Source organism: Sphaeramia orbicularis, chromosome 3 (assembly GCF_902148855.1).
Source record: "Sphaeramia orbicularis chromosome 3, fSphaOr1.1, whole genome shotgun sequence".
In the NCBI taxonomy this organism is placed as follows: Eukaryota; Metazoa; Chordata; class Actinopteri; order Kurtiformes; family Apogonidae; genus Sphaeramia; species Sphaeramia orbicularis.
Genome location: NC_043959.1, coordinates 11,726,695 through 11,787,642, shown reverse-complemented (window position 1 = coordinate 11,787,642; position 60,948 = coordinate 11,726,695). Strand labels below are relative to the sequence as shown.

Genomic DNA, 60,948 nt, shown 5'->3' with positions numbered 1-60,948 from the left:
ACAAAAGGCCAGAAAACACAAAAAATATACATAATTTATTGCATAAATAACACACAGATGCTTAATGAACCTTCTCAAAGACTTTAAAAGTGAATACTGGTTCCAAATATTAGGTATATAAAATTAAAATTGTAATAAATTAAAACTATACTCAAATATTTGACATAAAAGTAGATCTTTACATAGGTGTTTTCTCCAGAAAAGTGCAATAATCACACGGTTATCATGATAATTAGAATTTAAACAGTAATACTAACCGTTTGCAATTTTACCACGGTTTATGGTTATACCGGTAATCGTTACATCTCTAACCTCTACGTATCATGTGTACAGATAATGTGCCAATTAAAAGTGGTATATATAGTGTATATTTAGACGAGTCATGACATGCCATTGCTGATTAATGACACCGTCAGCAGTTTGAAACATTTAATAATTTAGATGCAGGTTTACATTTGTACAGCGATCTGTTTAATGAGTGACATTTACACAAACACAACAATAAATCCATTTGTACACAATCATATGTTCATCTTTAAATATATGTTTCTATAGTTGAAACATTAGTTCTGTCATTTACAAATACTCACTGGAATGGTTTGTCCGAAGTGAAGCGGACGGACCACTTCTCTACTGTTCACATCTAAATTCTGACAGAATCACACACGGTTTTACACGGGCTTAAGGCGAACACATGCTCAAAAAATAATAAATACAGGCTGCACTTCAGAGGGTGTGATGGAGCAGAGCAGAGCATCATGGGTAAATGAACAGAGCTGGTGATAAAGACTCCATTTACACCCATGAGTGGAATGTGAGTGTAAGGAAGCTGAGACTGAAGGCAAAACCACACCGAGAAAGAGGAGGAGGAGGATGAAGAGGAGGAAGAGGACGAAGAGGAGGATGAAGAAGATGAAGAGGACAGGACTGGACGATCACCTGTTTATCAGGATATTTCACGTTACATTAAATGGTTCATTGTCTTTATGGTTTCAACTGTTTTCATTCTCAGCTAAAACAAAACATTGTAATAACTAGGGCTGTTAGAAAATATCTGTTCTGCAATATATCGCGATATTTCATTTCACAATACTGTATCGATATTAAAAAGTACTATATCAATATTTTTAGGTATTTATTCAAATGCAGATATGGCAGACTTTCATTTTTGTTTTTCTTCATTGTTTCTATCTTATTTATTATTATTTAACACTCTTCTATTAAATAATGGTTATTTGTTGCATCCTAAAAGCACTATTTACTGTTTTTACTGAGAATGGCAGACATTAGTTCCTTTGGAAACGAGGAGAATTAGAAACATTTTGCGATATAACATTAGATCCTGTTCTGATCAAATAAAAATGTGTTTAGTATTTGTACAGATTTCCGGCGTAATTCAGTTCTTCCAGAAAATAATCTTTAAAAAAAGAAAAAAAAAAAAGAAAAAATTGCCTTTTTAACAGTATCATGATATATCGTGACATATTGTATTGTGATCCTAGTATTGTCATTTGTATCGTATCTCCAGATTCTTGTCAATACACAGCCCTAGTAATAACAGGCTGGACTTGATTCTCCTTCATATTCTAAAATTCAAACTGTTTTCATTCTCAGTGTTCTAGACTCTGGTAATATTCTGCTGTGGCGTTTGTCATGTTCGACTTTTAAAAACCACAGAAAACCGTCTTTGATGTTTTTTTTTCCACCTCGTTTCGACAGCCGGCAAATGGACACATGACGTCACCGTGAACAAAACCAACACTACATGTCAAAATGACAGACTCCAACTGTTCTGTCGTCTCATACAAATAATTTAAAACCCACAAATAGCCATCTGATTAGGTCTGATTCTGAAGCTGGAAACAAAAAAAACAGTGATCTGGCATTTATCGTGATAACCGACAAATGGAATGGGATTTGTATTCTGTGTTTTTTGGTTGTTATTGCCCGGTCTGAGAAGAGGAGGAGGAGACAATGCAGACTTTTAAAAGATGGGGATGTAGTTGTCGATCTTGGCGCGGTGCCTCTGAGCGATGCACTCTGCGATCCACACGATGTTCCTGCACTCCTGCTCCTTCAGTTTGACGTAGGCGTAGAAGACGCTGAAGTGGAACTGGTTCAGAAAGGCCAGTTTGTTCAACTTCACCTGAGGGGGGGGGGGGTCAGGAGACAGAGCATACAGTTGCACATCAGTTCATTGTGTCTTCATCTGTACATGTTCACATCAGTGTTTCGTACTGGTCTTCTTCTGCTTATCCGGGTCTGGGTCTGGGGGAATGGGGGCAGCAGCCTCAGCAGAGGAGCCCACACTGCCCCCCTCCCCAGACACTTCCATCAGCTCTTTCGAGGGAATCCCCAGGTGTTCCCAAGCTAGCCCACGACCCTGAGATCTTTAAGACATCTGAAAGATCTTTAACCACCACCTCCAGTAGAGCTACAACTACGTTCCAAGGCAGGGTGGGGTAATGGAGTCTGAATGGACCTTGTTAAGCACCTAGATTACCACAGCAGAAGCAGAGTTGTGGCCATAAGGTTGCTGGTGCCTGTCATGGTAGCCATCACTAAATCCAGTGGAGGACACTAATGGAAAAGGGGGCTGTCCAGTTGAAGATGTCCTATAGATCAGTGGTCCCCAACCTTTTTTGTACTACGGATCGGTTTCATGCGTGAAAATTTTCTGCGGACCAGGTAGACGTGCGGGGGTTCCAATAGCAAAAACCTTCGTCAGTTCAGAGCATGTGATCTGAAACACTTACACTGTATATCAGGCAATTCCACTGATTCTACAGTAGAATATCAACTCACCCTAACGCAGAATCAGTAGAACCCTGGACTTGTTTCCCTGCAACTAGACAGTCCCATCTGGGGCTGATGGGAGACACACAGTCCAGGTGTGTTGTGTAGATCCAGTCTACTACTGCTGAACTGTCATCCAGAAAACCCAGCCTCACAAAGATATAAGGTTGGAGACAGAAGGACTTTCAGGGCTTTTGTGGCAATATCCTCATATTCTGCTTTGACTTGCATCCAGAATGCACAGAGGTTTGAAGGTGTCTCAAACATGGATTGATGTGTCGAAGCAGTTTGGAGGCGCTTGTGTGTCACCTGTTGGGATGAACCTGGAACTGAGGCAGGAATCCTGATATTTCCTTCTAAATGCAGCTTTCTGTTTGCAGGCAGTCTGTGACCCTTCTGCAGCCTCAGCGTTTCCTCGTTTCTTCCCGAAAAAGTTCTCCAGTGAATTTAGTCTTGGGCTCATTTCTTTAGCTCTTGTGTACTACTGATTCAAGAGCGGTTGTGAGGCGAGGGCGGAAACGATCGCTTTTCAAAATAAAATCTCTGCAAGACTAATGGAAAAAATTGCTTTAATATTAACCACAATTTTTTTTTTTGCGGCCCTGTACCAAATAATCCGGGGTTGGGGACCACTGCTATAGAGTTTGGGTGGTTTATGGGTCTTCAGAGGGTCCTGATACATACCAACCGGCCAAGCGGGCTGCAGCTTTAGCAGTTGTAGAGGCAAAAATTCAGGCATGGGAGGAGTTTGGTGGCACTGTGAAGCATGAATTTTGGTCAACTCAGGAGAGGAAAGCGCTGCTTCACAAACACCGTTTACAGTGGGAATGAAGATCTGGTAACCTTGACTGATGGTACTGTTGGGGTGGTGGAAGGAATACTTTAAGGATCTAAATCCTATCGTCACGTCTTCTGAAGCAGAAGCAGAGCCTTGGGTCCTATAGGTGGGCTTACCCATCACTTAGACTGAGGTCTCCAAAGTAGTTGGGAAACTCCTCGGTGGCCAGGCTTAGGGGGTAGATGAGACCCAACATGAATTGCTTAATGCTCTAGATGTTGTAGGCCTGTCTTCACTGACTCATCTATTCAACATCATGTGGAGGTCGGGGATAGTTCAGCTGGATTGGTAGACCAGGGTGGTGGTTTCCCTTTTTAAGAAAGGGAATCCGAGACTAGGTTCCAACCATGTAACCCTGTAATGATGTATGCCTGTGTCCCAGAGAGGAGTCTCCCCGATAGCCCAACCTGGGATTCAGGAGGATCAATGCAGTTTACGGCCCAGCTGTGGAACCCTGGACGAGCTCTTTACCTTCTGCATTATCCTAGAGGGCTCATGGGAGTTTGCCCATCAAGTCCACATCTGTTTTGTGGATTTCGAAGAGACATTAAACTGTGTCCCTCTCTTTATCCTGTTTGAGCATGTCCTACCCAGGAAGGAGACACGGGGACAGACCCAGGACACATTAGATGGGTTACATCTCTTGACTTGCCTGGGAAAACTGGGGGCGGGGGGGTCTGGGCTTCTCTGCTTATAGTCGACCTCCAACAATCCAGATCCCAATAAGCAGAAGAATTTGAATAAAAACACATTTTAAATATCTGACTTTTGTGCATCATGTGTTGAATGCGTTTGTGTCACCTCATGTTCGAAGAAGCGGTCCTCCAGAGTTTTATCTCCCGGGTTACTACCAGCTCCTTCAAACAACAGTTTGTACTCCTGCAGACGACATCGTTAATGTCATTAACTCAAACAGATAAGACAATGAAGTGCAACGGCAACAAACTACACCAGCTACACTTTAAACCTCATCAAACGTCGTGGTTGAGACTCACAGGATAGTAGTCGGCCACAGCTTTGACCTGCTCGTAGTCGTCAGCTCGGGCCAGCTGTGCAAGGCCTTCTGGGTAAAGTTTCCCACAGTGAGGGAAGAGTTTGGCGCGATCCTCTTTGGACAACTCTGTGCCGAATGAATTGATGGTGATGATGAAGGCTCGTCTGTCGGCCTCAAACTGGAACAAAGAACAAACCACAGATTGAGTTCATCTGTGTTCTCCCGTGTTCTAAACAGATTATGGACTGACCCTGCAGACGTCATTATGACTCTCTATTAGGGATGGAACCATATGAAAATTTCATATCGCAGTTATTGTGACCAAAATTATCACGGTTATCATTATTAGCACAGTACTATTGAAATTGTGCTCAAAATATTCAAAAAGTACTTATACACACACTGAAATAATTTAACCAAGTTGTATTTTGAAAAAAAAAAACAAAAAACAAACAAGTAAAATAATTGGCACAATGTACCTTCTGTTGCAGAAACATTCAAATATTAACCCTTAGTGGTCTGAGCCTATTTTGTCCGTTTTTCAGTCCTTTTGATTTTGCCTTTATATACTATATAAACAAATGCTTACTATACCCATGTTTGGTATCTGTTTTTTCAGCACAGCTTCATCGATATCATCTGTCTATTACTTTTTTCACTTTAACCTACTATAAAAACATAAAAGGACAAAAAACACACAAAAGATATATAAAATCCGATTTGAAAATGTATATAATTTATTGCATAAATAACACAAAGATGCTTAACGAACCTTTTCAGAGACTTTAAAAGTGAACATTAGTTCCAAATATTAGGTATATACAATTAAAATTGTAATAAATTAAAACTATACTTAAATATTTGATATAAAAGCAGATCTTTACATAGGCATTTTCTCCAGAAAAGTGCAGTAATCGAACACAGTTATCATGATAATTAGAATTTAAACGGTAATGCTAACCGCCTGCAATTTTACCGCGGTTTATCGTTGTACCAGTAATCGTTCCATCCCTACTCTCTATTCTACATTTCTGAAAACTGTAACAAAATTTTCAGAAGCAGGATTGAGATGACCCGAGTCTGAATGTCCAGGTGTGGACAGGAGACAGACTTATGCCGCGTTTCCACTACGTGGAACCAACTCGGCTCGACTCAACTCGGGTACCAGGTCCTATTCCTGGAGACCATTTCCATTACAGGATACTACCCACTTTACAATATCTGGTCGTCACAGCGATGCAGCGCGTAACTTCCGTGTTGTCTGCTCAGAGTTGCTGATAAACTCGCTCATTGTGTGTTGTCTCGTCAAGCTCATGCTGAATTTTTACATCTGAACCTCCTCGACAAACCATGGTGTAGTTTTACAGACTGTCATCATGTGGATTAACCTACCGACATAGTTACCGTAAACTTTCGCATCCGTTTTTTGTAAAAGGGCAGGTCACAGAGACAACTCTCACCAGTCAGTGGTTGGCAGTGTTTACACGTCTCGTTTTAGTATCTGATTCCCAGTCCTGGAACCTCGGCGGAGGTGATACCAGAAAACAAGTACTGGGTACCAGATTCCATGTCCTTTTTCGTAATGAAAAAAAAAGGCAGAGTCGAGTCAAGCCGATACCATGTAGTGGAAATGTGGCATTAGTCCAAGGACACCTGTACGACTGCACAGAACCATGAGACTGAAAGGGTTGGTTCGAGTATTTGTATTGGATTCATCATCTGAGAGACCACCCTAACATAAAGATCCATTTACATGCTACATTTAAAACATTTTCACCACGTTTTCTCACTCTGAACTGAAGCTCTTTAGCGCTCCTAACATTCCCTGACGAAGTGCACTTCTGCAGTCTGTGATGTGTCACTTTGGTATTTTAATACATTATTCAGATCGACAAACTAATTAGCTGATCATGTTGTGACTAAAATAACAAAGAAACCATGACTTTGGGATGGTCTCAGGGAATCTGTCTTCTACAGAGGTGATCTGACATCATTATCATAAAAGGAACCGACCACCTGATGTGTACGTGATAGACTCTTTTGCCAAATATGATGACATGTTATTAATGACTTTATTTTGAACACAGCTTTGGTGGGAACATCCTCTGCTTTCTGCTCCCACACCAAATTTCTCTCATCGGTGCCAAGTCACTGGAAACTGGACACAAACTTACAATTTACCAGAAGTTACTCAACTTCATGAAATAAGATACACACACTTAAGACTTCATCAAAATACCACATATCCCCCTTTGTGGGATTCTTATCCCACAACAAAAGCAATCCAAATTAGTAATCTTATTTAAATCTATTTCAATGCAAGTAAGGGTGAAAAACCTGACAGGTGTTCTTATCAGGAAAATTCCCTTATGACACCCAGAATTCCATTTTTTGAATTTTGCACATATATATAGAGAGAAAGATTATAGATTTTGGGTGATCACTCATGGTTTGCACTGAATATACCTTGTTCAATATAGACAAGTACAATTAGCCATACAGTTATTGATTAAGTGAAATTGACCCACTAAGCAGTGATTTTACGAGGCTAATTCACTTTGATCATTTGAGCTTGGAGGTTTAGAATAGGGTGGTAGAACAGCTTCAATCCCACCTATCAAGAAACAATTGAAGGTTTGCGAGATTTTGAGTTGAGGCCAGTTGGGCTGAACCCCTCTGATCAGAAGTGGTAACAATGATTTTATTTAATATAAATTGATTGTCAGAGTCATACTACAACAATGTTCAAAGTACCAAGTCATGACATGGGTGTGAGGGCTCCAAAAGATTTTCAAGGAGGAAGTTATGATTTGAGTTGTTTTCAACTATAAAATGCAGATTTTTTTTTAAATTTTTATGTGCATTATCAACAGCATCAATGCGTTTCATTTCAATACAGTCACATGACTGATGACAAACAGACAAAAAAACTGTTACAGCATTGCTTTCAGGGCTCTCACTAGGATTTTTTCACAGCGTAGGGGCACCATGTATACATACATGGTGCAAGTTTTGTAGGGGGGTCCGGGGGTATCCTCCCCCGGAAAATTTTGAAATTTATAACTCTCTGAAACACTATTTCCTGCATTTTGAGGGGCAAATTTTGAGGAATGATGCCAAAAAACTAGGCAATATTACCCTTGTGTTTGGCCTTGACCCAGACATGATCGTAGAAAAATATTCACTTGCATGAAATTAGGGATGATCGGAGCAGCACTCACACTACACGCACGCACAGGCTAAATTTTAGAAATAATTTTCCACGGGTGATCGGTCCATTTAAATAAGATAAATTGACTGGAGTCTCATTGTCAGCCAATGAGCGTAAGGTAAGTGATGTTGCCGGGCGGGCGTCAGACAATACCAAGGCACATAAAGGGGTGTTGATTCTATTGTTCTCATTTCCTGTCTGCAGCGCTTTGCGCCAAGACAAAGGAATATACTTTTTCAAATTCAAATCTCATTACTCTGGATGATCACACACCCACACACTGTGATGTTCTGATGTTAAAAGCACACAAAGGGGGCCCTCTGGTGGTCAGAATAAGTTCCACTGGCGTGTGTTTTGTCCTTTCGGTGTTACCGTAGCCAGTTCAGACATGGGAAGGAAGTAGCAGACACGTTTCTCTCATTCTGTTTGTATGGCCAAAAAGAACGTTTGCCTGTGAGTATTTTATGTTCAGTTTTGTGGTAATGAACAGTAAAACCTGTCTGTGATGTAAGCTTTTGTTGTTAGATTAAAAGACATTATAAATCTTAAGTCGATCTGAAGATACTAATCGTTAGCATATCTATGGATTTTCCCATTTATGTTAGCATCAAGCTCGTAATCTTTTCTCATTCGTTTGAATGTGTAATGCTATGTTAATGTGCTGTAACAAAGAACATAACTGAGACATGTTTTGTATGTATGTTGCAGTTTTACAGTGAAGTCTCGAGTAAAAGCTTTGGAGAGAAGTTTTCGGCGTCCGGCTTTTCTTTACAAACCTGTTATCTATCTGCCGAGCTAGCCGCTATACACACAAGCAGGGGCAGAATATACACAAAAAACACCACTACCCAGCGTAGCGGGTCAAATCTCAGCGTCAGGGCCCCCCAGGGACAGCGTCGGGGGCCCCGACGTTCAGTGACACTAGCGAGAACCCTGGCTTTAATGAGAGCACAACAGAATAATATGGAATATAAATTCTTTAGGTTAAATAAATTGGTTCTTTATGTGAAAAATAGGATCAATGGCCCTGTAGCGTACCGGCACTTCCTATCTCTTATAATGGGTAAATTTTTCAAAGTCGCACCAAATGCAGAATCAGATCCGGATGCAAATAATTTCACTAAATTTTGTTGACATCATCATAAAGAAGCTGTATACCAAGTTTGAAGTCAATCGGAATTGTAGTTTGGGAGAAGAAGACGATTGAAAGTTTTATAACGGACGACAGACGACGACGACGACAGATGACGACAGACGCCGCCGCCGGACGCCACATGACGACAATAGTTTATAGCCTATCAGCCGGTAAGCTAAAAAACTAAATGTTTGGCTCCACATATCAGGGTGTTTGCTCTTTATCCAAATAAGAACTCCAGACTTTTTCAAAACTGCTATTTTTCCCCCAAGATCTTGACTTTATTTACTTAAATACATCTGTGCCTACTTTGCAAACTGCTGTAATTATACATCATCGTTATGCGCATGCAGGCATGGCCTTCGCATTTTCATGACACAACTAAAATGAATCTGATCCAGGTTCTTTTTTCTGATACTGTTAATTTACTACATGACCAGGACCACACCATGGTAGACGATAGCTTGTATTGTCCACTGTAGTTCTTACAATTCCAATAACGTTTCGACTGCTGTCTTCATGTCACCTACATTACACAGGTTAGTTGTTGTTTCCAGATTCAAACAAAACAGAGAAAAATCATTTATAAAACAATTTGACCTGGACGTCTTCTCTCGGAGTGTGTGGCGATTTGTTAACAGGCTTAATGTTTACTTCCTGGATTCTGACACATGATGAATGAACACCTCCAAGTTGAACACTGAGGTACATGAGCTCTGATTGGATCAGTCCAGTACCGACCGCTTAGTCAAACTAGATCCAGTTGTTTTAGATGCTTTCCTCATGTATTTCTTATCTTACAAGATTATGTGTTGTTGAACATACTCTAAAATTCAACTACAAGAGAAACTTTTTTCCATACTTTTTAAGACTTTCAAGACCATACACACACACACACTAGGGCATGAACTGAAAAGTTGGTTTGTCGACACGTTGACGTCTGTGGCACAAGTTGACGTTACTTTGGAGGAGTCGACTAGTCGTGTGTTATTCTCTCCCCCTTCCATCACCCGACAGCACGCGAGCCGTCATTCAGTGCATGTCGATACTCTCACCTTTCTACATGAAAACGTGGAGCGCAGTGAGCGGTACTGATGCACTGATCAGTGGACCCAGCTCAGGTTGGTGCGGGTCCAAAAAATGTCCCTTTATTTGCGGGGCGGGTCAAAAAATTCCACAAGGCGGGTAAAAAAAAACAACAACCCGTGCGTCACTAGCACAAGGCCAAGACTGAAGGAAGAAGACGACTCAAAGTAGGAACTAAACTGACTGTAATCTAGAAAAACTCTGGTCTGTGGACAGACAGTGTTTTTGGATTATTCTGTTCATTTAGTCATTGAAGACAATGCACTCTTTTCTCTAACATGCTGTGCGTCTTTTCTGCCGCTGTCTGAACTTTTTCCCACTTTATGTTGTTCAGTTAAATTTAACAGAAAATTCCAGGTGTTAACCTATGTTTTGTTTGGTTAAATGTCTGAGAGGGATTGTTGATGCTTGTGTCTTAGTTTTCCATTCTGCTCTTTACTGCACATTGTTAATGTTACAGTGAACATCAGTACTAGTTGCTCATTGTTGAACAGCTGTGTGTCTGTGTTGTTCCTCCGCTGTCAATGTGATGACATCATCATACGACAAGTCAACTCGACTTTGACAAATTAGTCGATCTGAAAAAATCTGGAGTCACTAATGCCCTAATACACACACACAAACACACACACACACACACTCTCTCTCTCTCTGAGCCCTTCCAGTATTATGGTACGGATGTTACTGGTCCGACCCACTTCAGATTAAATTTGAACTTGAACTAAAATGACTGACAGCACTGCTTTAATGTGTGTTTGTCACAGACTGACCTCCAGGATTGGACACATAGTGTCAGATGTGGTTCCACCCAAGTTTGAACAGAACTTATAGAAAGCCTCCAGATATGCCTGAAAAACAAAACAAACAAACACACACACACATACATTAGGGCGTGTCCTTTAATAACAGACACAGAAGGGTGTTTGGACCTGTGGCTCTAGCTTTGGTATTTACCACACAAGTGCTTTATTCCTCTTTATTATCCTGTCATGGGTTTGTTCCCTTGTGAAATGATCATGTGTTACCTTTTTAAATGCTTCTTACCTTGTATAGTGTGTTACGGATGATTTCAATGTTCATCTCATCCAGGTCCTGTTCAGATATACAGTCCTGAAAAAATGCAGCTGAGACACAGAAACAGAAGAGCTTTTCATTAACCACTTCATTCAGTAACTCCTGTGGACAGACTGACAGAGGAGGTGAATGCATAAATACCCATAGTATGTCTACACATGTGTGAGCTGATATATCACTTAGTCTAAAAGGAACGGTCTTTATCAGACCAAGTAGAACCATGTGACACAATCTGACCATTTGTTCAGACTGATGTGTTTAAATCATTCCCAGACAACAGTGGAGCTGTTCAACAAGACTAATGATGACACTGATTAAAGGATGAATTCAGTTCAGTTCAAACTATGTCTATGCTGATATGACGGTTCTATTCTTACAGAAATAATATGGACCAGAATACAGGACCAGTGTTGAGCCTTATAACCTTTATTTAACCAGGCAATCCCTTGAAATGAAATCTCTTTTTAGAGGGAGACCTGACCAAGAGGCATATCAGCAGAATGCAAATGAACAGCATAAAATGACTAAAAACATAAAAGCTAAAAACCAGTTTAAGAATAGCAGTTACACACTTCTGTTTGATAGTTTGACAGAAGAGATCTGAATTCACCCAAGGTAATGAAATGCTGAAGTGAGTTTTGCAAATTTTTCCATGACCAAGGTCCATCATAGGAAAAAGCTGTTTTACCAAGTTCAGAGTGGACTCTGGGGACTCTAAGAAGGAGCTGATGTGATGAGCGGGAGTTGGATCCACTGGTGGATAGAAACAGGAGGCGACAGAGATATTGGGGTAGTTTGTCCAATACAGCCTTGTACATAAAACCAAGCCAATGTCGCTGCCTCCTGAGCCTTAGTGAAGGCCATGAGACCAGAGCATACAGTTCACAGTGATGGGTCCTGAATGCAGCATTTGTAATGAAACGTAAAGCACTGTGATAGACTATGTCCAGAAAGTGGAGAGCTGTTGCAGCTGCATTCCTGTAAATGACGTCCCCATAATCCAAGACACTTAGAAATGTGGTTTGTACAAGCTTTTTTCTCATACTGGTCCTTCAGCCCCCCATTTTAACAGTGAGGGCTGCCCTGCACCTAAATCCCTGCTGCCCAAAGTTCTCATCCAAGAGCCTCTAAAGATGCATCTAAGTACTAAACACCAAGGAGACTGGGGGATTTGGTCAAAGGTAACTGCACTGACACCGTTAACAAAGGCCAAATTTGATGCATCAACTCTGATTTGCCTTGAAAATGAAGGTCAAAGACAACGCCTAAAGCAGTGGTTCCTAACCTTTTCTCCTTGGACCCCACACACACACACACACACACTTGTGTCCAAGACAAGCCAGTCTCCCCTCCCCTACTGTCAGAACTGTCTGGCAGTAATAGATTAGATACTTTTAAGTGTGTTTTACCCAGCGGTGTGTCGACCAGGATGGCGTTGTAAAGCTCAGCTGGAGTCTGAGCGATGTTGACGGCCTCCATCTGTTCGAAGCTGCCCAGCGGATGACACTTTGGGACCAGCTCAGAGATCGCCCTCTGGTGGAGGGTTCCGGTGATCAGCAGGATGACGTTATCGATCATGTAGCTGTACCTGAACAAAACCACCAACAAGACCAGCTCGAAAATCAACAGTCGTTTACAAGAACAATCGCCAGATTTCAAATCAGTGCATGTTGGAGTTGGCACCGCAACCAGACAACGACAACAGCATGGACAATATTGTTTGTATTAGTTTGACAGACAACAGAAACTGAACTCATCATTTATTTTTGTCCACTATTGTTTTCTTTAAGTCTTCCGACTGATCTCATGAAATGGCGTTGTATGTCACACCAGTTCTTATGGCATTTGGCGGGTTATACATACACATTTTTGACCTTTCGGGTGTTATTCAAAGCCATTTCCTCATGGGGCAATTTACACACACATCTCCAGTTCACATAACCCTGACCCTCAGTGTGTGGTATTTGACGCAATGATTCAGTTTGGACAAGGGGCTAATAACGGTGTGAACATACATATGGAAATCTTATAATGCGTACAGATAACATGCTAATTAAAAGTGGTGTGTATATTTACATGAATCATAATATCATTATGTCTTCATAAACCCAAGCCTCTTGTCTGTTTTTTTTTTATGGCACTCTGACATTTTGGATCTATTTTGTATGTAAAGTGTTACACAAATAAATAACACACTTACCGTACAACACATTTGGACACATTAAACTCTAATGTGGACTCATTTGAATGTCTCTAGTATCAAACTGAGTTCAGATCAACAGCAAACAGTTCACAAAAACCAGCTTTAATATGTAAATAGTGAATATATGACGTGTGCACTCTGAGACAGCAGCTGCAGGGATAAATCTGTTTCAGTGAAATGGGATGATACGCTCTAAAACACAGCCTGTGGTTAGTGCTTCTAATGTCAGCAGGAGTAGATCTGTGTTCTGATTCTAACTTTAAACTTTTTTTTAAAAAATCCTTGTCACATTTTGTTTGTTCTTACGTGATAAAGTCCATAAAACTGGCCAAAGGTTCATAGGATTGGTTCCTCATGTGGCGGAACTCCACTACCATCTTCTCCTTCAGCTTGTCGTCGATGACGGACACGGTGAGAGGAGACGCCTCATTGGCCAGGAAGCTGCCGTAGTCAGTGCTCTGGAGGTGGAGCTTCAGGTCTGCAAGAACAACACAGTTCATCAGAAAACCTCAGCAAGATGGATATGAATCTGAGTTCCATACTATAGCACTGTCTCTTGGAGTCTATGGAAATAAATCTGTGTCATCAGATTTTGAATTATAAAAGACATTGAATTTGTAGCACTTAATATTTTTTTTGCATTGAATATTATGTATCAGATTTTTTTTTTTTTTTTTTTGCACTGAAATTAAGTATCTGAACTTTTTTTGCATGGAAATCAAGTATCTGAATTATTTGTCTCTGAATTCAACTTTGTTCATGAATTTAGAATTTAAAAAATTCAGGTGCAAAAATTCAGATGCAAAAAATTCCGATACTTAATTTCAGTGCACAAAAAAAAAAAAAAAAAATCAGTACTAGAAATTCAATGGCTTTTATAATTCAAAATCTGATGACACAGATTGACTTCCATAGTTAAAAAGGAAATAACCCTCTTGTTCCTTCTAAATCCCTTGGTTCACCCTTTTTCTGGTTTGCAGATTCTCTCAGTTTTGCATCTCAGTACATCCTACACTGTACTTATGGGTGTTTTTACAGTGAGAATCTCTTCAAATTTCACTACCTACAATTATAGTTATTTTAGGTCATTGGGTCACAGTAAACGTGAATGTATATTTACATGATCAGGATGATAACACCATCTGTTTTATTTTCTCTTAATACAAGTTCATCCTTGTATGTTAAGAGTTGGAAAAATGCACATTTAATAAAGATTTCTCAGGCTGATCAATTAGCACAATACCTACTTTAAGTGATTGATTCCTCAAATGTCAAAAAAAAAAACTGTTGTGTTCTGTTAAATGTACTTTGCTATTTAATCCATTAAAGGGACAAATGTGATGTAATCGTTGAAATATTGACCCTAGGATCACAAACAGACCTTCAGGTTAGAATTTTACACTAGTAATAAACAAGAGTCCGTTTAACGACCACAATCAAATGAATTTAGTTTACGGACAATAAAAGTCCAGAGACACTGAAACTTACAAAATGTCCGCCTGACATAATTTATCAACCTAACATTTGTCCTCACTTCCTCTTTAAAACCATTACTGAAACAGAACTGCTATCGTAGTATTATAGATGTTAGCCTTAGTCTGTTAGCCGAGGGTTAGCTAGCTGACGGAATTTATCAACCCAGTATTAGTTTTGTTTTGTGTTTTTTTTATCTCTAGTATTATTAAATATTTAGAGGACAACCTAATATTTGTCCTCACTTCCTCTTTAAAACCATTACTGACACAGAACGGCTATCGTAATATTATAGATGTCAGCCTTAACCTGTTAGCCGAGGGTTAGCTAGCTGACAGAATTTATCAACCCAATATTAGTTTTGTTTTTTTCTTTTATCTTGTGTATTATTAAATATTTAGAGGACAGCCTAATATTTGTCCTCACTTCCTCATAAACCCATTACTGACACAGACCGTCTATAATAGTATTATAGATGTTAGCCATAGCCTGTTAGCCGAGGGTTGGTTAGCTAGCTAGCTAGCTAGCTGACAGAATGTATCGTTCTTCCGTCTTTTGATAAATATAACTCTCATACAAACAGGTGACAAGTCGAGATTAAACACTGCGACCTGTTCTCTGCTGAATGGGTGATGTGTAATACAGATGGATGTCACGGTGTTTACGGTGCTTCAATGACACCAACAGTTAGCTTCACTTAGCTGCCGTTAGCTTCCGTTAGCTTGGCCGTACTCACCCTCCAGAGTTTCGCACTGGACCAGGTTCAGGTAGTCCGCCTGGGACAGGATCCCGGCCTTGAAGCCCCGGACCAGACCCTCCAGGTAGCCGTTATCCACGTTGAAGTAGAGCTCGGAGAAAGGCATCGCGTCCGATCCGTCAGATCCGTGTGTGAGCAACCGGAGAACCGAGGCGAAGATCCGACCTGAGCCGCCGTTAGTTAGCCTGCTGTCAGTCAGCTGACCGAAGCACGTGACCCGGAGTCATCTGACGGGTCAGCTGCTGCTGCTGCTGCGTGCGTGCGTGCGTGCGTGGTGGGACGAGTGCGGCTCGGTTCGGTGACGTCCCGCCGCCTTTATGGCCTCTCCTTTGACATGTGGGTCAGATTCCTGCCCAGTGTTAAACACAGCTGACTGTCTGAACCAGGGCTCTAAAACCCATGTTCTTTCAGGTTCCACATTCAGGCTGATTTGATCTGCAGTGGGCCGAACCAGTAAAATAATAACAGAATAACCTATGAATAATGACAACTGTACATTTTTGTCTTTGTTTTAGTGCAAAAAAAAACCCCAAAACATTAAATTAAGGAAATACTGACTTTTATAAACTATCCAAAGTAAAGGGATGTGAATAACCTGAAAAAATTGAAATTTGTTAAAAAAAAAAAAAAAAAAAAAAGTGCAATTTTATCAATATTCTGCCTCAACTTATCATTTCTACATGTGGATTATGGATCAGATCTAAAAAGACACTAAACAGTGAGTAAAGAAAAATACTGGGAAAAAAATGATCAAAAATAAAGTAAAATACAGGGAAAAAATGAACAAAAATGAAGTAAAATAATGAAAAAAGTTAAATAGTGAAAAAATGAACAAAAATTGAGCAAAATAATGAAAAAACTGAACAAAAATTGAGTAAAATAGTGAAAAAATAAACAAAAATAAAGTAAAATGAAAAAAATGAACAAAAATAAAGTCAAAAAATGAACAAAAATTGAGTAAAATAAAAAAAAATGAACAAAGATAAAGTAAAATAATGAAAAAAAAAGAAAACAAGAAGAAAAATGAAGTCAAATATAATGACAAAATTGAACAAAAATTTTGTAAAATAATGCAAAAAATGGGAAAAAAAAAAAATAAATAAAGTAAAAAAAAAAAAAGGTAAAATAAGGTCTCAAACTCATTTTCTTTCAGGTTCCACATTCAGGCTGATTTGATCTGCAGTGGGCCGAACCAGTAAAATAATAACAGAATAAACTGTAAATAATGGCAACTGCACATTTTTGTCTTTGTTTTAGTGTAAAAAAAAAAAAAAAAAAAAAAAAAAAAAAAAAAACCCAAAACATTAAATTAAGGAAATACTTACTTTTATAAACTATCCAAAATAAAAAGATGTGAATAACCTGAAAAAGATGAAATTTATTAAGAAAAATAAGTACAATTTTAACAATATTCTGCCTCAATTTATCATTTCTACATGTGGATTATGGATCAGATCTACAAAGACACTAAAGACTGAGTAAAGTAAAATACAGAAAAAAAGAACAAAAATAAAGTCAAATACTGAAAAAATGAACAAAAATAGTGTAAAATACTAAAAAAAAAAAAAAAAAAAAAAACAAGAAAGTAAAATAATGAAAAAAAATGAACAAAAAAAATTAAATTATGAAAAAATGAACAAAAATTGAGTAAAATAGTGAAAAAAATGAACAAAAATAAAGTAAAATGAAAAAAATGAAGAAAAATAAAGTCAAATAATGAAAAAATTGAACAAAAATTGAGTAAAATAATTTAAAAAAGATCAAAGATAAAGTAAAATAATGAAAAAAAAAGGGAAAAAAAACAAGAAAAATAAAGTCAAATAATGAAAAAAATGAACAAAAATTGAGTAAAATAATGAAAAATGAAGTAAAAAAAAAAAAAAAAGTAAAACAAGGTCTCAAACTCATGTTCTTTCGAGTTCCACATTCAGTCTGATTTGATCTGCAGTGGGCCGAACCAGTAAAATAATAACAGAATAAACTGTAAATAATGACAACTGCAAATTTTTGTCTTTGTTTTAGTGCAAAAAAACCCCAAAACACTAAATTAAGGAAATACTTACTTTTATAAACTATCCAAAATAAAAAGATGTGAATAACCTGAAAAAACTGAAATGTATTAAGAAAAATAAGTGCAATTTTAACAATATTCTGCCTCAACTTATCATTTCTACATGTGGATTATGGATCAGATCTAAAAAGACACTAAACAGTGAGTAAAGAAAAATGCTGGGAAAAAAATGATCAAAAATAAAGTATAATAATGAAAAAAGTTAAATAGTGAAAAAATGAACAAAAATTGAGCAAAATAATGAAAAAACTGAACAGAAGTAAAATAGTGAAAAAAATAAACAAAAATACAGTAAAATGAAAAAAATGAACAAAAATAAAGTCAAAAAATGAACAAAAATTGAGTAAAATAAAAAAAATGAACAAAGATAAAGTAAAATAATGAAAAAAAAAGAAAACAAGAAGAAAAATGAAGTCAAATATAATGACAAAATTGAACAAAAATTTAGTAAAACAATGGAAAAAATGGGAAAAAATAAATAAATAAAGTAAAAAAAAAAAAAAAGGTAAAATAAGGTCTCAAACTCATTTTCTTTCAGGTTCCACATTCAGGCTGATTTGATCTGCAGTGGGCCGAACCAGTAAAATAATAACAGAATAAACTGTAAATAATGGCAACTGCACATTTTTGTCTTTGTTTTAGTGTAAAAAAAAAAAAAAAAAAAAAAAAAAAACCCAAAACATTAAATTAAGGAAATACTTACTTTTATAAACTATCCAAAATAAAAAGATGTGAATAACCTGAAAAAGATGAAATTTATTAAGAAAAATAAGTACAATTTTAACAATATTCTGCCTCAATTTATCATTTCTACATGTGCATTATGGATCAGATCTACAAAGACACTAAAGACTGAGTAAAGTAAAATACAGAAAAAAAGAACAAAAATAAAGTCAAATACTGAAAAAATGAACAAAAATAGTGTAAAATACTAAAAAAAAAAAAAAAAAAAAAAACAAGAAAGTAAAATAATGAAAAAAAAATGAACAAAAAAAATTAAATTATGAAAAAATGAACAAAAATTGAGTAAAATAGTGAAAAAAATGAACAAAAATAAAGTAAAATGAAAAAAATGAAGAAAAATAAAGTCAAATAATGAAAAAAATTGAACAAAAATTGAGTAAAATAATTTAAAAAAGATCAAAGATAAAGTAAAATAATGAAAAAAAAAAATGGGAAAAAAAAAACAAAAAAAAAAACAAGAAAAATAAAGTCAAATAATGAAAAAAATGAACAAAAATTGAGTAAAATAATGAAAAATGAAAAAAATGAGGTTAAAAAAAAAAAGTAAAACAAGGTCTCAAACTCATGTTCTTTCAGGTTCCACATTCAGTCTGATTTGATCTGCAGTGGGCCGAACCAGTAAAATAATAACAGAATAAACTGTAAATAATGACAACTGCAAATTTTTGTCTTTGTTTTAGTGCAAAAAAAAAACCCCAAAACACTAAATTAAGGAAATACTTACTTTTATAAACTATCCAAAATAAAAAGATGTGAATAACCTGAAAAAACTGAAATGTATTAAGAAAAATAAGTGCAATTTTAACAATATTCTGCCTCAACTTATCATTTCTACATGTGGATTATGGATCAGATCTACAAAGACACTAAACTCTGAGGAACAGGCAGAAAATAGTTCAAATTATGCTGAATTTTCTTTAGACATTTCAGGTTTTTCATATTTGTTCAGGTTATTCACATTTTATTGTTAAAGGATAGTTTGAAAATGTAAATATTTTCATAATTTAATGTTATTTTTTGCACTAAAACAAAGACAAAAATTTTAAGTTGTTAATTCAAGATTTTTTTACTTCATTGAAGATTTGTTTTTGTTTGTTTGCTTAATTCAATTCAAGACTGTGGAATTTTTGCACTTTGCTAATTCATCCCATGGGCCAGATTGGAACCTTTGGCAGGACACATTTGGCCCCCTGGCCGCATGTTTGAGACCCCTGGTCTAAACGGTTCACTGCAGGAGAGTTGGAAGAGTTTAGCCCACTCACACTTAGAGGATCAATAGATCATCGATCAATGACACTGGGTTACAAAAAAATGTTTTTTGCAAGTTATCTAGGTTTTTTCAACTGAATTAGGACCATTTTGCACCGCTAAATCCAAAAATGACATCTGTTTTTCTCAATCAGGTCAGGTTTTTTTGCTATTTTGATTTTGCAAAATTTGATCTTCTCACAAAATTGATTACAGGTTTGGGTCTTTAAGGGTTAAAGGTGGAGGTTTGGGTCTGTAAGTGTTAAATTACTCACTTTTGCTTAACTCTAAGGCATCTTTCAGTTAACTTTAAGTATAATTTAAGGATCTGGAGGCGGAGCCAAGTGTCCTCTGTCTTTGGAACTCAGATTTGTGGACCTGTCCAGAATGATCATGTTTGTAAAACATAGAAGAACCTAGTTCTGTCCATTAGTACCTAATTTAGTATTTTCCTCTTATATTTCATTTAAAAAGTGGTCCTACTGTCCTTGTGAAGACCTGTCCAACATGGTCTTCCTCTTTGACCACCGGAGGGCGCTGATGATCACTGGAGTAAAGATGTGAAACATCCTGGAACACTTCAGGCTTTCAGGTTGGACCAAACCCTTGGGAATGAAAGGATTGTGGACCAGAACCGTTGGGTCAGTTCTGAATGAAACCCTTGTAACATAAACAGGTTCTGATTAGAACACTCTTTATTTTAGAATGAAACTCATCAGAGGTCAAAGGGCTCTTCCTTGAACAGGGGCTCAGTTCCAATGGACCAACATCAACACCATGGAATGGTTGTGACTCAAACAGACCATAGATCCTGGAACATCCACACTGTGTAAAGTTCCTCTGGTCAACTGTGTTCTGAGCTCAACCTCATAGAAACAAATGACATTTAATGGAACATTCTACCTGAACAGATCCCTGAACAGATTAATGAGGAGAACACATTCATTTACAGGACACTTTATTCATGTATGGACAGTGATTTTATTGACAGTGACTGTTCATAGACACAGAAATAATCACACAATCTAGAATTTAAACTGCCACCTCACAGTAACTGAAATATTAAAGCTGCATATTTATCAACTGTTCATCTCACTACTTTACACAGTTCATCTACGTTCATCTTGATTAAAAGAAAGGAGCAAAAGAAAAATACAATGTTGAAATTTTACATTTCTGAAAACATGGGTACAATTTATCTCAATATTTATGATGCCAAAATAATAATTGTTACTATTCTCCAGCCAAAACCAGCCCAAACTCCCATGTGTTCTGTCCAAAACCCCCTTAAACCTGTGCCAGTTCTGTTCCCAGCGTCAGGTCGAGGTGTTTTCGTGGTGGTTTTGGGCTCAGTCTCAACAGGATGAGCTCTGTTTCCAGGTCCTTTTCTACTTCAGTGAGTTCAGGGGTTGTTTTGCTGTCGTCTAAAGGCTCTGTATTTGAACTGTGACTAGGGATGGGTATCGATAAGAATTTAACAATTCTGATTCTCTTATCCATTCTCATTGGGTGAGGGAATAAAAGAGTACAAATGGGTTTGTTTGCATTAATTGTCTTTTATATTTCCATCTGTACAGAAAATATAACATATACAGTATACACACATATTAATAACAGATGATGCCGGGCTGGGGGGGGTGGGTGGGGGCACCTTACAGTGAAAGCGAAACTAAAGATGCTTTACCAATTCCTCTGTCTCCCGTTGTTGTGCACCTCATTTCCTTTCCCCTACCATCAGGAACTTTTATTTGAGGGGGCAGGACGTTTGTTGCCCGCACCAGAACCAGGCCCAGTGGAAAGCCTGGTGTTCGCTCTGCCGCCAAATTCACAAGCGCTGATAAGTAGTGTATCAAATACGTGATATTCCTATTCTGACTGTCCTTCAAAGAGAGCAGACGTGTTTTCTGAGCTGTCCTGCCTTTTTGCCCCCCAACTCTGCTTTTGCCCTTGCGGTTGTCTCGTCTGACTTACTTTAACTTTTGGATCCCCTGCTTGCTGAGCTCTCGAACAGCAAATATGGAATTTATCAACTGGTCACTCAACGCAATTGACAAGATTTTTTCACCCAGAAAGATGGGTCCTGGGGAGCCCGCCTGCCCTGACGGAACTTTCACAGCCGGATACACCATTGATGCTTGGGACAAGTGGAGAGTGGTGTGTCTGTCGGTTCTGTCGGTGGAGGCCATCGAAGATATCTACTTATTTGGATTTATGATAGTGGGACACCTTCTAATTGGTCTTGGAGTTGCCCTGGTCTATTGGAAAATTGGAAAGACAGCAGCATGCAAAGAAACCCTGCTGCTGTTGGTCGAAATTAAGGAGCACTTTAAAGCGGTGACTGACAATGTGAAGGAATTACAACGGGTAGTGACGCAGTCAGGGGATAGTGTGTGAGACCTGGCCGGACGAGCTGCGGACTCGCCTAAGAAGTTGGATTACATCGCTGGTCAGACCGTGGAAGGGCTTCGCCAAACTGCGGGACTGAGAGGGTAAGTGGACGAACTGTTTAGAGACCTTACTGCTCTGAAGTGAAGAGTAATGCTGAGGCCCACTTATAACGAAAATGTGAGTTATAACTAAATAAAGCAGAAATCAAGTCTTCCCCTGGTCAAATTGTTTTTTCCCCTGAGAGTTGAGGAAAAGCAGCCGGATTCTTTCTAATCTCCTCCCTTTGCAGTCGAAACATTTTTCATGGTCAGGACACAGTAGGGAGTGAATTGATGGGGACTGGCAACAACTGAAGGACAGAAGGCCTCTGTGTGTCTCTTATTTCACACATGAACTTTTTCCCAAGGACTCACACAACACACACACATACTGCCCCCTCCCCACTTGCTCCTTGTCTGCCCTCGAACTCTGTGTTTTCACCCTGTCCCCCAAAACCTACCAAATCCCCTGAAAAAGTTCCATCATGTGACCACGTGTAATGTGTGTATACTGTATGATGTCTTATGTATGTGCTTACATTATCCTCTCTGTTCTTCACTGCAAGTTTCAAAGAAAGGGTTCTGTGGCAGCATGACTAGGTTGCAGCGGCCTGATGTCCCTAACATCAAACTCAATTTCATTTTATGTACTGTACATTGTACAGTGCTGTCAAATGACAATATAGGCAATTCTGATTCTGATTCTGTAAATGAATCACATGCTGTGGACGAATGTTTGAGCAGATTGGAGGGATTTCACCCTTTTGAAGAAATGGGAGCTTTGATAGTGTTCCAGATGGACCTGGTGTTGTCTGTTTAGACCTGGTGTCGTCAGTTTAGACCTGGTGTCGTCTGTTTGGACCTGGTGTTGTCTAGACCTGGTGTCGTCTGTTTGGAGCGTTTCATTCTTAACACCATGTTGGACGTTCTGACCAAAACAATGCAGTGTGCAAGTGACGCCATCGCACATGCGCAACAAAGGCAGAATCGATATGCAGAACTGTTAAGCAGGCAGGCAAACAATTCCAAGGAATCGAGCTACTGGGAACCGGTTCTCAAAAAGAACCTGTTCTTGATTCCTATCCCTAACGGTGACAGTGTCTTCTGTTAAAGTCATGACTTTTCTACAGTGAAGTTCTACACCCCAGAAATGCAAACAAACAGTGCACAGACTCTGTGAAACAGCTGCAGATCTAAATGTAACACAGGAAGTTGTTTGTCTCCAGACAGTCCATGGGCTCCAGAGTGCTGCTGTTGGAGTTTGTGGACAAAGCTCCACACCTCTGCTGCTCAACGGGACACTCAGGAAGGTCTGAGAACAACATGTGCACTCCGTTCACCCACCGCCACTGATCCACCAGGAAACGCAGACCCACCCACACCTGCACACAGAGACACACCCATGACACCAGAGACACACAGAGTGGACAGAAGGATGTCCACACAGAGACACACTGACACCACAGACCCACAGAGTGGACAGAAGGATGTCCACACAGAGACACACTGACACAACAGACCCACAGAGTGGACAGAAGGATGTCCACACAGAGACACACTGACACACACTCTGTACACACACCTACAAAACACAAAGTGATACAGTAGAACCTCGCAGTAATTTCATTAAGTCCATGACCGAGCTTGTTTTGCATTTTTCAAATCATTTTTCCCTATTGAAATGAGGTGAAATATAATTAATCCATTCCAGACCCCAAAAACCGACCCACAAACCAACCCAAAAAACATCCCCAAAAGCTCCCTAAACCCACCCCAAATCTAACCCCACAAACCACTCAAAAACTACCTTAAAAATATGGAGAATCTCCTTCCATTAAAACTTCAGTTAAAACTATTTCTGGCATTTTTTCTTGGCTGAAATCATAACCACGTTTTTCTCTTGCAATGTTGCCTCAACTAAACGACCCCGTGAACTGAGCGAGCGGAGGCTCCTCCACTGAGCATGTACCAACTCAGTGCTGACTAGTGGCGGTTAGTATGACTCTCACTCGTTCTGTGGATTTCCACTCGTATTTCAAAACAAAAATACTACAGAAGTAAAGGAATGGTCCAACGGTGGACTGGTTCTACCAGGTTCTACTGCACATAGAACAGAAACACAGATGGTTCCGTTCCTCACCTTCTCTGTTGTTGCCTCTCTGACCCTGAACCTCATGTAGGCGTGGTCTTCTCCAGGCTGGACACTGACCAACCTGTAGTGGATGTCAGAGTTGTGTGGGTGCGTCCAGATGGAGCGACAGTGCTCCAGCGCCTCCTCCCAGGTCTTGTTCTCCTTCACCAGGATCAGGTTGTCCCTGAAGCAGGTGAAAGGATACAGGGATGAGCAGTCTTGGGTGCTCATTTTCTTTGTGTTAGAGCTGATGGTGACGCAGTCGCCGGTGCCGGGCTGGTTACGATCCCAGTGTTTATAGTCTGTTTCTCCGGTGCTCCAGCTCCATGTTTCCCCTGCACACAGAGGGTTAACATCCTGCATCAGTAGAACACTAACATACAGCAACAACAGAATAGAACAGTCTGTTTACAGTACACCAGCTAGGAGACACAATTAACAGACAACCTGCTGTCACAGTTACCATAGATACACAATACAAGAAATAAATGTAGTAGTGAAATCCAAATGACCTGCATTCATTTACAACAGAATTACATCTGAACCTTTGATTCTTTCAACAGTAAAACCAAAGGAGGAGGTCTCACTCACTGAATGGATGTGGACATTGTTCTTCTGCTGTTAGATACTATACATTATATATTGTAGTGACCCTGGAGTTATATTGTTGTTGTAATTTTTTCCTGTTATTCTGCTGTTCAGGAGTTATGTGGTTACTGTTAGTTTAAGGGTGCATGTGTGCATGTGTATAAGGCAGAAATGTATTGGATGAGTGTGTGTGTGTGTGTGTGTGTGTGTGTGTGGGGGGGGGGGGGGTGCATGTGCGGGAAGGAAGGAAGGAAGCCGTGGTGTGTGTGTGGTTGTGAGCAGGAGATAGGCACCGTTACACTGTGCTGTGTTGTATTTCGGTGTGGTTACGGCCGACAGTAACTGTGTAGCTGGTAAATAAAGTGGCTGCTTGTTTGGAGATCCCTCATTTCTTCTCTTTACATCTGGCTGGACATTACAGTGGTGTCAGAAGTAAAACACTGGAGTTCCCCCTGTTCATCTACGGTAGCAGCAGTTAGCTTGGATGTGGCTAACTCTGCTCATGAGCCTGCCGACAGAACGGCGGTGCTGTATGACAAGACTTGTGCTCGCCCAAAGCTCAAAGAAGAGGTGAGGGATGTGATTATGTCGGTACGCCAGAGCATAAGTATTTCACCCGTGGGTGGAGTCGGGACAAAGGCCACATTGGTATGACTTTGCAGGATACTTGCCGGCCATTAAGGGTCTGTTTGATAAGTTTAAGGCCCTCTGGTTGAAGGATGGAGTGCTCCAGAGAGCCTGGAAGGAGCCAGCTACTGGAGAAGAGAGGTGGCAGGTGGTGGTCCTCAGGGCACTGAAGGAGTCAGTGTTAAGGGCTTGTCATGGAACTACTGGAGCAGGACACTTTGGAGTCTCAAAAACCCTTCATCGACTCAGGCAGAGGTTCTACTAGGGTCAGATCAGGAGGGATGTTGAAGACTTTTGTCACCGCTGTGACCTCTGTGCAGCACACAAAGGTCCCCCAGGCCAGTCCCATGCCCAGCTCCAGCAGCTGGCAGTAGGGGCCCCAATGGAGAGTGTGGCAGTGGACATCATGGGCCTTTTCCAAGGGAAACCGTTATGTTTTGGTTGCCATGGACTACTTTACTAAGTGGCCAGAGGCATATGCCATTCTCGATAAGGAGGCAGAGACTGTGGCAGATGCCCTGGTGGAAGGAATGTTTGCCAGGTTTTCCGGCAGCCGAAGTCATCCACAGTGACCAGGGAAGGAATTTTGAGTCCATTGTGTTCTCTGCAATGTGTGATCGTTTGGCATGAAAAAGACTCAGACTACTCTTTTGCATCCCCAAAGCAATGGAGTAGTCGAGCGCTTTAACAGGACGCTGGCAAAGCAACTCGCCATGCTCACTGCAGAACATCAGTGGAATTGGAACATGCACATCCCCCTTTATCTTATTGGCCTACAGATCTACAGTGCAGGACCCCACTTCATGCACGCCTGCCTTGCTCATGTTGGGGCGAGCACTGTGGACACCCACAGAAATGGCCTTCAGGAGACCCCCAGACTCACTGGCAGGTCCACCAGGACCAGAACACACCCGGAGGCTCCAGGATCTAATGGAGTCAGCTCATGCTTTTGCCTGAGATCAGCTGCAGAAAGCAGGAGTGAGGCAGAAAAGGAACTATGACATGAGGGCCAGGAGCGGGGACTTTGAAGCGGGAGACCTAGTGTGGGTGTATAACCCGAGGAGGAAGAAGGGCAGATGCCCTAAGTTGGACTGTCACTGGGTGGGGCCTTGTGAGGTGCTAGAAAGGTTGGGGGAGGTGGTGTATAGAGTCCAGAGAGATGAGTGGCCCTGCGCAGGGACAGGTAGGCCCCATATGGGGGGGGGGGGGGTGCATGAAGGAGGGAGCCGTGGTGTTGTGTGGAGATAGGCAACGTTACACTGTTCTGTGTTGTATTTATTTGTACAATATACTATATAAATACTATATCATAATACTGGAACGTCTCAGAGTGTGTGTGTGTGTGTGTGTGTGTGTGTGTGTGTGTGTGGAGGGGGGTTATGTAGCAGTAGAACTTCTCACCTTCTCGGTACAGTCCAATCCACACTGGAAAGTTTTCCTTCCGGGTAGAGGTGGAGTGCATCGTGGCCACAGTGGTCCGATAACGAGATGTGCAGTATTTCGTAGCTTCAGACCACGTCATGGTCCATGATAAAAATGCCAGTCTGTTGTGGTACTCGTCATCATCATCATCGCGAACATAGTGGTCACAATAGGCAAAGTGAGGACTGTCACAGCTGGTTCCATAAGCTCTGTCAAAAAAAACATACACCAGGGTCACAAAGAGCAGGAGGTCCCACAGATCCATGTGTTAGAAATGTCCCAAGGAAAACAAACACCTGCATTAATGATCAGGTTTAAAGCTGTGGGAGACTTTCGTGACCAGTTTTTCATCAAATCTGTAAAACCTCAGTCATATCCTCAGTATCACAAATCCGTTAGTCTGTCTGTCATTACTCACCTGAATCTCTTTCTCATGGTGAACAGTTTCCTAGTTCCATCCACCAGAAACAAACCGTGTGTTTACAGACAGAGCCGGGAGGGATCTCGGGCATCTGAGGAATTTTGTCAAGACGTGCACGATGGGAAAGGGAGGTTCACACAGCTGCCTGACAGCAGCAGCGCAACCATATGATATTATATGGATGAAACAAACACGATGCGGAAACGTGTCTGTTCCAGCTGCCGCTGTCAGGTGGCTGCACAAACCTTCGCTTCCCACAATGCATGTCACAACAAAATTCTGAAGATGCCTGAGTTACCTACCGACTGTTTGTAAACACCCAGTTTGTTTCTGGTGGATGCACTAAGAAACTGTTCATCATAATGCAAGAGTTTCAGGTGAGTAATGACAGACAAACAGATTCATGATACTGAGGATATGACTGAGGTTTGACAGATTTGATGAAAAATTGGTCATGAAAGTCTCCCGCACCTTTGAAGGACACATTTGTGCAATAATTAGCACATTTTACTGTTGAGAATCAAACATACTGCCCCCACACCAACATCTGGGATGGAACATAAGGAGGCTTTTTTTAATGAATCTTTTTTTTTTTTTTTTTTTTTTTGGAAGCAGAACATGTTACTGTCATTAGTCTTGCATAGCCAGACTTATTTCTTAGTGTTGTAGTCCAGACCACACAAACTGAGACTAAGCCACGACCAAGACCAAAGTCTAGACTTTGACTCTGTTGTCTTTTCAGATGTGGATTAATGAGGAGAACATTTATTGATTTGTGCATTTATAGGATTTGAACTCAGCAGTAAGACATTATTCTTTTGGAACAGTATCATCCGGCAGTGTTAGCTTGTTGGAAGTTAGTTCATGGTAAATGGGTTTGAACATATGGTCCAAATATGGTCCAGTATCCTGACAGATGTTCAGCATCATAAGAAGTGATCTGTTAGATTTTCTATATTTATATGACGAACGAAACAACATGAGGTTATCTACAGCTGTCATCAGTAATAATAATAATAATAATAATAATAATAATAATAATAATAATAATAATAATAATGATAATAATGGATTAGATTTATATAGCACTTATATATATATGAAACATTACAGCTTGTTGGGGTAATGTGCCACACTACACAGATCGTGTTCCCGTGGTTCTCCAGGTGCCCAGGTTTTGAAATTAGATGACGAATGTTCAGAAAGATAGAGCCAGGTGGAATTTGGGATAGTCCGATACAGGCCCGTCCAGGCGTAAAAATGCATCAGGTCCATATTGTTGACATCAGTTTGGCTGTAGACGGTGGCCAGGTCAACGAAGCCGGAACTGTTTAGACAAAAAGACAAGTTATTTAGTCAGAATCAGAACCATTAACAAGAAAACAAAGTGTCTATGTCCACAGTCCCTCCCACTCCCTCCTAGTCCCTTCAGTCCTTCCCAGTCCCTCCCAGTTCCTCCCAGTTCCTCCCAGTCCCTCCCAGTCCCTCCCAGTCCCTCCTGTCACCCCATCCTTCCCAGTCCCCCAGTCCCTCCCAGTCCCTCCCAGTCCCTGCAGTCCCTCCAGTCCCCCCCATCCTTCCCAGTCCTTCCCAGTTCCTCCCAGTCCCTCCCTTTCCCCCCAGTCCCTCCCAGTCCCACAGAAGACATACAGCAGAAATCCATCTGCTACTGTAACTGATCTGGATTCAGTTGGAATCCTATATTCTTTTATATCCTGTCATATTTGATCCTATTCTGTCATATTTGATCATATCGTATCACCCTCTGAACATGGATTTGAATAATGGTGTGAATGGAAGTCCCACCTCCTGCAGTGTGTTTGAGCGTCCGCCCAGGTCATGTGACTTTGTATTATCTGGTACTGTCTGTTCACCACTGATCCCAGAGCAGAGTCCAGACCAACAAGGAAAAGGAGGAGGACGGTGGTGTTTGTCATCATCAGAGTCCTGAACTGCATCAACACAGAGCGTTGGATGTCATTCAATCCAATCCAACGGCGTCAACGCTGGATCAGAACAAACATCATAGGACAACGGAGTGAAATCTCAACTCAAAAACAATGAAATGATTGACACATTTAACGCATTTGACTGACCAGAGACCATTTAGATGGTGTAAACAGTAGATGAAGCAGGTGTCAGAACAGAAACAGAGGAATGGAAGATCCAGAGGGAAAACAGATCTGTCTGTCTGTCCTCTCTCTCCTCCTCTGTCCTCCCTCTCTCTCCTCCTCTGTCCTCTCTCTCCTCCTCTGTCCTCCTCTCTCCTCCTCTGTCCACCTCTCTCCTCCTCTGTCCTCTCTCTCCTCCTCTGTCCTCTCTCTCCTCCTCTGTCCTCCTCTGTCCTCTCTCTCCTCCTCTGTCCTCCTCTCTCCTCCTCTGTCCTCCTCTGTCCTCTCTCTCCTCCTCTGTCCTCCTCTGTCCTCCTCTCTCCTCCTCTGTCCTCCTCTGTCCTCTCTCTCCTCCTCTGTCCTCCTCTGTCCTCTCTCTCCTCCTCTGTCCTCCTCTGTCCTCCTCTCTCCTCCTCTGTCCTCCTCTGTCCTAAACAGAACCTCTAAACCAGGGTTTAGTTCAGGTTCCACATTCAGCCTAACTGAACTGAACTGGGCTGGACCAGAAAAATAATAACAGTGGAAAAAAAAAAAGTACAATTACATCATGTAAATGTTCATGTCTAAAAATTGTCCTTAAAAATATGAATAACAACAACAATAACAACCAGAAATTCCTTCAGAAAAAATCAGTGCAGTTGGACCAATATTCAGCCTAAGTTGATCCTTTAAACATGTTCATTCGAACGTCCACACTGTAAAAAAAAAAAAAAAAAAAAAAAACCTGTAAAAAATACAGTAATGTTCCAGCAGCTGGGGTGCCAAAAAAATACTGTTAAATAACGGAAAATAATCATCTCATAAAAATGCAGTAATTTTCCATAATTAAAATAAAGTTTTTTGCCCTAACTTTACATGAGATTTTGCTTTTTTTTTTTTTTTTTTTTTTTTTACTTCTTAATGTTTAATAAAGAATATTTTCATGTATTAAAACAATCAAATTACCTATGTATATATATATATATATATATATATATATATATATATATATATATATATATATATATATATATATATATATATATATATATATATATGTAATTTTCAATGAGACTAAGATGTACAATCCACTGATAAAAACTGTATTTGGACAGTTTATCAGTGCTTATACATGTTATACATTCACAAAAATACATTTATTCAACATTTTTGTTGTGAAACCTCCACAAGATATTTGTCAGTTAACAAACAAGTCTTGTTAAACTTACAGAACAAATTTTTCTTTTAAGGTTAATTGTCAGTAATTTTATCTCGTTTTATTTTATTTTTTTTTACAGTATTAAACTTTAAATTAACAGTTTAATCTCATGAATAGAAAAGAAATATTTGTGAAATTACGATACATTTGCAAATGTATTTTAACTGTATTTTTCTGTCACAAAAGAAAAAAATTGTTTTAAAAAAACTGAAATTTTTTGGTTATTCACAGTTACAGTTTTTTCATGTTATTTTACATTTGACATGTAAAATCACAGTCTATTTTTGTCATTTCATTGATATTTTCCTGTATCTTAAAAATACAGGAAAAATCTGTAAAATAAACAGTGAAAATTCTGTTAAATTACGGATTTTTTTTTACAGTGCAGCTCCCAGTGGATCTACAAATACATACAGTTAATAACAGACAGGATATTGGAACAGTTACACTGGTTTATATTCAAATATTTCAGGCTGTGTCTAGGTTTTCAGGTCGGTCACTTTAATTGGTGAAAGAACAGTTTGTAACTAGAAAAGCACTCGGAGAGCGCAGACCTCCGCTAAGGCAGATCAGCCCCCCCCCCCCCAATCACCACCAAAATTTAATCATTTGTTCCTCGTGCCAGTATAAACATTTCCTGAAAATTTCATCAAAATCTGTCCATAACTTTTGAGTTATCTTGCAAACTAACCAACCAAAAAACAAACAAACAAACAAACAAATCTCGATAGAAACATAACCTCCGCCGTTCCTTAGCAGAGGTAAATATAAACATTTACATATAATTTTTCCCTTTTCTTTACGCTAAAATAAAGATTGGAGTTGTCATTATATTTATAGGTTCTTCTGTTCTTATTTTCCTGGTTCTGATCCACTTTAGGTCATACTGGTCTGAATGTGGAACCTGGACTAAAATGATGTGAACATCCTCAATTGTTCATATGTTCAGTGTAATATTTGTATTTCACTAATTCATCCCCAGGTCGGATTGGGCCCGTTTCCGGGCCGGTTTTGACCCATGGGCTGTATGTTTGACACCTGTGATCTCAATGTATTTTTTGGATCCTGATCATGACAGTAAATCATTTCCACACATTTTGTTTTGTGATGGTTTTGACAACGGCATTAACTGTTAACAGTTGGTTTAAGATCCCCGGATTTAGACCAAGCCCAGAGAGTTTTCTGTATTTGAACCAAAGCCCTTTACTAACCCTAAACATAGGAGTGAGAAAGCCCTGGATCTAGTAAATCCACCATGGACCTCACCTTCCCCCTGATGACTGAGGAAAGACTAAGACAAACTGGATCTGATAAATGTAGCAAAACTGAGAAACCAACAGGAATAAATAAATACACAGATCAATAAAAAGTGTGTATGCACTTTAGTTGTGCATGGATATCATCTGTGAGAGAAAAGACTGTTATTTGAATCTGATTCAGAATAACAATATTCAATATTCTATTGCAGAGGTGTCAAACTCATTCTAGTTCAGTTCCACATTCAACTAAATTTGATCTGAAGTGACCGGACCAGTAAAATTTATATATTATTATGTAATTATATGTCAACTCCAAATTTTTCTCTATGTTTTAGAGTAAAAAAGTAAATTAACATTATGAAAAGGTTTACATTTACAAACTATCCTTTCAAAAGATGTGAATAACATGAACAAACTGAAAAAATAAGTGTAATTTTAACAATATTCTGTCTCAGTTTATCATTTACACATGTTCATTATAACTTACAGATCACAGTGGATCTACAAACACACAACACATTTAATAACAGGCAGAATATTGGTAAAATTGTACTTATTTCTCTTAAGACATTTCAGGTTGTTCATATTTTTTCAGGTTATTCACTTTTTATTTTTTGCAAAATTAATCTTTGTTTTAGTGTAAATACATGAAAATATTTACATTTACATAGAGAAACATTTGAAGTTGTCATTATTTATGTGTTATTATGATAGTATTTGACTAGTCCTGACCACTTCAGATGGAATTGGTCTGAATGTGGAACCTGAACTAAAAGGATTGTTAATATCTTCAGTATCATTTTTGCATTTCACAAATTCATCCCAAGGGCCGGACTGGACCCTTTGGCGGGCCGGACTTGGCCCCCGGGGCACATGTTTGACACCTGTGTCCTTTTGAATCCAATCTAAAATACTAAATGACTAAATATAGTCTAATAGTGGACAATGAAGTCCTTTCTATGCAGTGGTTGAAGTTCTTACCTGTTGATGCTGATGGATGTGTGATGAATGCAGTGTCTGCTCTGAGTCTGGTTGAAGTCATTTGACTGGCAGACAGTCTAAAGACAACTATGAGCTGCACCTCCACCACACATTTACCTGTTGACAAATCAGATACACATGTACACACCACAGACACAGACATGGGAACCACATATGGTAGATGAACCCCGTATGTCCTGGTGAAGGAGTATGTCCAACAGGTTCCTGCAGAGAGGAGGTCAGGCCAGAACACACCAGGACAAATACCCCGGATGGTAGGAGTTCACAAGGCTTGGGCCTAAATGCATGAGACAGAGACTGATGGAACTTAATTTGAGTATCTATTTACTCAAAGGAGGAACAAAAAGATCTTCACAAACATGGATTCAAACGAACAAAAAGATCTTCAGGAACATGGAATGAAAAAGTAATAAAAAGATCTTCACAATCATGGAATCAAAAAGTAACAAAAAGATCTTCATGAACGTGGAATCAAAAACTAACAAAAAGATCAAAGAATCAAATCGTGAAATAAAAAAACTAACAAAAGGATCTTCAAAAATGTGGAATCAAAAACTAACAAAAAGGTCTTCACGAATGTGGAATAAAAAAAAAAACAAAAAAAATCTTCATGAACGTGGAATCAAAAAACTAACAAAAAGATCTTCACAAATATGGAATCAAAAACTAACAAAATGTCATACCTGCTGCCAGACAATAGTCTGGTCTTGTCTGTCTTTTATGTTTTGTGTGTCACTTCCTGTTTTATTTTGTTAAGTTTTCCCTCATGTGTCTTGTCTGTCGTCTTTACTTCCTGTTCCCCGTTCATCCTGACCTCTGTCCTGATTACCTGTCTCCGCCCTGATTTGCTTCACCTGTGTCTAGTTGTCTTCCCTCCCTTTTGTGTATTTAAACCCTGTCTTTTCCCCTTGTCAGTCGCCAGTTTGTAACTCCAGTAGTTCAGACCAGCGTACTTGACCTCGTTTGTTCGTTTGCTTGCCTGTTTTTTGACCTGTTTTGGATTCCTCGGTTTCTCGTCTTCTGCCTGATCCCTGTTGGTTTTGTCTGCCTCATCTGATCTGGTTTTGACCTTCTCGCCCTGACTACCGGTACGTGAGTTTGCCTAGTCCTTATGTCCTGTTGCTCGATTGTTAGCCTGCCTGTGTATGACCTGTTTCCGTCCCTGACCTCCCTTTGCTTTTCCCCAGTCGGGGAAAAGAATCCTAACACCGCTCAGGGAGACGGGCTCCTGCCCTCGATCCGGAGGACTAATCTGAGGAGAAAATCCCCCACCATTATCCTCAAGATTCTGTCACTCATTATATTTTTTCACCTGTGTGTGAACAATAAACCTTTTGGAACTAACTTTTGTTGTCGAAGTTCTGCATTTGGATTCTGGGTTTGTGCTAACTCTATTACAGTACAAACTGGCCAAAATATGAATCCAGCAGAACTCACACAGGTCAAGGAGGCTATTCAGTCCCAGGGGCACAGGCTGGGGGGACATGAGAAGGCGCCACACTCCTTGGTGGATAGGATGACACAGTTAGCCACACAGGTTTCCCAGCTCACCCGTACCCAGGCTGTGGTAGCAGCTGTGTCAACCGAGAGTCAGGCCGCCAGCCCGCATGTTCGAGACTCGGCTGAGCCGGACATTCCGGCGCCATCTAAGTATTCTGGTAACCCCGACACCTGTCGAGACTTTTTTACACAGCTTCAGTTAATTTTTGATTCTCAGCCTATTCGTTTTGCTAAAGACTCTGTAAGAATTGCCTATGTGGCTAGCCTGCTGGAGGGTCCTCCTCTCAGTTACTTCAATGCTCTGTTTGAACAAGGTTCTCCTGCTGTTCAGTCTTTTTCGGCACTGGTATCCAAACTTAAGAGGGTATACGATCACCCGGTTCGGAGCCAGTTCGCTGGTCACCAGATTTTGAGGCTCAGACAGGGAGAAAAGTCTATCAGGCAGTATGTGAGCGCCTTTCGTTCGTTAGCTGTAGAATCAGGGTGGAATAACCAGGCCCTGATCACTGCATTTTTATCCGGCCTTAATCGCTCTGTTGGCCGGGAGATGGCGCTCCGTCAAGAACTTCACTCCCTAGACGACGTCATAACCGAGGCCATCCGGGTCGCTGACCAGGAGTCTGTTTGGCAATCTATGGAACCAGAGGTCAACTCTCCGTCCAGTAGGGGACCTGGTCGTGAGACGCCACGCCTTCCGGTGACAGAGACTGGGGGTAACCGGGAGGAACCTATGCAGTTGGGACGGACTCATATATCAGCAGAAGAACGTCGCCAACGTATGACTGAGGGTCTTTGCCTGTACTGCGGCCAAAGTGGACACAGAGTCAGTAACTGTACTCTTAGACCTGATGCCAAGACAGGGGAGGGGTCGCTGTTGAGCAGAACTGTGTGTTTATCCACTGTCACTCGCCCGTTTCCTGTGGTTCTTCTGTGTTCTAACTCTCTGTCTCTCCAGCACCCCGTCCTGATCGATTCCGGGTCCGACGCTAACCTTATGGACCAGAACCTGGTTATTAAACTGGGACTCATCACAACTCCGATTCAGCACCCGCTGGAAGCCCGAGCCCTGGACGATCACGTGATCTGTCGCATTACTCATTGCACTGAACCTGTTGCTGTGCAGTTCCTGGATGGGCACTCTGAAAGCATTAGCTTTCATGTTTATAATTCTGACTCTCAGCCATTAATTCTGGGTTACCCTTGGTTACAGACTCACGAACCGTTTATTGATTGGGGCACAGGGGAGGTTATTTCGTGGAGTAAAGATTGTGAGACTCGTTGCAAGTTTGTTGAATTGCCTGTTAGTCCTCCCAAATCATCACAGATTTCTGTAGCCCCAGTTAGTGTTCCCTTGGAGGAAAATAAGGATTTTCCTGCGCTAGAGAAGGTTCCGTCGTGTTACCACGACTTAAAGGAGGTTTTCAGTAAGTCTAAAGCTACGGCTCTGCCTCCTCATCGTCCTTATGACTGCTGCATAGATTTACGCCCTGGTACGTCTCCTCCTAAAGGGAGGTTATATTCTCTGTCTGGACCAGAAAACTTAGCCATGAAAAAGTACATTGACGAGTCCCTGGCTGCTGGGTTAATTAGGCCCTCTTTGTCGCCTGCAGGAGCAGGGTTTTTCTTTGTGGATAAAAAGGACAAGTCACTTAGGCCTTGCATTGACTACCGGGGGCTTAATGATATTACAGTCCGCAACAGATACCCTTTGCCACTAATGTCCTCAGCCTTCAAACTATTGCATGGTGCTAAGATCTTTTCCAAGTTAGACCTTCGTAACGTCTATCATTTAGTCAGAATCAGGGAAGGTGATGAATGGAAGACAGCTTTTAACACCCCTAGTGGCCACTACGAATACCTGGTGATGCCTTTTGGTCTGACCAACGCCCCTGCTGTCTTCCAGGCCCTTGTCAATGATGTGCTCAGAGACATGTTGAATGTTTTTGTGTTTGTCTATTTGGACGACATTTTGATTTTTTCCCCAGACGAGGAAACACACATTCAGCATGTGCGACAGGTGCTCCAAAGACTCCTCTCTAACCAACTGTTCGTCAAGGCAGAGAAGTGCGAATTCCATCAGCCTTCGGTGTCATTTTTGGGCTTCATCATTTCTGAAGGAAGCGTTCAGATGGACCCTGAAAAGGTTAGTGCTGTCAGGGAGTGGCCAACTCCAACGTCCCGGAAGGACGTTCAAAGATTTCTAGGATTTGCTAACTTCTACAGGAAGTTTATCCGGGGGTTTAGCAGCGTGGCTGCCCCCCTGCATGCTCTCACTTCTTCTAAGTCTGTGTTCAGGTGGAATACTGAAGCGGATACGGCCTTCAACCGCCTTAAGGGGGCGTTCTCCTTGGCTCCTATCCTGTCCGTCCCCGACCCGACTCTACAGTTTGTGGTGGAAGTCGACGCCTCCGACTTGGGTGTGGGGGCGGTGATATCGCAACGCTCTCCTACGGACAACAGGCTACACCCTTGTGCCTTTCTGTCCAAGAGACTGTCGTCTGCTGAACGGAACTATGATATTGGAAACCGTGAGTTGCTGGCCATCAAAGTGGCATTGGAGGAGTGGCGCCATTGGTTGGAGGGGACGGACGTGCCATTTCTCATCTGGACGGACCATAAAAACCTGGAGTACCTGCGCTCAGCGAAGCGCCTCAACTCTCGTCAGGCCAGGTGGGCTCTGTTTTTCACGCGCTTTAATTTCACTCTTTCCTACCGTCCGGGCTCTAAGAATGGTAAGCCTGATGCTCTCTCCAGAGTGTTTTCCCCTGACACATGTTTCTCTGAACCTGAGACTATTCTGCCCAGTTCCTGTATGGTGGGGGCTTTTCAGTGGAGTGTGGAAAAGTTGGTTTTGGAGGCCCTTAATGATTGTGAAATTCCGGATGGCGTCCCGCCAGACCGCCTTTTTGTTCCTCCTCACCTCCGTTCTCAGGTGATCCAGTGGGGCCATGCTTCTAAGATGGCGTGCCATCCTGGAGTGAAGAGGACTCTGTTTGTGCTGAAACAACGCTTCTGGTGGACAGCGATGGAAAAGGACGTCGCTGAATATGTGGCTGCCTGCCCTGTGTGTGCGGTCAGCAAGGTCTCTAATAAGGCTCCGATGGGGGAGCTGCGTCCGTTGCCTGTTCCCAAGAGGCCCTGGTCGGACATCGCCTTGGACTTTGTGACCGGGTTACCTTCATCTAATGGTAACACGGTTGTACTTACGGTGGTGGATAGGTTCTCTAAAATGGTGCATTTTATTCCCCTACCTAAACTGCCTTCGGCTAAGGAAACAGCGGAGGCGCTGTTAAACCATGTTTTCCGCCTGCATGGTTTCCCCAGAGACGTGGTCTCCGATAGGGGGCCCCAGTTTACTGCCAGTTTTTGGAAGGCTTTTTGTTCTCTTGTTGGTGTTTCTGTCAGTCTGTCTTCAGGTTTCCACCCTCAGACCAACGGCCAAACGGAAAGACTTAATCAGGTCCTGGAGGTGGGACTCCGTGTGCTGGCCTCCCAGAACCCCGCCTCCTGGAGCCGCCAGTTGTTATGGGTGGAGTTCGCCCACAATTCTCTGCCCAGTGCATCTTCAGGTTTATCACCCTTTCATGTGGTGTATGGTTACCAGCCGCCATTGTTTCCCTCGCTGGAGAAGGAGGTGGGCGTGCCTTCGGCCTTGGCTCTCATCCATAGATGCAAGAGGACCTGGACTCGAGCTAGACAAGCCCTGCTGAAGGCGTCGGGCCGTTACAAGACCACGGCTGACTCCCGGAGAAGCCCCGCTCCCGTTTACCATCCAGACCAGAGGGTTTGGCTGTCAGCTAAGCATCTTCCTCTGCGGATCGAGAGTCGCAAGTTGGCACCCAGGTTCGTAGGCCCATTTCCTATCTCAAAAGTTATTAATCCTGTTTCTGTACATTTGAAGTTACCAAGATCTATGAGGATTCATCCCACGTTTCACGTCAGTCAAATTAAACCGGTGAAAGAAAGCCATCTGGTCCCGCCCACCCAACCCCCACCTCCTCCACGGATGATTGACGGGGATCCAGCTTACACGGTCCGGCGGTTGATGGCAGCTCATCGCCGGGGAAGAGGATTCCAATACCTTGTGGATTGGGAGGGTTATGGTCCTGAGGAGCGTTCCTGGGTGCCTGCGTCCCGTATTCTGGACCCTGACCTGATTCGACAGTTCCATCAAAGTCATCCTGATGTCCCTGGTCCGTCTGGTGCCGTCCCTAGGAGGGGGGGTACTGTCATACCTGCTGCCAGACAATAGTCTGGTCTTGTCTGTCTTTTATGTTTTGTGTGTCACTTCCTGTTTTATTTTGTTAAATTTTCCCTCATGTGTCTTGTCTGTCGTCTTTACTTCCTGTTCCCCGCTCATCCTGACCTCTGTCCTGATTACCTGTCTCCGCCCTGATTTGCTTCACCTGTGTCTAGTTGTCTTCCCTCCCTTTTGTGTATTTAAACCCTGTCTTTTCCCCTTGTCAGTCGCCAGTTTGTAACTCCAGTAGTTCAGACCAGCGTACTTGACCTCGTTTGTTCGTTTGCTTGCCTGTTTTTTGACCTGTTTTGGATTCCTCGGTTTCTCGTCTTCTGCCTGATCCCTGTTGGTTTTGTCTGCCTCATCTGATCTGGTTTTGACCTTCTCGCCCTGACTACCGGTACGTGAGTTTGCCTAGTCCTTATGTCCTGTTGCTCGATTGTTAGCCTGCCTGTGTATGACCTGTTTCCGTCCCTGACCTCCCTTTGCTTTTCCCCAGTCGGGGAAAAGAATCCTAACACCACTCGGGGAGACGGGCTCCTGCCCTCGATCCGGAGGACTAATCTGAGGAGAAAATCCCCCACCATTATCCTCAAGATTCTGTCACTCATTATATTTTTTCACCTGTGTGTGAACAATAAACCTTTTGGAACTAACTTTTGTTGTCGAAGTTCTGCATTTGGATTCTGGGTTTGTGCTAACTCTATTACACAAAAAGATCTTTACGCATGTGGAATCAAAAAGTAACAAAGATCTTCACGAACGTGGAATCAAATAACTACCAAAAAGATCTTCACAAATGTGGAATCAAACACTAACAAAAATGTCTTCATGAATGTGGAATCAAAAAACTAACAAAAAGATCTTCAGGAACATGGAATCAAAAAACTAACAAAAGTGTCTTCACGAATGTGGAATCAAAAAACTAACAAAAGGATCTTCATGAACATGGAATAAAAAAACTGACAAAAAGATCTTCACGAACGTGAATCAAAAAACTAACAAAAAGATCTTCACAAACGTGGAATCAAAAAACTAACAAAAAGACCTTCATGAACGTGGAATCAGAAAACGAATAAAAAGATCTTCATGAATGTGGAATCAAAAAACTAATGATTAGAACTTGACAACACAGCAGAGCAGGAGAAGGTCGAGGGAGATCTTGGCTTGGCATGGAAAATGCACTGACAACAGACACCAGGAGAGGAGGGGATATAAAGGGAGTGTGGTAATGAGCCCCAGGTGCAGATGATCAAGGGAATCAGGGAGGACACAGACAAGAATGACACAGTTCACGCAAGCAAACAAAGCCCTTCACCAAAATAAAACAGGAAGTGAACAAAACCAACTAGCATAAATAACTAACACTGCTGAGGGCGGTGCGTCACACTGGATTTAAAGGGACGGGATGGACACGACAGAAGACAAAGACAATGAAACAGGATGGAGCCAAAGGAACCCCAGCCCACCAAGGAGTCCAATCTGGCCCGGGGATGAATTAGTGCAATGCAAAAATTACACTGAACATAAGAAGGGGGACCGGAGGATGTGCTCCAACTACAGGGGGATCCTGTACTCCTCAGGCTCCCAGGGAAAGTCTATTCGAGGTACTGGAGAGGAGGATTTGACTGGTAGTCAAACCTCAGATGCAGGAGGAACAATGCGGTTTTTGTCCCAGTTGCGGAACCCTGGACCAGCTCTGGTTTGCCCAACCAGTCCACATGTCTTTTGTGGATTTGGAGAAGGCATTCGACCATGTCCCTCATGGTATCCTGTGGAGGGTGCTTCGGGAGTTTGGGGTCCGGGGCCCTCTGCTAAGGGCAGTCCGGTCCCTGTACGTCTGAAGCAGGAGCCTTGTTCGCATTGCTGGCAGTACGACAGACCTGGTCCAAATGCATGTTGGAGTTCAGCAGGGCTGCCCTTTGTCACTGGTTCTGTTCATAATTCTTATGGATAGAATTTCTGGCCGCAGCCAGGGGCCAGAGGGGGTCCGGTTTGGGGACCACAGGATTTTATCTCTGCTTTTTGCAGATGACGTTGCCCTGTTGGCCTCATCGAGCCTGGACCTTCAGCGTGCCCTGGGGTGGTTTGCAGCCGAGTGTGAAGCCAGTGGGATGAGGATTAGCACCTCCAAATCCGAGGCCATGGTTCTCGACTGGAAAAAGGTGGTCTGCCCTCTTTGGGTTGGTGGAGAGACCTTGCCCCAAGTGGAGAAGTTTAAGTATCTTGGGGTTTTGTTCATGAGTGAGGGAAGGATGGAGCGTGAGATTGACAGATGGATCAGTGCAGCGGCTGCAGTGATGTGGTCGGTGTATCAGTCTGTCGTGGTGAGGGAGCTGAGCCAAAAGGCAAAGCTCTCGATTTACCAGTCAGTCTATGTTCCTACCCTCACCTATGGTCATGAGCTTTGGGACAGGACCGAAAGGACAAGACCCAGGATACAAGCGGTCTAAATGAGTTTCCTCTGTAGGGTGGCCTGGTGCACCTTTAGGGATAGGGGGAGGAGCTCAGTCACCAGGGAGGAGCTCAGACTAGAGCCACTGCTCTTCCACATCGAGAGGGACCAGCTGAGGTGGATCAGACATCTGTGTCCGATGCCTCCTGGACGCCTCCCTGAGGAGGTGTTCTGGGCCTGCTGGAAAGAGGCCTCGGGGAAGACCTAGGACATGCTGGAGAGACTATGTCTGTGGACTGGACTGGGAACACCTTGGGATCCATGAGGAAGAGCTAGAGGAGGAGTCTGAGGAGAGGGAAGTCTGGGCATCCCTGCTTAGACTGTTACCCCTGCGACCCAGTCCCGGATATGTGGGAGACATGTCCAACATGGTCTTCCTCTTTGGCCACCGGAGGGCGCTGATGATCACTGGAGTAAAGATGTGAAACATCCTGGAACACTTCAGGCTTTCAGGTTGGACCAAACCCTTGGGAATGAACGGATTGTGGACCAGAACCGTTAGGTAAGTTCTGAATGAAGCCATTGTAACATAAACAGGTTCTAATCCAAACACTCTTTATTTTAGAATGAAACTCATCAGAGGTCAAAGGGCTCTTCCATGAACAGGGGCTCAGTTCCAGTGGACCAACATCAACACCATGGAATGGTTGTGACTCAAACAGACCATAGATCCTGGAACTTTACATCCATTGTGTAAAGTTCCTTTGGTCAACTGTGTTCTGAGCTCAACCTCATGGAAACAAATGACATTTAACGGAACATTCGACCTGAACAGATCCCTGAACAGATTAATGAGGAGAACACATTCATTTACAGGACACTTTATTCATGTATGGACAGTGATTTTATTGACAGTTTGACTTCATAGACACAGAAATAATCACACAATCTAGAATTTAAACTGCCACCTCACAGTAACTGAAATATTAAAGCTGCATATTTATCAACCATTCATCTCACTACTTTACACAGTTCATCTACGGTGGTTAAAAGAAAGGAGCAAAAGAAAAATAGAATGTTAAAATTTCACATTTCTGAAAACATGGGTACAATTTATCTCAATATTTATGATGCCAAAATAATAATTGTCACTATTCTCCAGCCAAAACCAGCCCAAACTCCCATGTGTTCTGTCCAAAACCCCCTTAAACCTGTGCCAGTTCTGTTCCCAGCGTCAGGTTGAGGTGTTTTCATGGTGGGTTTGGGCTCAGTCTCAACAGGATGAGATCTGCTTCCAGGTCCTTTCCTACTTCAGTGAGTTCAGGGGTTGTTTTGCTGTCGTCTAAAGGCTCCATATTTGAACTGTGACAGTGTCTTCTGTTAAAGTCATGACTTTTCTACAGTGAAGTTCTACTCTTCAGAAATGCAAACAAACAGTGCACAGACTCTTTGAAACAGCTGCAGATCTAAATGTAACACAGGAAGTTGTTTGTTTCCAGACAGTCCATGGGCTCCAGAGTGCTGCTGTTGGAGTTTGTGGACAAAGCTCCACACCTCTGCTGCTCAACGGGACACTCAGGAAGGTCTGAGAACAACATGTCCACTCCGTTCACCCACCGCCACTGATCCACCAGGAAACGCAGACCAACCCACACCTGCACACAGAGACACGCCCATGACACCAGAGACACACAGAGTGGACAGAAGGATGTCCACACAGAGACACACTGACACACACTCTGTACACACACCTACAAAACATAAAGTGATACAGTAGAACCTCGCAGTAGTTTCATTAAGTCCATGACTGAGCTTGTTTTGCATTTTATGAATCAACTTTCCCTATTGAAATGAGGTGAAATATAATTAATCCATTCCAGACCTCAAAAAACCACCCCACAAACCAACCCAAAAAACATCCCCAAAACCTCCCTAAACCCACCCCAAATCCAACCCCACAAACCACTCAAAAACTACCCTAAAAATTTGGAGAATCTCCTTCCATTAAAACTTCAGGTAAAACTATTCCCGACATTTTTTCTTGGCTGAGATCGCAATCACGTTTTTTCTCTTGGAATGTTGCGTCAACTAAATGACCCCATGAACTGAGCAAGTGGAGGCTGATCCACTGAGCATGTGCGAACTGTGCTGACTAGTAGCAGTTATTATGACTCTCACTCGTTCTGTGGATTTCCACTTGTATTTCAAAACAAAATACTATATAAGTCCAACTGGTCCAACGGTGGACTAGTTCTGCCAGGTTCTACTGCACATAGAACAGTAACACAGATGGTTCCGTTCCTCACCTTGTCCGTGGTGGCCTCCCTGACCCTGAACCTCATGTAGGCGTGGTCTTCTCCAGGCTGGACACTGACCAACCTGTAGTGGATGTAGGGGTAGTGTGGGTGCATCTAGATGGAGCGACAGTGCTCCAGCGCCTCCTCCCAGGTCTTGTTCTCCTTCACCAGGACCAGGTTGTCCCTGAAGCAGGTGAAAGGATACAGGGATGAGCAGTCTTGGGGGCTCATTTTTCTTGTCTTGGAGGTGATGGTGACGCAGTTGCCGGTGCCAGGCTCGTCATCATCCCAGTCTTCATACTCTGTTTCCCCAAAGCTCCAGCTCCATGTTTCCCCTGCACACAGAGGGTTAACATCCTGCATCAGTAGAACTCTAACATTCAGAAACAGCAGGATGGAACCGTCTGTTTACTGTACACCAGCTAGAAGACACAACTAATGCTGCTTTTCCACTACATGGTAGTGGCTCGGCTCAACTAGACTCGATCCTAGATAGATTTGATCCTATTCTATAATATTTTATCGTATTATATCATGGATTTGAATAATGGTGTGAATGTTAGTCCCACCTCCTGCAGTATGTTTGAGCGTCCGCCCAGGTCATGTGACTTTCTATCATCTGGTAATATCTGTTCACCACTGATCCCAGAACAGAGTCCAGACCAACAAGGAAAAGGAGGAGGACAATGGTGTTTGTCATCATCAGAGTCCTGAACTGCATCAACACAGAGCGTTGGATGTCATTCAATCCAATCCAACAGCATCAACTCTGGATCAGAACAAACATCACAGGACAATGGAGTGAAATCTGAACTCAAACACAATGAAATGATTAACACATTTACTGCATTTGATTGACCATCGACCGATCGGTGGACTCCACCCCCTAAAACAGTCCTTGTCCAATCCTACTTTAGCACCCATTTCTAGGAAGCAGAACCTGCAACAAACAATTAGCAAGATGTTGAAGCGTTGTGCCTAAGGAACTTCTAATTCTGACAGCAGATATCCTGATATCCTGTTTGGAAGGAGGTGTTCTCTTCCACAAGTTCACAAAGCACAAATGTCGGCTGTGGATTCAATATGTGGCAGACCCCACTATCAACATCTAGGAATCATGTTACTCACAGTTAGCATTGTTCGTAATACCTACCATTTAGGAGACTGATCTCATGAAATGGTGTTGTACGTCACATCCGTTCTTATGGTATTTGGTGTGCTTATACGTATGCATTTTCATCCATTTGTGTGTTATTCAACGCCATTTGATCCCCTTTCAATTTACGCCAAGATCTACAATTCACATAACCCTAACCCCTAACTCTAACCCTCAGTTCGTGGTATTTGACGCAGCGTGAACATACATGCAGAAAGCTTATAATGCGTACATATAACACCTCAATTAAAAGCGGCGTGTATGTTTACGCAAGTCATGATATCAGGTTGTCTAATGAGGACGCTACAGTTTTTTTAACTATGACAAACATAATTATGACTGTGCAGCACCCGTAGTCTCTACGATAAGATCTCCGATTGTCCAAACGACCAACGGACCAAGCTGAGGTAGTGAACCGCTGAATGAAAGAGCAGCCGAGTACAGCCGAGTTGCTGAATCGTTCACGAATTGCAGAGTCACTGAATCACTCTGAGTCTATTGAACCACTGAACAAGACTAAATACCCGTACAATAAGGAGACAGAAGATAGACAGACAGACAGACAGACAAATAGATAGATAGATAGATAGATAGATAGATAGATAGATAGATAGATAGATAGATAGATAGATAGATAGATAGATAGATAGATAGATAGATAGATAGATAGAAAGAAAGAAAGAAAGAAAGAAAGAAAGAAAGAAAGAAAACCATCCATCTATCCATTGTTTTCTGCTTATCCGGGGCTGGGTTCCAGGGTGTCTAAGCAGGGATGCCCAGACTTCCCTCTCCTCAGATTCCTCCTCCAGCTCTTTCGGGGGGACCCTGAGGCGTTCCCAGGCCAGCCCACAGACATAGTCTCTCCAGCATGTCCTAGGACTTCACCGAGGCCTCCTCCCTTCAGGACATGCCCGGAACACCTCCCCAGGGAGACATCCAGGAGGCATCCGATCCAGATGCATGAGCCACCTCAGCTGGTCCCTGTGGATGTGGAGGAGCAGCGGCTCTACTCCAAGCTCCTCCCTGGTGACTGAGCTCCTCCCCCTATCCCTAAGGGTGCGCCCACCCACCCTATGGAGGAAACTCATTTCAACTGCTTGTATCCAGGATGTTGTCCTTTTGGTCGTGATCCAAAACTCATGACCACAGGTGAGGGTAGGAACGTAGACTGAGCCTTTCAGCTCAGCTCCTTCTTCACCACGACAGACCGATACAACAACTGCATCACTGCAGACGCTGCACCGATCCGTCTGTCAACCTCATGCTCTATCCTTCCCTCAATCGTGAACAAGACCACAAGATACTTAAACTCCTCAACTTGAGGCAAGGTCTCCCCACTGACCCAGAGAGGGCAGACCACCTTTTTACGGTTGAGAACCATGGCCTCGGATTTGGAGGTGCTGATTCTCATCCCACTTGCTTCACTCTCACCTCTAAACCGCCCCAGTGCACGCTGAAGGTCCAGGTTCGATGAGGCCAACAGGACAACATCATCCGCAAAAATCAGGGAGGAAATCCTGTGGTCCCCAAGCCGGACTCCCTCCACCCCCTGGCTGTGCCTAGAAATTCTGTCCATAACAATTATGAACAGAACCGGTGACAAAGGACAGCCCTGCCGGAGTCCAACATGACCTGGAACAGGTCTAACTTACTGTCAGCAATGCGAACCAGGCTCCTGCTTTGGTCATACAGGGACCGGACTGCCCTTAGCAGAGGGCCCCGGACCCCATACTCCCGGAGAACCCCCCACAACATACCACGAGGGACGCAATCAAACGCCTTCTCCAAATCCACAAAACACATGTGGACTGGTTGGACGAACTCCCATGAACCCTCGAGCACCTGATGGAGGGTGTAGAATTGGTCCAGTGTTCCGCGACCAGGACAAAACCACATTGTTCCTCCTGGATCTGAGATTCGACTATTAGTCAAATCCTCCTCTCCAGTACCCTGGAATAGACTTTCCCCGGGAGGCTGAGGAGTGTGATTCCCCCTGTAGTTCGAGCACACCCTCCGGTTCCCCTTCTTAAAAAGGGGGACCACCACCCCGGTCTGCCAATCCAGAGGCACTGTCCCTGTCCGCCACACAATATTACAGAGACATGTCAACCAAGACTGTCCCTGCACATCCAGTGACTTAAGGTACTCAGGGCAAATCTCATCCACCCCTGTTGCCCTGCCACTGAGAAGCTTGTCAACCGCCTTGGTGACTTCAGCTTGGGTGATGGACAAGTCCACCTCTCAGACCTCAGCCTCTGCTTCCCCCATGGAAGACGTGGCAGTGGGATTGAAGAGATCCTCACAGCATTCCTTCCACCGTCCAACAACATCCCCAGTTAAGGCCAGCAGCTCCCCACTTCCACTATAAACAGTGTTGGTGGTGCACTGCTTTCCCCTCCTGAGGTGCCGGACGGTTTGCCAGAATTTCCTTGAGGCTGACTGATAGTCCTCCTCCATGACCTCACCGAACTCCTCCCAGACCCGAGTTTTTGCCTCCACAACCACTCGGGCCGCAGCGCGCCTGGCCTGCCAGTACCCCTCAGCTGCTTCAGGAGTCCCATGAGCCAGCAAGGCTCAGTAAGACTCCTTTTTCAGCATGACAGTGTCCTTCACTTCCGGTGTCCACCACCAGGTTCGGGGGTTGCCACGACAACATGCTCCGGAGACCATGTGACCACAGCTCTGAGCAGCCGCTTTGACAATGGAGGTGGAGGACATGGTCCACTCAGACTCGATGTCCCTAGCCTCCCCCGGGATCTGGGAGATGCTCTCCCGGAGGTGGGAGTTGAAGATCATGCTGACATCGGGCTCCACCAGACTTTCCCAACAGACCCTCAAAATACTTTTGGGCCTGCTGAGTCTGTCCAGCTTCCTCCTTTGCCAGCAGATCCAACTTACCACCAGGTGATGATCGGTTGACAGCTCTGCCCCTCTCTTCACTCGAGTGTCCAAAACACACAGCCGGAGGTCTGATAACACGACAATGAAGTCGATCATTGACCTCTGCTTTAGGGTGTCCTGGTGCCATGTGCACTTATGGACATCTCAGTGTTCAAATATGGTGTTTGTTATGGACAAACTGTGACTAGCACAGAAGTCCAATAACAGAACACTGCTCGGGTTCAGATCGGGGAGGCTGTTCCTCCCCATCACCCCCCTCCAGGTCTCACTGTCATTGCCCACGTGGGCATTGAAGTCGCCCAGGAGAACAATGGAGTCCCCAGTCACAGCACTGTCCAGCACCCTTCCCAGGGACTCCAAGAAGGCTGGGTACTCTGCACTGCCATTTGGCCCATAGGCCAAAACAACAGTGAGGCACCTGTCCCTGACCCGAAGGTGCAGGGAGGAGACCCTCTTGTTCACCGGGGTGAACTCCAACACATGGCGGCTGAGCTGAGGGGCTATGAGCAAGCCCACACCAGCCCGCCGCCTCTCACCGGGGGCAACTCCAGAGAAGTGAAGAGTCCAGCCCCTCTTGAGAGGTTAGGTACCAGAGCTCGAGCTGTGTGTGGAAGTGAGCCCGACTATATTTAGACGGTATCTCTCAACCTCTGTCACAAGCTCTGGCTCCTTTCCCCCAGCGAAGTGACATTCCACGTCCCAAGAGCCAGACTCTTTGTCCGGGGATTGGGTCATCGAGCCCCCTGCCGTTGACTACCACCCAATCCACATTGTACCCAGCCCCTACGGTTCCGTCGGCGGGTGGTGAGTCCACCGGAGGTTGGGCCTATGTTGCCCCTTCAGGCTGAGCCCGGCTGGGCCCCGTGGGCAAAGGCACCACCAGGCGCTCACATACCAGCTCCAACCCTGGACCTGGCCCCAGGGTGGGGCCCCATACCAGGCGACATCACGGTCCTTGCTTTAATTTTTTCCATAGTGGCTTTGAACTGCTGTTAGTCTGGCCCATCACCCAGGACCTGTTTGCCATAGGAGGCCCTACCAGGGGCATAAAGCCCCCGACAACATAGCTCCTGGGATCACTGGGGCACTCAAACTTCCCCACCACGGTAAGGTGGCAGTTCAAGGGGGAGTATATAGAAAACGTAGATTAAAAGTCTAAATTAGACTAAATACAGTTAACTATTGACTGTAGTACTATGTTTATATACTAGTGTAAAATCTTTATTAAATTTTGTAATTTTCTAATGACATTATTCATAGGTTACCATAAAACATAGACATTAAGGGACAGACCTCTCATAACTTACACCTGTGTTGTAGCGGATTAGGCATATGCTAGGCAATGCAGCGCTGCTGAATTGCTCACCAGTTCACATTAAGTCTCTTTTTTTTCCCGATTCTGAATCGATTTACAACAGATGAACGAATCGAAAGAGTCGAGTTGGTAAAAAGAATCGTACTGATACTGATCATGACAGTAAATCATTAACAGAATTGTTTTGTGATGGTTTTATTTTTGGGGGGATTTTAGTTTAGATCAGTGGCTCTCAACCGTTTTTGAACATATCCCCCTTTACGTCAACATGAGCCCCCCACCCTCCAACCCCCGAAAAAAATGTTGCAATGGGGGGTGGGGGGGGTGCCATAGGTCAATTGCAACAAGTGCAACAATGTACATCATTGCAGAGAAGTGGGTGGGGGTGGGGCAAGGACGTAACATGATATTGATATGTACACAAATTAAGGCCCCTCGTTTTGGTATCACTGCCCCCTGTCTCTCAGCTTTCTTGTTCCAAATGCCACCATTGAGAAACACTGGTTCAGATGAAGATCCAAGATTTAGACCAAGGCCAAAGAGTTTTCCTTATTTGAACCAAAGCCCTTGATTAACCCTAAACATAGGAGTGAGAAAGCCCTGGATCTAGTAAATCCAACATGGACTTCACCTTCCCCCTGATGACTGAGGAAAGATGAAGACCAACTGGATCCGACATATGTAGCAAAACTGAGAAACCAATTGGATTAAATAAATAAACAGATAAATAAAAAGTGTGTATGCACTTCAGTTGTACATGGATATCATCTCTGAGACAAAAGGTTGTTATTTGAATCTGATTCAGAACAACAATATTCAATATTCTATTGAATCCAATCTAAAATGCTAAATGACTAGACATAGTCTAATAGTGGACATTGAAGTCCTTTCCATGTAGTGGTTGAAGTCCTTACCTGTTGGTGCTGATGGTTGTGTGATGAATGCAGCATCTGCTCTGAGTCTGGTTGAAGTCATTTGACTAGCAGACACTCTAAAGACAACTATGAGCTGCACCTCCACCACACATTTACCTGTTGACAAATTAGCGACACATTTAGGGTGTATTCACACCTGCCTTTTTTGGTCTGTTTAAAACAAACCAGAGTTCATTTGCTCCCTTGGTTCGGACCTTTTGGACTGGTGTGAATAAAAACCACCGTACTCTGTTCTGGACCAAACAAGCGAACCCAGACCCAGCTGAAGAGGTGGTCTGGGTGCGGTTCGTTTGAGGTGTGAAAACAGCCCAGACCTGATCCAACACAGTTGGGGTTTTTTACTATTGTGTAAATGGTGCATTATTAGTTCATATTCACACTGTAGAAAGGCAGAGGTCAAAACCAGTATCATTTTGGTTCATGCTCCCGGTAATTGTGCTTCAGTGTGGGTATGAGTTGGATTCAGCGCTTATGCAAAACTGTAACATGTGGACATTTCATTTTCAGAACTCCAGTTAGACTTGTTGGTTGTGCTTGAAAAGAAAAATAATGAACGACTTCATCAGCCCCAGCAAACTTTACCTGCGTTAAGGAATTCTGTCCTTGGCTAAACTGAACGGTGATATAGGATAGATAGACATAGGTCAGCAGTATGGAGCACTAATGCTTTTGGAGAACAGTCTTTTGATATACTAGCAGAATTCACACTTCAGACCTGTTACATCTTGCGTGAATAAGACCAACAGTCACAACATGATGTGCACATAAGCGCTGTCCTCTGTAGATTGTCTGTCTGTGTCTTCATCATTGAGAAATAAATTCTACAATATTGTAAACCTGACGTTGCATCAAATGCTCTTGCCACTCAAACATTTGTGCAAACGTCTGCATCTGTAAAAACCATATCGCTATGACGATAACAAAAACAGCATGGAAAATTTCAATGATTCTTTCCTTTGACTTTGGACTGAGCGCTTTAGTCGACACCGCTCATTTCTGTCCAATGGCTGAACGACCTCAGCACACCTGGTTCTGTTTACAGATTTTGGTCCATTTACAAAAATGTACAATGTGAAAGCGAACTGCACCAAAATTCAAAATAATAATAATTTGGTCCAGCCCAAAGCAAGTGGACTATCGGACTCTCCTGGTGTGAATACACCCTTACACACCACAGACACAGACATGGGAACCACAGACGGTAGATGAACCAGGGAGGTGCGAGTGGTGGTGGTGGGGGGGGTCTTCACACACCCCTGTTTCCTGGATGCTGCCTGGGGGGAGGAGGGTTGGTCCATTGGCTGGTCCATTGGTTGGGTCTTGACTGGCTGCTTTGCTTGGGGGGGCTGCCGGCCCTAGGGTAGTCTGTTTCCTTTTTTTTTTTTCTCTCTTTCCTTTTGAATGCAAATAGATAGTGGGGAAGAGATGGGCGTGTGCGCATGAGGAGTGTGGTCGGGGGGGGGCTGGGGAGGGGGGCTGGGCTGTGGTGGGGCAGGTAAAGGTGTGTGTGTGTGTGTGTGTGTGTGTGTTTGGGCACTGGGGGGGTGTGGCGGTTGCTGGTGGGGGCGTGGGCCATTTTGGGTTCCAGTTGGTGCTGGGGCTGTGTTCAGCTGCCATACTTTGGGGGGACTCAGGGTGGTGTTGCTCACTGCCTGAGGGGGTGGCAACGCTCCAGGTTTGCATATTCGGTTTGCAGTGTTCAGCCTCTGGGGGGTGGGTGGGGGGTGCCCTGGGGGCCTTTTCTTCTTCCGCTGGGTGCGGTGGGGTCGGGGGTTTGGGTGTGTCTTGGGTCTTTTGGGCTGCTGGGGTGGGGGGTAGTTGGGGATGGCCGGCTTGTCTGCGTGGAAGAGAGCAACATCCTTCTTCCATCCTAAGTGCACTGGTGCCTCTGCCAGCATTGCACTTTTTTTTTGGTGGGGGGAGGCTTGGCTGGGTTGTTTCAGTGGGTGTGTGGGTGTTCTTTAGGTGTTTGGAGCGTGTCTTGGAGGGGCCGTCGTGGTGATGGCGGCTGGGGTGATTGTGGTCGCAGGGGTTGTGGTGTGGAGTTCTCATATTGTCACATCTCTAATAGACGTACAGGTGTGTGTAGGTGTGTGTGGTGGGGGGGAGTTGGCTGTGTGTGGGTGTGTGTGCATATGTGGGTGTGTTTTACATGTAAGAGTGTGTGTGTAAGTGTACATGTGGGGGGGGGGGGGTTATGTGGGCAAAGATGGAGGTGTTTCTGCATGTTGGTGTGTGTGTTGGGGGGCAGGTGGTGAGTGTGTCTGGGTTTCTGTAAGTGTGTGTGCACATGCTTATGTGGATGTGTGTGTTGGAGGGGGGGGACAGGAGGGGGGAGTGGGGTTTGAGTTGGGGTTGGGGGGGCTTGGCCGGGGCAGCAGGATGTGCACTGGACCACGGTGGGTGGCGATCTGGGGTGGCCTGGTCTCCTGGTGTGGTGGGTGGCCCCTGGGTGGCTGGGCCCCAGCAGGGGGCAGCTTGCGTCCCTGGCCCCCTGGGGCCTGTGCTCAGCTGCTGTGGGGCCTCTGGCTAAGGCTTCCTTTCACCATGTTCAGGAAGGGCGCACAGTTGCCCCTTGGGGGGGGTTAGATCCCCTTCTCTGTGTTGTCTGCTGGTTGGCCAGGCCTTGGGGCCCTCTTTGTCGGCCCCTGGTCCTTGGGGGGGGTGCAGTTGTTACTGGTATTATTTGTGCTGTCATTGTTTATGACATTCTGTTCATGTTTTCTTTTCTTATACTCCTCATTTAATAAGTTTTATTTATTGTATTTCTTTGTAATTTTTTCCTTTTTTTCTGTCCAGTTTTACTCAGTTCTGGTTCTAGTAATTGTTTCCATTATAATTATCATCATGGTTGTTACTGTTTGTACTGTTGATATTTTCTTGTGAGGGTCTTCACCACCTTCCTCTTTCTTTGGATTCATACCCTAGATCAGGGGTCTCAAACATGCGTCCTGGGGCCCAAATGCATCCCACCAAAGGTTCCAATGCGGCCCCTGGGATGAATTTGCAAAGTGCAAAAATTCCACAGTCAAGGCTGTGGAACTCATTTTAGTTCAGGTTCCACATACAGATCAATTTGATCTGAAGTAAAATAATAGCATAATAACCTACAAAAAATAACGACTCTGTATGTTCTTCTTGGTAGATGTGAAAAAAATATTACATTATGCCTATAAATAATGACAACTTCAAATTTTTGTAATGGTTTTACTGCAGAAAATATTTACATTTACAAACTATCTTGCAGGGCCGTGCAGAAAGCTATAAAGGGGCAGGGGCTCAAACTTCCAAAAGGGCACATGAAAATGAATAACCACCAATTACAAAGTTCGCATTTAGCAACAAGCAACATTATTAATTCACAGCAAGTTAAAGATTGACCAAATGGTCCAGATCAATGTCCTCAATACTGGGTGTGTCCTCCCTGAGCCCTAACACAGGCTGTGCACCTTCTGCACATACTCTGGATTCACCTCCTGAGCCTGTCTTGGGGGATGTTGTCCCACTCTTCCTGAAGGGCCTGTATGAGCATCTGGCGGTTGCCAAGTGCTTGGACGCCTAGCATACATGGATCTACCAACAATATCCCACAGATGTTCAATGGGATTGAGATCTTTGACTTGCTGTGGATTAATAATGTTGCTTGTTGCTAAATGTGAACTTTGTTGAACTACCCTTTGTCATATTTTACATTATCCTCTGGATACTCATCCACTGTTTTGTTGTTTGTTGTATTTTGTTTGTTAATTAAATGTTTTTTAAGAACAAGAAAGTTTTCATGTTTCATATTTAATAAAATGGTGTGAAATGGCATCAAATAGAATATGTGATAAGTTTCTTTTGATGTTCAGTTTCTATATAAGTGGAAATAAAGATGCAATGTGTAAAAGTTTTTGTATGTTAATACCCTGCAAAAATCTAACTCTTACCAGGTGTATTTTTCTCATTTCTAGTCCAAATATCTCATCACACTTAAAATAAGACAAAATCACCTAAAGAGTAACTTTTCAGTGAGATATAAGAACTTGGTTTTAGACAATAGATCTGGAAAATCTTATTTCAAGAAATCTTAGTAAGATAATTTTCACTTGTTCCATTAGCAGATTTTTTTTTGCTTAATTCAAGATTTTTTTTTTGCTCAATTCACCAAAAAAATCTGCCAATGGAACAAGTGAAAATTATCTTGGTAAGATTTTCTAGATCTGCTGTCTAAAAATAAGTTCTTTTATCTCCCTTACAAGTTACTCTGTAGGTGATTATGTCTTATTTTAAGTGTGATGAGATATTTTGACTAGTAAATGAAAATAATACACTTGGTAAGATTTGGATTTTTGCAGTGTAAGTCCAAGACAAATTCTTAAAAACAGATGTTAAATTATGTATAAAAGCATGACAGTGAATGTTAAGAACTAGAAATAGCTTCATTTTACATCTGGTTTTACACCTACTTTTACAGTGAAACATTGAATATTTAGTTTCTTTTCATTATAGGACATATTTGTGATGATATTTAGGTCCACAGTTAAGAAATAACCATGTAGAGGAAGTGTTAACCCAAGCCAACCCATTTAACATTACAGGATAATAATAAAGTTTATATTGTAGTATTTATAGTTGTATCATTTAATATTGACCAGGTTGATGGGAATATTTGTGGAGGTTTGTGGTTATTTCAAATAAGATTCACTCAAGATGTTTGAGGCAAACACGGATGTTACGATAATCGATCCAGCAGTTTCTGAAACAAAACCAGAAATGTCAAAGTGTTGGCACTGATGAAAGAGTCGGGGGATTTTACATAAGTTTTATGACTCTTGTACACCAAAAGGGACATATTTAGGTATTGGATGAGAAGAAGACTTTGATGTGTTTTCTCTTTATGTAATTTTATTTCAGTTTAGCAGAATTTAATTACTTCAGCACATTTTAACCCGTTAAGACCCAGTGGTACTTTTATGGCAGCTTCTAAAAAAATTTTTTCTCTCTTTTTAACGTTTCTCATGTGATTTATCACCATTTATTATAATAAAAACGTCTGTGTTTTGCATTTTTCAGTGTAAATCACTTCCTTTACCCTATATTTAATTTACTGATCATGTAGGTGTTCATTAAACCTCAGAGTAAACTTAAAGGTATTATGCAAAAACAGAGAAAACTGAAGAAAAAGTGGCTGTTTCAGCAAGTGAGGACTATTACCATGTGTTACAGTTTTGCGGCTAAAACTCAACAGTTTATGGAAATAAAACAGAAGCAGATGTGTGAGTGCTTCAGCAGGACTCAGACTCAGGTGGGCACCCAGCTGTTAGAGTGTGCTAGTCTGTGAGCTAATGCCATGACGTGACGATGATATTGAATTATTTACTCACTTACGATTGGGTTTTGGCCCCAAAACTATAGTTGTTGAAGAACAGGACCAGGACCAAAGGAGACAAGTGAATGTTTTGGGCAGATAGTGGGGTGGACTCTCATGTACCTTGAATCGCGGCGCTTCCCTCCTCCTCATTCATTCTCCAGACGGGACATGTGCGCGCAAGTGTGTGTGTGTGTGTGTGTGCGTGCGTGTGCGCGTGTTGCAAGCACAGTTGCACAGGAGGAAGGGGCGGGGCGTGACAGAGATGAAAGGGCACCATGACCAGGTCCAGTGACAGCCAGATTAAACCACTCTTAACATTTATTATCATTGATCACATTTTTAGTCACGAAAATTTTAGTCATGCAGTTTTTTGCGCAAAAAAAAAAAAAAAAAACACGAGTAAAAAGGGCACTTGTTGGCAGAGGATCAAAGTGGCAGGGGCTCAAGCCCCCCCGGCCCCTGCTTTGTACGTGCCAGCTATCTTGTAACAATAAAATGTGAATAACCTGAACAAATATGAACAACCTGAAATGTCTAAAGAAAATTCAGCCCAATTTGAACTATTTTCTGCCTGTTCCTCAGTGTTTAGTTTCTTTGTAGATCTGATCCATACCGCACATGTAGAAATGAGATGTTGAGGCAGAATATTGTTAAAATTGCACTTATTTTTCTTAAGAAATTTCAGCATTTTCAGGTTATTCATATCTTTTTTGTTTGGATAGTTTATAAAAGTAAGTATTTTCATAATTTAATGAGGGTTTTTTTGCACCAAAACAGACAAGAATTTAGAGTTGTCATTATTTATAGGTTACTATGTTATTATTTTACTGGTCCGGACCACTTCATATTAAATCGAGCTGAATGTGGAACCTGAACGAACATGAGTTTGAGAGCCCAGACCTAGATACACTTCAACCTAAAGGCCTCAATCCATGCGTTTGCATGACTACTTTTATTCCTGGTTTAAACTGATTAAAGGTTAGATCCTATTTCAGATGCCCATGTAAACACCTTATTCCAGTTGAAAAAGAAAAGTTCGGATTAAATTTAAACCCGATTAAAGTCCCTAGTTTAATCCACTTTTGAATCCGGTCTAAATTCTTCCTGGGACATGTAAACCCTTTATTCCGTTTGGACTTTATTCCTTCCATTCTGCACATGCTCGTTGTCTTGTCCTGTCGCGATCACGCACACATTCTGCGCTGGCGTAACAATATGCACTGCAGTCTAGTCAACCCAAACCGTTCCAGTGGGCTATTCTGATGGGATCTACCAGCCTGGAAAACCCTGAAGGAAGAGTTCACCACTTGTTTTTTTTATTAATTCATTTGTCATGCACTAATGAGTTCAATAAGTGGGCAAATCAGTTTGCACTGCAGTGCACCGATTGCCTTGCTCTCGCAGCCCTTCTGTTAGCCTAGCTTAGCCTAGTTTAGCATAATCACTTCATTCCTCTGGTCAGACGTAGTCAGGCTTTTATAGGTGATTTGTAGTATTTTATGAGTGATTTTGTGAAATTCAGTTCTCCCTAATCATTACTTTAGTCCGGTGGGGTCAGTATGATCACAAATTGAGGCTCAAATCGTGGCCATGTGACTTACTGCAGTAATAAAATCTTGAGGAATAAAAACTAATGCAAAGCTAAAACGGTAAAGCAAAGCTAATTTAGCGCATGCATCCCTTCCAACAAAAAGATTTTTCAACTTCTGTCAACACAACAGTCCCAAGATTGTATGAGTGCAGTAAGTCGCGGATCTAAAGAAATAATTAGGGAGAATCGGATTTTACAAAATTACTGACAAAAGGCTACAAATCACCTTTAAAAAACTGGCTACGTGTGACCATGGAAATGCAGTGACTATGCTAAGCTAAGCTAACAGAAGGACTGCGAGAACCGAATAAACGTTTCACATGTAAACCGTTATTTGGGTTTAACATTTCCATGTAAACAGAAGAGAAAGTACTTTAGTTCTGGATTAATTTTCCTCTGGAAAAATAAATTGGATTTAAAAAACATCATGTAACTGTACGCAATGAAGAATCTGATCTCAGACCGTTTCTATAGACTCTTCACATTTCCTCATATGTCTTCAAAATCACTCTTCACATAGACCACTTCACTAATGGTGTATGCAGTATATATATCTCTACTCCAACACTGTAGTTTAGATGTCTATCTGGATGTATCTGTTTTTGTAAATCTGTTTTTGTAAATTTGTAAATAAGAAAACTGTGCACACATGCTGTGGTGTCTGTCACCACATTCAGATGGGCAGCATAATTACATGGACTTGTATGAATACAAAGAAACTCGATTAATACCTGTTTACACATGTATGAGAGTAAAGCAGTTGGATCACTAAAATTATTTGTACTTGTGGACATCTGAAACATTTGACTATTGACTATTTATGATTGATTATATGTCTGAAAAGTTTAAAAGTCGTTTTTTCTGCTTTTCTAAGATGACGTATAATGCAGGTCACATGTTATTGTGATTAGACACTCTATATAAAACACCTGTGTAATCCTATCTGTCCTCAGTCTGATGAAGGACCTCGGCCCCAAACGTCACATGGTTTAATAAAATGTTTTGGGAGCTCACAGGTTGTGCGGACCTTCCTTTTTTTTTTCTTTTTTTTTCATCATTTTTTCAGGATCCTGCACACCTCTTATTCTTTGGATGGGCATGTCAATCCCCTCTCTTCATAATTTATATTTTGCTCATTTCTGAGGGGAATGGAAACCCAGATAGTGACCCAGTCTGTTCAGATCCAATCAGAACCTCGTCACCAGTGAATCCATCTGCTGATCTGGTTTGAGGTGCTCAGATAAATCCAGGGCGTGTCACAGAAAAAACACCTCTGATGGGGTTTGAACGTCGGTACAGGACATTTGTCAGTGAAATGAGCTGAATATCAAACAAAGTCAGAGCTGTTGAAGTTTACTTTAACAGGATTCAACTCCCGGGTCCATGAACAAACAGCACTCATATGAGAGTTTACACACAAAGATTTAAGGCGCAGTCATTTATGACCTCAGAGGAGGTTCTGTTTTCATGTGGGTGGGTCGTTGGGCAGGTCGGTGGATGGGTCAGTGGGAGGGTCTATCGATGGGTGGGTTGGTGGGTGGGTCGGTCAGTGGGCGGGTTGGTTGGTGGATCAGTCGGTGGGTCAGTCAGTGGGTGGGTCGGTCGATGGGTCAGTGGGTCAATCGGTGGGTGGCTGGGTGGGCGGAAATGACTGTAGTCCGTAAAGGAAATGACTCTGTAGTCTGATAAAGGAAATGACTGTGTAGGGGCAGCCATGGCTCAGATGGTAGAGCGGGTCATCCAATAACCAAAGGGTTGGCGGTTCGAATCCTGTTTAGTCCATGTGCTGTTGTGTCCTTGGGCAAGACACTTCACCCTCCTTGCCTCCAGTGCTGCTACTCACACTGGTGTATGAATGTGAATGAATGTTTGGTGGTTGTGGGAGGGGCCGTAGGTGTGACTTGGCAGCCACGCTTCTGTCAGTCTGCCCCAGGACAGCTGTGGATACAAATGTAGTTTACCACCACCTAAGGGAGAATGTGAGAGCGAATGAATAATGGATCCTCTGTACATGCTTTGAGTATGCGTTCATAGAAAATTGCTATATAAATCTAATCCATTATTATTATTATTAGTCTGCAAAGGAAATGACTCTGGAGTCTGTAAAGGAAATGACTAGGGATGCACCTATACCGATACGAGTATCGGCATCGGCTCCAATACTCAGTGTGTGTACTCGTACTCGTAAAAGATATCTGATACAAATGCACCGATACCACTTACGGCCGTGTGACTTTCCTAGTTCGGTGCAGCAGGTACGTGGCGGTGGAATAGTGTGTGGGGAGTGTGAAGAGTGTGGAGATTTTTCAAAATAAATGACGGTGATAAAAGTAACGCTGACTGCAAGTAACATTAAAGACACAGACAGATATGGACGCAGCGTTCTGTCTGTCCCCTGCGTACATTCCATCTTTTTTCCAGGTGCTTGCAGATGCGTACACAGAACGAGAATACCAGCGGGAGTACGGAGCGGTGCGGACCGCCGCCAACAGACGTGAAAACAAAAGTTATGGCTCATTTCTCTTTTCTCTTCCTGCTGAAGCTAAGCTTTTAAACCTTACCAGTGAAAACGCTGCAATATTAGTATCACATTAGTGTTGCTTCTGTTGCCTCCATGTTTGTTATTACTGACTTTCTTCTTCTTCTCAGAAAACTTTACTCTTCTTCGTGGTATTTGTCCAGTACGGTTAATTCAGAGCGGCGCCCCCTGGTGGATTAATTGAGAAACACTCATGCCAACACATTAAATGTCAGTAGCAGCACTTTGTTCCAGTCAGACTAATGACGACAATAAAGCACATTTAAAAAAGGAACTAACAACTGGAATGGGGTTATTAAGTACTCGTATCGGTACTCGTTATCAGCAAGTACTCAAATGTAAGTACTCGTACTTGATCTGGAAAAAAGTGGTATCGGTGCATCCCTAGAAATGACTCTGGAGTCTGCAAAGGAAATGACTTTGTAGTCTGATAAATGAAATGACTCTGGAGTCTGATAAAGGAAATGACTCTGGAGTCTGCAACGGAAATGACTCTGGAGTCTGCAACAGAAATGACTCTGTAGTCTGTAAAGGAAATGACTCTGGAGTCTGTAAAGGAAATGACTCTGGAGTCTGTAAAGGAAATGACTCTATAGTCTGCAAAGGAAATAACTCAGCAGTCTGCAAAGGAAATGACTCTGGAGTCTGTAAAGGAAATGACTCTATAGTCTGCAAAGGAAATGACTCTGCAGTCTGCAAAGGAAATGACTCTGCAGTCTGCAAAGGAAATGACTCTGCAGTCTGTAAAGGAAATGACTGCAGTCTGTAAAGGAAATGACTGCAGTCTGTAAAGGGAATGACTCTGGAGTCTGTAAAGGGAATGACTCTGGAGTCAGGCAAGGCTGCTGACCCAACACCACACAATCCAGCTGAGTTCACTGTGGTCCTCAGAAGTGGGTTCATGTCCTCTGTGGTCCTCTGCTGCCACCTGCTGGACAGACTCAGCTCCTACAGGACACACACACACACACACACACAAACAGTGGACTGTTTTGGACATAACACACACCTGTAGTGACTGTGGGTTTAAAACCATAACAACAAACAGCACTGAGTCCAAATACACTCCAATAAATGGCTGTAATCAACTGAGAGAAGGTCACATGGAGACATATATATATATATATATATATATATATATATATATATATATATATATATATATATATATATATATATATATATATATATACATACACACACACACACACACACACACACACACACACATATAAAAGAAAGAAAGAAAGATCAACCCGGGGATTCTGATCCAGGTTATCCAGGTGGTTCAGATCCATGCCATCTAGGTGGTTCTGGTCCAAGTTACCCAGGTGGTTCCAGTCCATGTCATCCAGGTGATTCTGATCCAGGTCATCCAGGTGGTTCTGGTCCATGTCATCCAGGTGATTCTGATCCAGGTCATCCAGGTGGTTCTGGTCCAGGTCATCCAGGTGGTTCTGATCCAGGTCATCCAGGTGGTTCTGATCCAGGTTATCCAGGCGGTTCTGGTCCAGGTCATCCAGGCTGGTCTTCAGCTCCATGAGGACCACCAGGGCGGTGCTCCCCCCTCCCTCCGTCCTCAGTGGCCCCCCCCGCAGGAGCACTCTCCACTGTCTGCCGGGGGGGGGCGACCCAGGCCAACCTCGGCCTGGCCAACACCAGATGTAGGGCAGTGTGCGCTGCAGGGGCTGGGGGGGATGTGAGCGTTTGGAGGCTGGGTGGGGGGTGAGCGTTTGGAAGGAAGGCTGCAGCGTACCAGGGCAGATCCTTTTTTTTTTTTTTTTTTTTTTTTATGAGGGCAGATCCAATGAACACTGAATGAGTTCACCATGGAGGACAGGGCCTGAGGCCACAGTCAGCACTGATGTCACACTGCATCAGCACACACAGAACACAGGCAGCCTGACAGGA

General features: G+C 42.6%; 3 protein-coding genes across 3 annotated transcripts; all 3 read right to left on the bottom strand.

Annotated features, from left to right (window-relative positions):
• Positions 1–453: 453 nt before the first annotated feature.
• On the bottom strand, positions 454–15,771 carry atp6v0d1 (ATPase H+ transporting V0 subunit d1). The gene is made up of 9 exons (XM_030130932.1): positions 15,547–15,771; positions 13,644–13,815; positions 12,544–12,722; positions 11,105–11,184; positions 10,831–10,908; positions 4,630–4,806; positions 4,436–4,513; positions 1,560–2,146; positions 454–1,034 (listed from the first exon to the last, which is right to left on the bottom strand). Exons 1-8 carry the CDS (start codon positions 15,671–15,673, stop codon positions 1,985–1,987), a joined length of 1,053 nt encoding a protein of 350 aa, XP_029986792.1. The 5' UTR covers positions 15,674–15,771; the 3' UTR covers positions 454–1,034; positions 1,560–1,984.
• Positions 15,772–22,478: 6,707 nt separating this feature from the next.
• Positions 22,479–29,172, bottom strand: LOC115417013 (uncharacterized). Its single transcript, XM_030130934.1, has 5 exons — positions 29,052–29,172; positions 28,357–28,572; positions 26,804–27,033; positions 24,197–24,522; positions 22,479–23,438 (listed from the first exon to the last, which is right to left on the bottom strand). Exons 1-5 carry the CDS (start codon positions 29,084–29,086, stop codon positions 23,250–23,252), a joined length of 996 nt encoding a protein of 331 aa, XP_029986794.1. The 5' UTR covers positions 29,087–29,172; the 3' UTR covers positions 22,479–23,249.
• Positions 29,173–42,088: 12,916 nt separating this feature from the next.
• On the bottom strand, positions 42,089–43,519 carry LOC115417019 (dromaiocalcin-1-like). Its single transcript, XM_030130944.1, has 2 exons — positions 43,257–43,519; positions 42,089–42,605 (listed from the first exon to the last, which is right to left on the bottom strand). The coding sequence occupies exons 1-2, from the start codon at positions 43,359–43,361 to the stop codon at positions 42,417–42,419; spliced, it is 294 nt and encodes a 97-aa protein (XP_029986804.1). The 5' UTR covers positions 43,362–43,519; the 3' UTR covers positions 42,089–42,416.
• Positions 43,520–60,948: the final 17,429 nt, after the last annotated feature.

Excerpts from the sequence above, each read along its gene's own strand:
- atp6v0d1 (XM_030130932.1), bottom strand. The coding sequence starts at position 15,673 with ATGCCTTTCTCCGAGCTCTACTTCAACGTGGATAACGGCTACCTGGAG. Across the intron at positions 10,909-11,104 it reads TCCGTAACACACTATACAAG|GCATATCTGGAGGCTTTCTA; the intron begins GTAAGAAGCATT and ends TTTGTTTTTCAG. Across the intron at positions 2,147-4,435 it reads ACCGCTTCTTCGAACATGAG|GTGAAGTTGAACAAACTGGC; the intron begins GTGACACAAACG and ends CCCCCCCCTCAG.
- LOC115417013 (XM_030130934.1), bottom strand. The coding sequence starts at position 29,086 with ATGACCTGGGCGGACGCTCAAACACACTGCAGGAG. Across the intron at positions 28,573-29,051 it reads GCTCAAACACACTGCAGGAG|TTCCGGCTTCGTTGACCTGG; the intron begins GTGGGACTTCCA and ends TTGTCTAAACAG. Across the intron at positions 24,523-26,803 it reads GATTGGACTGTACCGAGAAG|GGGAAACATGGAGCTGGAGC; the intron begins GTGAGAAGTTCT and ends CTCTGTGTGCAG.
- LOC115417019 (XM_030130944.1), bottom strand. The coding sequence starts at position 43,361 with ATGCACCCACACTACCCCTACATCCACTACAGGTTGGTCAGTGTCCAG. Across the intron at positions 42,606-43,256 it reads GGGAGGCCACCACGGACAAG|GTGTGGGTTGGTCTGCGTTT; the intron begins GTGAGGAACGGA and ends CTCTGTGTGCAG.